This window comes from Lemur catta, chromosome 11 (genome assembly GCF_020740605.2).
Source record: "Lemur catta isolate mLemCat1 chromosome 11, mLemCat1.pri, whole genome shotgun sequence".
In the NCBI taxonomy this organism is placed as follows: Eukaryota; Metazoa; Chordata; class Mammalia; order Primates; family Lemuridae; genus Lemur; species Lemur catta.
This window is the reverse complement of record NC_059138.1, coordinates 10,246,131-10,302,948: the sequence shown is the minus strand read 5'-3', so window position 1 is coordinate 10,302,948 and position 56,818 is coordinate 10,246,131. Positions and strand designations below refer to the sequence as shown.

General features: G+C 50.9%; 3 protein-coding genes across 5 annotated transcripts; 1 reads left to right on the top strand and 2 right to left on the bottom strand.

Annotated features, from left to right (window-relative positions):
• Nucleotides 1–7,670: 7,670 nt before the first annotated feature.
• On the bottom strand, nucleotides 7,671–32,423 carry TRPV5 (transient receptor potential cation channel subfamily V member 5). Of its 3 annotated transcripts, XM_045564706.1 has the most exons (16): nucleotides 32,132–32,423; nucleotides 31,361–31,555; nucleotides 28,997–29,094; nucleotides 28,715–28,837; nucleotides 28,080–28,217; nucleotides 27,698–27,796; nucleotides 27,376–27,551; nucleotides 26,788–26,934; nucleotides 24,600–24,812; nucleotides 15,179–15,265; nucleotides 15,005–15,081; nucleotides 14,584–14,749; nucleotides 14,360–14,426; nucleotides 12,385–12,653; nucleotides 9,064–9,170; nucleotides 7,671–8,371 (listed from the first exon to the last, which is right to left on the bottom strand). In XM_045564706.1, the coding sequence occupies exons 2-16, from the start codon at nucleotides 31,486–31,488 to the stop codon at nucleotides 8,077–8,079; spliced, it is 2,190 nt and encodes a 729-aa protein (XP_045420662.1). In that variant the 5' UTR covers nucleotides 31,489–31,555; nucleotides 32,132–32,423; the 3' UTR covers nucleotides 7,671–8,076. The 3 variants fall into 3 exon arrangements, with proteins under 3 accessions (XP_045420662.1, XP_045420663.1, XP_045420664.1); XM_045564708.1 differs by lacking the exon at nucleotides 12,385–12,653 and having other exon boundaries at nucleotides 8,169–8,371; nucleotides 31,361–32,423; XM_045564707.1 differs by lacking the exons at nucleotides 28,997–29,094; nucleotides 31,361–31,555; nucleotides 32,132–32,423 and having other exon boundaries at nucleotides 28,080–28,212; nucleotides 28,715–28,803.
• A 3,504-nt stretch (nucleotides 32,424–35,927) lies between these two features.
• On the top strand, nucleotides 35,928–37,215 carry LLCFC1 (LLLL and CFNLAS motif containing 1). The gene is made up of 3 exons (XM_045564709.1): nucleotides 35,928–35,974; nucleotides 36,087–36,210; nucleotides 36,738–37,215. Exons 1-3 carry the CDS (start codon nucleotides 35,939–35,941, stop codon nucleotides 36,914–36,916), a joined length of 339 nt encoding a protein of 112 aa, XP_045420665.1. The 5' UTR covers nucleotides 35,928–35,938; the 3' UTR covers nucleotides 36,917–37,215.
• Nucleotides 37,216–37,463: 248 nt separating this feature from the next.
• KEL (Kell metallo-endopeptidase (Kell blood group)) lies at nucleotides 37,464–55,825 on the bottom strand. The gene is made up of 19 exons (XM_045564129.1): nucleotides 55,820–55,825; nucleotides 55,641–55,718; nucleotides 55,207–55,348; nucleotides 54,827–55,003; nucleotides 53,087–53,211; nucleotides 52,607–52,753; nucleotides 49,656–49,718; nucleotides 49,375–49,563; nucleotides 48,977–49,125; nucleotides 47,719–47,848; nucleotides 41,841–41,951; nucleotides 40,581–40,679; nucleotides 40,260–40,337; nucleotides 39,709–39,809; nucleotides 39,440–39,550; nucleotides 39,216–39,283; nucleotides 38,828–38,997; nucleotides 38,379–38,474; nucleotides 37,464–37,744 (listed from the first exon to the last, which is right to left on the bottom strand). Exons 1-19 carry the CDS (start codon nucleotides 55,823–55,825, stop codon nucleotides 37,583–37,585), a joined length of 2,202 nt encoding a protein of 733 aa, XP_045420085.1. The 3' UTR covers nucleotides 37,464–37,582.
• Between the last annotated feature and the right edge of the window lie 993 nt (nucleotides 55,826–56,818).

Sequence of the window (56,818 nt, the reverse complement as noted above, 5' to 3'; positions counted from 1 at the left end):
TCGGAGCTATGCAAGTGCCCGTGAATTCAGAGACTCAGAGGTGTCGCTTAGTTCCATTCTCTGTGTTCATTCTTGTTCCAGATCGTAGAGAGGGCAGCCTCACCTACCTGTGTCTGGATTTGTCCGTTGTCCATACGGACGAGGGAGCCATCGTGGAGACAGGTCTCTCCAGGAGCCCAGAAGTCCTGGGTCATTGTCCTGCTCCGCACTGATGACATCTGTGGCCTCAATCAGACAATCTCTCTGAAAATCAGCTTCCTTGTCTGTAAAATAGGGACACCTCATACTTGATCTGTTTACTTTATGGGGTTGTTGTTGGGATTTGAGGAGATAATGGACGTGAAAAGATTTTACACACTATAAAGTATCACATGAATATAAGTCATGTTGTATCCTTTTGCTCGGGTGGGAGAATTCGAAATTGAGCGCATCTAGGAACTAGCTTTCTGGCAGAGGCATTAGCTCAGGGGCTTTGAATCTTATAGTGGAAGTGCAGGCCCTGGGGCCAGATAAACCTGGGTTCAAAGGTGGGCTCTGCTAATTACTGGTTGATTATCTTGGGCAAAGTAGTCCACCTCTCTGAGCCTCAGTTTCCATGTCCACAAAATGAGCACATCAATAGTCACTTGACCTTAGGCGAGGAACTCACCCTCTCTGGGCCCTGCTTGCCGTCTGCAAAAGGCAGGTAAAGACAGCTAACTTGCAGGCTCCCGAGAATTAGATGCCACAGCTGTGCAAGGCACCTGGCTCGTGGTAAATGTGCAGCCCTAGCTGTTCTCATTCCCCCATTCTTCTCTCCTGTGGCTGTCTGTCTGTCTTGGAGCCCCTTCAGTGAGCAGCCTATCCTCTGGTGAGCAAACCCTCCCCCGCCTGCCACCCATGGTGCTGGAGCTAGTCCAATCTGAGACCGTGACCACCCACACAGGGTACATTTCTGTTTCATCCACTCCGTGGACCTCACCCCATCCCTACTGAAGAGACTGTTTACATTGAACTCCCTCATACACTGTCAACTTGTTGAACTGCTCCAGTTCAGGTTCCTGGACTCCAGCTCATCCCTCAAAGCCCAACTCAAATGTCCTATGTCCTCTTTTCTCCCCTCTGCACCCAAGCCCACCCAGCCAGAGCTGGTCCCTGCTCCTCTGTGCGCCCACATCCCTCTCCTCATGCCCTGAGTGTAAAGAATTATGCTGCTTTATGTGTCCTGTTAGTTACCTATTTCTTCCACTTGGAGATCTCAAAGGAAGCGGCTAAATCACAGCACATTGTCCTTCCCCCCACTGCTGGAGTACCTGGCGTAGAGTGCATGTTGAACAGCGCTTTGTGAGGAATGAGCCAGGCCAAGGGAATTGTGAGCTATTTATTAGGTGTATTTCCTTGCCTAGGCCCCAGGGGCAAAGGTGGGACAGTGCACAAGAGAGGGGCCCAGAAGGTGACAGGGAACAGGGAAGGTGACAGGAAGGTATGTGTGTGCCCAGTGGGGGTGGGGGTGTTTTTCAGTCCCCAGCCCACACACAAAGAAAGAGCTCTTGAAAGACTAATTGGCCTGAAGAAGGCTGGACGGGAGCAGCAGCTGGGATGGGGGGAGGGTGTGGTGTGTGTGGCAAAGGCTCCTGTGTCCCCAGCCATTCCCCCCTGCCTTTTCTGAGTCCCCCATCCCGGCTGGCCTTGGACCCAGAGGGAGGGAGTGATCGCTGACCTGAGTCCTGGAGGGGCTGGCACGGAGACCACAGTGCCTGGGACTTGCCTCCTTCTTCCCCACCAGGTTGGCCAGGGCCACTCAGGGAGGAGGAGAGTGAGGAGGGGAAGAGACAGAGACTTCCGCCTGGGTAAAGAGGGAACCACTCGGTCCCACCCTCCCTTTGCAGCTGCCGTGTCTGGATGTGCTTCGTGTGGGGAGAGGATAGGGAAAGTGAGGGCCTGTGGGATGAGGGGCGGGGGTCCGAGAGTCCCCGGAAGAAGGAACTAACCACCCACTGGGGGGCTCACCCTCTCTGACTCGGGGCACGAGGGAGGCTCTCAGGACTGGGCCAGGGTCACCTCCATGGAGCCACGGCCTTGGATACACCTGTCTCTTTCCCTTTGCTTCTCGTCCCTGAGCTAGAAGGCAGGACCTGGACAGGGCTGAGGAAAACCAGAGGGAGCAAGAGTATGAGAGAAGGGAACGGGGACAGGCCAAGACAGCGCGATGACTCTTACGTTAGTAAAACTTCGGTAGCCCGAGTGCTTTCACAGGCACGGTGCTGTTTTGTTGTCACAACCGCGTCAGGTAGACAAGTCAGAATTTATCGTCACTGCCAACCGATGTGCCAGTTTCCTCAGCCAATACCACGGCAGAGCTGGGGACTGAAAATGGGTTTTCACCTGCACACGTCAGCCCCAAGGGGCCTGGCTCTCCAGGGCTCTGCTCACGCGGGTGAGAGGGGAGGCAGAGGCTGAGTGGGCCCCGGGTTAGCCCCGAGCCTAAGAGAGCCACGGGCCAAAGGAGGCCACAGTGGTGGTTGGGGTGGGTGCTAGTGAGGATGTGTCTTGGTGGCACATTTTGCCTGCCCCTCAGTTGGCACCATAGCTCCATCAGGACGGAGATGGGGGAGCAGCTCTTGCAGAAAGAGCGAGGAGAGAAAGCGCTGCTGAGAAGAGAGCGGCGCTTTAAGAGTCACTAAGGGGAACCCGTGTCACAAATATCTGCCTGGCACAGGCAAGTGCAGACGACACACTCAGGCCCTCCAGCTGCGGCCGGCCTTGCACAAGACCCTGCTCCCTCAGGCCCAGCTGGCCGTAATTGCCACCGCCTCCACCCTGGGGACAACAAAGAGGTACAAGCAAAACAAAGAAAGTGTGTCCAGCCCTTCCCCAGGTGGCTCCTGCCAGGCTGCCCTTCTGGGCAGAGAGAGATGGGCCACACTTGCCCAACCTCTGCCCATCGAGCGTGTGACCCCGCTCAGGTGACCTGGTTGAAGTGTCTCTCTTGCATATTTCTCATCTTTAAGAGACAAGCGGGCCTGGCTCGGAAGTGAGTGATCCTTGACCCTCACATCACAGGGTCTCCTCAGCTCTTCCCTGAGAGATCTCAGGTGTGCCCAGGGGCCTCCTGGACACCACAGTTGGCCCTTCTCTCTCCAGCCCCTCTCTGTGCTCCTGCGAGGCCTGTCCTGCCCGGGGGACCCGCTAAGGCAGCCCTTCCTTCACTCGCACTGTCCCTCCGTCTCCTCTCCCTCAGCGCCCGGACCCAGACGTTATCTGGCATTTCTTCAGGCAGCACAGCCGGAGGGACGCCGACCTCTGGCCCTCCTGCTGCGGCAGGGCCGTTCCTCAGGTGCAATTCCCCTGTTCTTCCCAGAACCCAGCACCCTGTCGGGAAAACACTTTGCAAACATCTAGGGGAGGGGACATGTTTTTGAAGTCCTGGATGCCTGTGAAGACAAAATTTCCTCATCCCGTTCTTGCCTCCGGCCCCAGAGGCAAGCAGGAGCAGGAGTTATTCGCGTTCTCCGTTCTGAAGCAATCGTGGAGCCGGGGACAGGCGGGAAGGACGGCCACCGCCACCGGCAGGTGCCTGAAGGACTGCGAGGCAGGACAGGCAGCGCGTGTTTCTCTCAGCCCGTTCTCTGCCCCGTCCCTGGAGACGAGCCTGGCAGCTGCCTGGCGGGAGAACAGCTGCCACCTAATGCTTCAGCACACGGTCACCTCCCACACCTGCCCTGCCGGCACGATGATGTCCCTGCCTGCTTCCTCTTCCCTGTTCCCCTGGGCTTTGGAGGTGACATGGAATCTTGGAGACTGCCCTATTTCTCTCACAGAGGGTACCACATGCCAGCGGGTTCAGTGAGCTGTGTCCCAGAGCTTTGCTGTGGCGGTTCTCTCCCCTTTCCTCTTCCTCCTCTCATCCCTTATCTTCCTCCTCTTCCTCCTCCTCCTCCCTCGCTCCCTCCCTCTCTCTCTCTCTCACACACACACACACACACACACACACAGACACACAGACACACAGACACACAGACACACACACACACACAGACACACACACACACACACACAGACACACAGACACACACACACACACACAGACACACAGACACACAGACACACACACACAGACACACACACACACAGACACACACACACACACACACACACACAGAGAAGTATATTCAGGATGAAAAATTTCCCAGAAATCACACTTGCGTTGGTTTTTACTCTTTCCAAAGTGTTTCCACTCACGTTATGTGCTTATCTTTCATTATTACAACCTCACTCAAAAGGTGGGTATTTTTTTTTACCACCTTTCAGAGGTAGAAAAAAATTGAAGTATGTTTGGCCAGTAGGAGACCTTAAAATAAAAATGGGTCAATCATTCATAGATTCGGTTAGTGAGTATTTATTTCACAATACGTCGCACCAGGACTTCCGCCAGGTCCTGGGAATACACTGATGAATAAGAGGGATACCACCTTTGCAGGGCTCACAGCCAGTTAAACAGTCAGTGCAGTAAAGTGCAGGGCATGTGATGGAAAGAAACTACAAGGGGGCTGGAAACGTAGAGCAAGTGGTCTTTGACCTGGCCTAGGGGTGCGGGATGCCCCCTCCCCTGGTGCACACACGCACACACACATGTACACACACGCACACCCAAAAATGTATGATTTTAAAGCTTAGACCAATAGGATGAATGACAAGTTACAAAGACGAAAGAAGAAATGGGTGCAGAGGAGTAGAAAGGTCCAGAAATTGTGAAGGCCAAGAGGATGGAGAATAGAGTACTATCCAGGAACTAAAAATAATTCATCTTGGTGAAATAGAGTGAAGAAGGAGAGAGGGGTGAAGGATGTCTGGAGAGGTCGTGGGGTCAGCGGGGCTGGGGGTGGGGGAGACGCTTCCCAAGGACCAGAGTTGGAGGCAGGAGCTGCATCTTACAAAGATCCTGTTGGCTGCAGTGTGGACAGTGGGTTGTAGAAGATCAAGACTACGTGCAAAGGGCAGAGAGAACGTGCAGTCAGGAACCTACTCCTACAGTGCAGGAGGGAGGTGAGAGTGGCCCATTTTAGAAGAATGGCAATAGGGTTTGCAGAGGCAGTGACAAATGGAAGATTTTTTAAAAATGTTATATTGATATGGACAGTCTTTTAAATATATTAAGTGATAAAAGCAAGAGCTGTTTCTCTAATCTACTATGTTATTATATGTGTTTTTAAGAGAAACATACATATGCTTAGATATGCCCAGAGTATTTCAAGAAGTATAAATAATAAAGTTTGATTAGTCAATGTCCCTGGGGAGGACACCTGAGGTGCTGGGACAGAGGTAGGAAACTTTCTTGTATATCTTGTGTGCTCTTTGAATTTTATACCATGTGATGTGTTATCTAATCAAAATTATTTTTTAAAGGAGATATTTGGGGACTAGAAGATTCACAGGACTTGAGATTTGCTGGATTTGAGAACTGAGACAGAAGTGCTGAGCGTGACGCCCAGGCTCCTGGCTTAGGCAACTTTGCCAGTTGTGCTGCCACGTGTTTGTTTGGGGACACCAGTGGAGAAGCAGGTTTGGTGAGAAGAAAGGCTGTTCAGTTTGGGACATGTTCAGTTTGAGCTCTCTGCAAAATATCCAGGTAGAGCGGCCGACAGATATGCAGCCAAGCTGCTCAGGCCTGGAGCTCTGGAGACAGAGCTAAACTGGAGACAGGGAGTGGGGACGCGTGAGTCTGTAGTCTGTGAGTGGCAATCCACGGAAGCAGGAGGATGCGCAGTGGGGGAGGAAAACAGAGAGCCTGTGGGCCCAAACTTGTAAGGGACTGGGAGAAGAGAAGCAACTAGAATGGCCGGGATGTGCAGCACTAGACATGTTGAGAAGTGGTGAGTAGTCGACTGTAATCTGAGTGCCACCAAGAGCTCAAGCAAAACTAAGACTTTCAGTGGGTTAAACTGCAGGCAGATGACCTTGACTGGTGGTGTCAGCAGCACGGAGAAGACCGGGTCAAATCAGAATGGGTCGAGGCATCAGTCGGCGGCCAGGAGACAATGGAGTTTACTCTTCAGAAGTTTGGTCCTGAGCAGGGAGTAGGAAAGACAGAGCAGTAGCTGAAAGAAGGGGTGGGGTTGAAGGAGGCCCTTTGCAATTTCTCTGAAAATGGTAGAGCACAGAACATGCATATTTGCTGTTGGAGCTAGTGGAGAGGAGAGGCTGAACATACACAAGTGAGAAAAGTGAGAGGAGATGGTGATGGACGTGGTGCCCAGAAAGACAGCAAGAAGCGGATCTGGAGCACAGGTGGGGCTGGGAGCTTTGCACAGGAGCAAAGAGCTTCCACTGTGAAAGAGAATAATGAAGAACCACGGCGACTGGGCACTTCTACACGCCAATGCCGCCCCCGTGTCCCAGTGTGAGTGTGTGTGTGCACGTTTGTGTGATCCCTCCATGCTGGGCCCTCAGCTCTGTACCTGTCTGTGGTTTCACAAATCCCACTTAGTCCTTTGCTATTTCAGACCATAATCCTCTTAAAAGTTGGCATGGCTTTTTGGCCAGGGCTGAGATGAGAAGTAAAGTGCAGGGACACAAGGGAGGCTGTACATAGGCCCCTGCCCTGGGTGCCCCGGACACCTGGTTCCCAATGTCCCTGCTGGAGAGAGACACCTTTGGTCTAGTGTTGCTGGGCAGCTTCAGCAGGAGCCTGTTGCCTCCAGGCACAAGAAGATCAGCTGCTAGGAGCTGCCTGAGGGACAGAGAAGGGAAGGATCCTAAAGAAGAAATAATTGGGCCATTCAGACATCTTTACCAGACATACTTAAAAACACACCAGGATACAAATGAGATGCAAACACCTCAGACTCTGTCTCACAAAGCAAGAATAAGGCAACTCAACAACAACAAACAACCCAATTCAAAAATGGACAAAGAACTTCAATAGACATTTCTCCACAGAAGATATGTAAATGTCCAGTACATCACTGAATGCAAGATTTTCAATATTGTTAGTCTTTAGGGAAAGGCAAATCAAATTTCAATAAGATACCACTTCACATTCATTACAAGGGAATGTAAAATAGTGAAGCCTGCGGTAAAAAACAGTATGGTGGGTCTTCAAAAAGTTAGACACAAAATTGACATACGATCCACCAATTCCTTTTCTAGCTATACATCCAAAATAATTGAAAACAGGGACTTGTGCACCCATGTTCATAGCAGCACTATTCACAATAGCCAAAAGATGAAAGAAAATCAAATTTTCATCAATGCATAAATAAAATGTGGCATAAATAAAATGTCAATAAAATATCATCTGGCTTTAAAAAGGAATGAAATTCTGATACCTGCTACGATATGGATGAACTTAGAGAACATTATGCTAAGTAAAATAAGCCAGACACAATAGGACTAAAATTGCAGGATCCCACTTATGTAAGGTGCCTAGAGTAGTCAGACACATAAACAGGAAGTAGAATATTAGTAGTTAGGGTCGGGGAGGGAAGAGCAGGGCAGCTACCGTCAAATGCGTGTAAGCGCTTCAGTTTAGGATGATGAAAAAGTTCTGCAGATGAATAATGGAGATGGTTGCACAACAATGTGAATCCACATAATGCCACTGAATTGTACATCTGAAAATGGTTAAAATGGTAAACTTTATCTGACATGTATTTCGTCACAATAAAAATAAAAATTTAAAAAGGCAAGGGTAAGAAATCTTTTTTTATTGCAGTTCTTGTAGTTGGGGTTTGGTTGCTAGGTGGGGAGAGAGTCCTGCAGGGGGTTAGGAAAAAAGGAAGGGCCACAACCTCAGTGCCACGCCTGGCTCTTCCCACATTCAGGCAGGCCTTGCAGCAGACCACTTTCCAGTAGAACCTCCTTTTCCCAAGATGTGGGACTTCCCAGAACCCAGAAAATATGTGGGGCAATGCATGCCCATCGCCCGTCTCCAGAAATGCTCATGTGAAGGGCGAGACGTGGCCCTTCAGGAAGTATTCTGTCCACACCCCCCTACGACTGACAGGCATGAAAGTTAGACACTTGCACAGGCGGGTGTCTCCCTGCCCCCGCCCCGGGGCCCACCTGGAGTCCGGTCAAGAGTGCCGTGGATGCCAGTCATAGACGGTAGACCTCCTCTCCGTCCCCCTCAGCGAGGTCCAGGCCGAGATTCACGTGTCCCAGGGTGTTTCGGCGAAGGATCTCCCAGCCCCGGTGACTGCTGCTGCGGGATGTGGTGCGGGACAGGGAGGGTGTAGGCAGGGCCAGGGAGGCTCTAGCCAGGGTCCCACTCTCAGTTCCGGAGGGCTGCTTCTCGGAAAACTGCTCCTGCCCGTCCTCCTTGTCTGGGCCCTTGAAGGCCTCCACGTAGCGCAGCACGCGCAGGGCGTTCTGGGCGTGGTGGTTCTCCACCCTGGCGGGAACAGGGAGGCTCAGTGGCCGCGGGGCGGCGTGGGGCGCGGGGAGCAGCGCAGGCGAGCGCTCAGAACACACGATCGATCGCGAGGAGAGGGGAAAGCAGGGCCCAGAGCGGAGGCACGAAGACACCTAGGACCAAGGGAAGGGAAGGGGCTTCGAGCGGAGACGAGCCTGGGATGGAGACGAAAGAGGTTTGGGGGGTCGCGGGGCTGCGTCTGCGCGCGCTAGTATGCGGGCGTGCGACAGAGAAAGCAGAACCGGTGAAGAGTCACAGGGATAAGGAGATGCTCTTGCGGAAGCAGATGCGAGGGGAGAGGAGAGCCCCGTCAGGACATGCGGGTGGAGTAAGAAGAGGAAGTTAGAGCCAAGGCACGGCCTGCGGGAACGGGGCTCAGGGCAGGCAGGAACACGACGCCAGCGAGCTGGGCGACCCGCGCTCGGACACGTGCGTAACCTCCCACGGTTCCCTGCCCTGCGGTGCGCACAGCACGCTTGGTACGCCTCGGCCTCAGCTCCGGCCCGGCCCCAAGGCAGGCTCAGATGTCTCTGGTCGCCCTGGCTCCCATGGCCTCGTACACATCGGTTTTTCTCTCTCTCTCTCTCCCTATCACACACACACACACACACACACACACACACACACACACACACACGCACACACGCACACGCACACACACCGCCACTCACCGCAGGAACCAGCGGTCCCCCAGCCCATAGTGGAGCCCGCAGATCCCAGAGCGCGGCCACAGGCAGCGCGGCATCTTCCGCTCCAGCATCACCGTGGTGGCCACGACCTAGAAGGAGGCGAGAGGTGGAGGAAAAACTCAGAGAAACACGGAGGCCACCGACAAAGGGAACCTGTGAGATGAGGACGCTAGAGGTCGCTGGTGAGGACAGCCACGTATCCACCCCTGGCCTGCACGAGGCACCTGCTTCACTCTTCAACAAAAGAGAGCGAGGTTTTTTTTAGGAGTGTTTTGAATAAAATAGTGACCCTCACATTCCTGTTCAGATTCACAGAAAGTGAGTCACTCCAAACTAATCTCAATTCCTTATTCATAGAAAAGCTATAAACCAATTATCTTGATTTAAATACAATGATTAAATAGAATCTCTATGATCTTGGGGGTGATATGCTGCTACTGTTCAGGGCATTTTCAGCAAATTAAATATCCATATCTTATGAAGGAGAAGGGTTGATTAATAACTGCAAACCTGGCAGGGAAATTTCTAATAGCATGTACGTCACATTTTCTGTCCTTTGCTCAGCCCTCATTAATTGCTTAGATGAAATACAGAAAACAAGCTTATCAAATATGCCTGTGACACAAAACTGGGAGGGAAATGTAATATGTGAAGTGGTGGAAGCAATACGAAATGATTTCACCAGGGTGGAATGCTGGTCTAAAACCAAGAACATGAAATTTGAGAAAACCAAGTCTAAGGTCACTCGTTTAGGTACAAGAAGCTTAAGTAAGTGAGTCATGTAACAGAGATGCAGGGGTTCTAGTTGATCATAAGCTTAATGAGGGCCGGCTGTCTATTTTCTAACAGACCTGACTCAATTTTATGTGCTTTTAATAGTGTCGTGTGCAAAGCAAGGAGAGGCATGGCCCCTCCGTCTGCTGCATTGCTCCATTCAGAGCGGGGCCATTCTGGTTTCGAAGGGACTGTGACCTATTAGAGCATGAACAAAAAAGTACAATCAGAATATGTTGGGACCAGCAAAATTTATTAATTGAAGGAGCTGGCACTCCTTACAATAGCAAATTCTCCACCCCATGTTTTCCCACTCCCTGTCTTTCTCATTCCTCCACACTTCTCTCCCTCTGTTAGTTGCACCAGGCTCCTTCCTGTCTCGGGATTTCCAGTCATTTTGTTCTCTTGCCCTGAATAGGTCTTCCTCTTTCCCTTGACAAGGATGTTTATTGTTCTTCTTGGGCCACCCATCAGCCCCCTCCTTCCTCTGGTGACAGAACCTATCTTTCCTTTGGGGAACTGCTCCTTCCCCACTCTCAGCCCACGGGTCAGAGTAGACTGGGCTTCACACAATCCCAGTGAATTAGTCTATTCTCCCCAAGCCTCATCTCTCCCACCTACACCACCACTCTCCAGCCCTTGGTCTTCCCTTAAGTTCAAGATGTACCTATGACACAAACTTGTTCCAATGAGTTGGTGCTTAGAATGAATTTGCTGGGAAAAGATTTCTTTTTTTATTCTTTTAAGCCTGCAGCACTGACAGCATCAGAAGCCTCACAAAAGATAATGTAAATGGGGCCCTTCGAACTGTGCAATGCAGTGCACATGCTCATTCCTTTTGGGGTTTGTAGCTTCTAGAAGCTACTTCCCAAACATGATGACAGAGCTTGCCTTAAAAGAGAGCAAAAGAGAGAAACACTGATGTAACGAGTGAATGGGGATCTGCGTTCTGGCCAGGCATCCCTAAAGCTAGTTTAATTCTCTAAACTTTCCACTTATGAGGACTGACACATTCTCCTCCCCCTACTTAAAAAACAAAAAAAATCTGTTGCAGTTTAGTTGTCTTTGCTGTAGTCAAGAGTCCTAATTGATACAAACCTCGACCTCCATCCTTTCGCCTCATTCCTCTTTTATTTTTTTAATACACTAATAAAATTTTATTTGGCCACTAAAAAAAAAGACACTTGCTATAAAGCAGCTAAAGGCTGCTTGCCTTTTCTGGTACGAGAGCATGTCTTTGAGGAGCAGTATGCCCAGGGATTAGGAGCCCAGGCTCTGAGTCAAATTGCTCAGTAGGAAGTCTGGTTTCACCAGCTTCTTTTTTTTATTTTTTATTAATTTTTTTTTTATTTCAGCATATTATGGGGGTACAAATGTTTAGGTTACGTATATTGCCCTTGCTCCCCCCCAATCAGAGCTTCAAGTGTGTCCATCCCCCATTATGTATGTATACACCCATCCCCTCTCACCCCAATCCTCATTCCTCTTAACCAGCTAGCTCTGACTCATCTTTAGGGTCTCATTTCAAACGTTAATCCCTCGGGAAAGCATTTTCTAACTTGCCAGTCAGAGTCCTCTGTTGCCTCCTCTTCCTAACACCTTGTGCTTCTCTATGGCACTTTTGTGGCTGTAATTTTACAGCTTTCTGTGACGTCACTTGCTTAATGTCTGCCTTTCCAACTAAACCATCAGTACCATGAGGGCACAGATCATATCTGTTGTGTTTATGCTTCTATCCCGAGCTTTTAGATGTTTCCCAATATATACCAGGCCCTAAATGATAATTGTTAAGTGAATAAAATGTCTGAGGGGATAAATGATGGTTATATTGAAATATTTGCATGGTGCTCATATGGAAGAATGTGTTCCATGTTATGTGAGAGGAAAAAACTGGGGCCAAAGACTGGCATTATAGGAAGACAGGCTTCAACTCAAGGCAACATGGATGTTTTTAATAATAAAATCTTTAAAAATATGGAAAAACTCCCTCCTCCTAACTGCTACCCAATTCTACAAGATAATAAGGTCCTAATCAGCATTAAAGAAGATATTAAATGACCCTCTGACCAATAAATGATTATTATGTTGAATAAAAGGTCACCTTGAGGAACATTAGGGTCACTTTCAATTCTAATATTTTATTAGTCTATGATGATACAAAGAAAGGATCAAAGAGAAACCGGATGTATAGAAGCAAATAAAAGATAAAGTCCAAGTGAAAAACTAGAATATTCAGTAGTAAAGACAGTTTTTAGTTCCCACTGGACTCAAGGATGACTCCTGTATCTACTCTTCACCTGTGATCAATAGCCCCACCTCTCACCTCCATCTTCTATTTCATCCTCTGTCTGTCCCCTGCATCCATCCATATGTACTTCAGATTCTCAGACTTATATAAACCTCTGTTGAGGTGACCGATCCCCTGGGCTGTTCTGTGATTCTCCTAAGCATGGTCCACCATAACAATTCCTGCTTTGATATTTCTCTCCATCCTCTGCCACTTAGCAAGACTAACACTGATGAACTCACCTGGGCTCTCCAGAGCTCGTCCCGCTCCTGGGCCACCCTCCAGTGTGTGTCACCCATCATGGCGATGAACAGGTTGAGCATAAGCAGTGTGGCGATGATGGCAAAAGCAAAGTTGACGATGCCAAACATGAAGGGCAAGTTCACTTCGTAGTTGGCGGGTGCATCAATGATGGTAAGGAAAAGCTCGAAGGTGCTGAACAATGCCATGGGGTAGTCATAGAATTCCCCCAAATTGGTTGGGTCCTCTGTCTGGAAAATGATATAGAACGCTGCTCCGCCCAGGAAGAGGGCATGGAGTTGGGAAATGGAGTTATCACAATAAGCATGGGCCTGGCTAGCATTCATTCTACCTCTGAAATACACAGCTCCACAAACTCACATGCTTATGCAATCACACATCCATACATGTAGTTATCTGTGGAACTGGCTAACCCTAAGATGTCCTATGACTAAGTTCATCATTCTGGGGAATGGTAATGGTAATACTCAGCCATTTAGCAAAAAAATTGTGTATGTGTGTGTTTGTATGGATATTAATAATTCACCTAACTGGTTTATACATTTCAGAAAACCAAATACTTAAAATGCAAGTTATTGCAAAAATGCATGGAATCTCCAACAATTTTAAAGAACAGAATACATGAAAAGGCCAAAAGAAGAGCTCATTTTTTATCTTGTTGGACTCTAGATAACCATCCCTCACCCTGAGATTCCCTTGGTGAACCTGGACCCTCATGGAGAAGTTATCCCTGCTCATTGCATGGCCTATTGGGTGCTAGTGGGCGTCTTGGAAACCTGTGACAGTACAAGACATTTTACAGGGCTCCCGTCTGTATGGAGAACTGAAACTCAAACAAGGCGATCCCAAGAGCAGAGATAGGGTCTATGATTAAGCATTGCTTCCTTATTTATTTAAAAAGAAAGCAAGTACAATGTCCGAAAAGGGATAGTTTAGGGAATTCTAGGTATAGAACATCTACAAAAAACTGTTACCATTACCTCATTTTGTAACCTGAGTTTGTGCGGGTGTGGACGGGGAGAGAGTGGAGAGAAAGAGTGGGTGAGGGCTCAGGGAAGCATGGTGCTCCACACAGGCAGGCTGCCAGGGCTTCGCCCGCTCACATTTCAGATCTTGGTGGATTTTTCTCACCTTTTGTGGGAACCCCTACTGAATGGGAAATTCCTGAGGACAATAATAGGGTCTTCTGCACTCAGTCATGGCTTTTTAGAGTTTGGGCGTCCTCAGAGCTCACCTGGTATCTTTCCTTCTCTGAGGGAGACCAGCTGCAGACATCCAGGACTGAACTGAGTTGCAGGCCTTCAGCTGGGACCTGGCTCCTCTTTCCGCCTCTCCTTAGGGACTCTCTTCTGCACACTCACAGTCCCTCTCCCTCCCCCTGGCTGTCTCTGCCTGGTCTCCCCAGGCACTCTTCCCCCACTGCGCCTTGACGGAATCCCTGCTTGTCCCTGTTCTCCAAGCCTCTCTCACAACTCTTCTTTTCCTGTCTCCTCTGTCACTCTTCAGGCCCTCCAAACTATTTTTTGCCACCCCCTTTTTCTTTCCTTTTCTCTCAACTTTAACTGACAACATATAGAGAAAGAGCGTGTCCTGTGTTATTGATGCTTTGGTTCTATTGCACCGTATCTGTCTGCCACAGAGTCTTCTGAGGGCCATGACTGGCCAGTCTTTCCTATTTAATGTCTCTCTCTCCTAAGGTCCTTAATTCTCCTCTGAAGGTCTTGCAGGGCGGTTAATCAACGTGAGAGTTATTGGCCCTGAACACACGGGTCTACCTTCTAGGCCAACCCGAGTGGCCCTCATCTTATGAATATGGGTGTGCTTTTAAACTCACTTTCCAATAGAAAAGAAAAAAAAGCAAAATGGAGTGCAAATGAGAACCGAGAGCAAGAGTGAGCAGGAACTGTCTGGAGACATGGATCTGATGATCTAGTGGAGGAGGGAAGAGTGACTTACCTGAGGCAAAGCCCAGTATAACCACAGCCATGAGCCAGCAGAAACGCATCAGGTCTCCAAAAATCATCTGCAGGAAACAGAAAAGGTGAGGCAGGTTGGGGCGATCCCTTCTCCACTGTCTCTGAGCAGCTATTGCTAACAGATCAGAAGGTCCCCATAGTCCCTCTCTGTATCTGCCCCCATCCCTCTGTCGGGGAGGGGCCCAGTGATGAAAAGGCACTGACCTTCTGGATCATGATGGTGAAGGGGCCCAGCATCTGGAATCCTCGGGCAAAGTACATGACACTGCACCAGCCCAGCACCAGGGCCAGGGACATGGGCACCACCTCCCCGTCGGTGTTGGTGAGCCGCATCACCATGGTCACCAGCACCATGAAGGCATAGGTGATGCTGGGGGAGAGCAGGGAATGGGGCAGTGAGAGAGGGACTGGGAGTATCCCAGGTCCCCCATAGCACAGTGGTGACTTGGGTGGTACCCACACACATAGGCTTTACACCTAAAACACATGCAGTCACACGTGCAAGCCCACTGGAGAGACATCCCTGCAGTGAGAGTCACCTGAAGTCTAGATCCCAGAGAGTGAGCAAGAGACCTGGAGCTGATGTGGTGAGAAAAGGTAGGGGCTGGAATGAGGGGACACTCACATGATGACATGGAAAGGCCCCCCGAGAATCGTCTGTCCAAAATAGCGAGAGGCACCGACCCTGAAGATGTCTGGGATCTGGGGAGAGGCCGGTAAAACAGAAAGACAATGTGGACTGCAGTTCAGTCTGGGCCACAGGTGGGTGGCCTCAGCCTGGGTCCCACCTGCATCTCACCTCTAGGAGCAGGATGATCAGGCCCCCAAGGACGCTCACCAGCTCCCCCACCAGCCGGATTATATCCTGATGCGTCACGTAGGCCTCCTATGGGAGGAAATTCAGAATAAGAAGTGCTTTCTGATGGGCGGAGAGTCCCATCCTTTTGGGCAAGTGGTCTAAAGCTGCCAAGGTCTATCCAAGGTAAAGGAAAGCTCCCCTTACCACCAGCATCTCCCCCACCCCCACTGTGTTTGCCGCTGTGGCTAACTCTGACCAGGACATGAGCGTATACATCCGAGGCTTAATACATCTTGCATATGCTAATGACTTGAGCACCATCCAGCAAAGTCACCTTTTCTATACATGCTGTAAGCAGTCATTTATGATGTGTTTACTAAGCAGCTGAGAACACATTTCAGAGCGTCAATTTAAGAAGGCTGAACCAACAGGAAAAGATATTAGTGGCTTGGGACAGTTTCAGCTATGCAGAAAGTCCGGCTTTTCCAATCTCATCCTGGCTCCCAAAAAGGTGAATACACTGTAAACATGTCACAGAATTCAGGGTCCAGCATGGGCCCAGAACGTAGTACCCCCAGTGAGAACTTGAACCAGCCATTGACTGTCTCTGAACTTGAGGTTTCACATCTGTGAAAGGGAGAAGACAATGCTCACCTCCCACAGTTACTGTGACGATCAAATTAGTGATGTATTTGGATGGACTTTATAAACCACAGAGCACTATAGATATATTTACTGGTGTTTTGTTATGCTTTGGCAATATAGAAAAGGACAGAAAAGGGGCTAGGAACACTGTATGGATTTTAGCTTTGAGGAAGGGTCCCTGCCTGTCCTGAGCAGTAGGCGTAGAAGGTCCTAGTGTCAAGGTGGAACGAAGACCATCCTACTTCATTGCATGTTACTTCTCAGTAAGACTCTGCAACATTACACAGAGGTAATGATAAAATTCTACATTAATGATCCTTAACTTTCTTGAAGTTATGAGCCCACCTAAGCATACAATAAAAACCATGAACCCTCTTTCTTGAAAACTGCGTTCATACGTAGACAATTTCCACATGAAATTATACACATAATTTCAACACATTCAAGTAGCCTTTAGGCTTTGAGGAATTCTGTTTTCCAAGGTGACATCTCCAAATACCACACCCAAGAAAGGAGTTGAGAGTCCCTGGGGCCAGCAGGAAAACTGATGATTTGAACTAGGGAGAATGTGAGCCCTCCTCAGGCATGAGGAGCAGCAATCACCCCGGCTCTGCTAACAAACCGGAACCTGACAGCCTCCCTCCACCAGCTACTGTGGGAGCGCTCACTCACCGGTCCAGTGAGAGGCAGAGCTTGTAAAGTAGGAAGAGATCCCGTGTGGTGGGAGGTGGTCTACGGTGTGAGAAGGCCCTCACCATGAGCCCCACGGCTGCCAGTGGGACTCAGCTCAGAAGAAGCCAAGAATACGGCCCGAACAGAAGAGTAGGATCAGGTGTGCCAACAGGTGGTACAAATGTTTCAGGTAAAAGTATACGGGACTAAGAGAGGGAGAGAGACTAGGAAAGGAGCAGCTGTCTATGTGCCTGGAGAATTCTGTGATCTAACAACCTGTGACTAGACATCAGTCACCATTTTTTTTTTGTTTTTGGTTTAAAAATTTTTATGTTCTGTAAACTTTTGACATCTATCTCTCTTGAGAAATAGTAAATTGTATTTTACCATATAATGGGAAATGTCCCTTTTTGCTTGTATCCAAGAAATTTCAGAGTTCTTTTTTTGTCCTCAGTTCTAGCAATTATCTTTGAATTTCCTCTGCTCTCTCCTGAAATTCAGTTCATGGACTGTGTTCTTCTTCTTCTTTTTCTTTCCTTTTCTTTTCTTTCTTTCTTTCTTTTTTTTTTAGACAAGGTCCTGCTCTGTCGCCTTGGGTAGAGTGCAGTGGCATCATCACAGCTCACTGCAACTTCAAACTCCTGGGCTCAAGCAATCCTCCTGCCTCAGGCTCCCAAGAAGCAGGGACTATAGGCACGCACCACCTGGTAGAGACAGGGTCTCTCTATGTTACTCAGGCTGGTCTCCAACTCCTGGCCTCAAGCGACCCTCCCACCTCGGCTTCCTAAAGTGCTAGGATTACAGGTGTGAGCCACCGCACCCAGCCTCTTTTTCTTTATCTTAATGTTCCTATAGCATCTGTCTTTTATTGTCAAACATGCCAAGTCTTCTTCAGAGTCAGATAGTAAGTAGGCAGATACATAACAAATACAATACTTAAGAAAAAAATATTAAATACACAAATAAGAAAACTGCATATATGCCATGTACGTGCCTGTACAACATTTTTTAATTCTTTTTAAAATTTTGTATCTTAGAGGGAAGGGGGAGGAAAAATTAAAAAAATAAAAATAAAATAAAAATAAAATAAAAATTTTGTATCTTAGTTGAGCGTGTCTTCAAGAATGCTACCAACCTTTTTCTTGGTTCAAAAGGAAAAGGAATGGCACACAAGTTGGCCAGGAGAGCTGTGAAGACCAGAGTGCCCCTAGAGGCCTGCGCGGGAGTGGCACCAGCTAGTCCCTCAGAAGATGGAAACGTGAAACCTCAGGGAACCATGAATGTTGGGGCCAGTTTGGGTCCCCAAACTCTCCTGCTGGGGCTTCCCTTCACCAACTCTTCTTTTCTTGTTCAACAGATTCCTTTAGGAGAAGGTATTCTTCTGCACAAATTCACCGGTTAGTAACCAAGGTGTCCAGAAACCCCAAGCTTTTGCTTCAGCTCTGCCTGGGATCTGACTGCCTTGGGTAGCTGCTTCTACCCTCCAACCCCCATGCCTGGGGGTCTTCTCCCTTAAACCTGGCTGCTTTGTTACCTTTTGTAACAACCTGGATGGAACTGGAGACCATTCTTCTAAGTCAATTCTCACAAGAATGGAAAAACAAAGACCACATGTACTTACCATTAAATTGGAACTAAACAATCAACACTTAATGTGCACATTGGGAAATAACACTCATTGGAAATCAAGCAGGAGGGAGGAGGGAAGAGGGGAAGGGTAAATTCTCACCCAAGAGGCACAATGCACACTATATGGGTGATGGACACACAACTTTGACTCAAACTGTACAAAAGCAATTTATGTAACCAAAATGTTTGTACCCCCGTAATATTGTGAAATTAAAAAAAGGAAGTGGTACTGAGGAGACCTATCTGGGGCAAAAGGAGGAAGGGATCGCAACTAACAGGGCTTTTCTGAGATTTCCAGATTCTTAGTTCAAGGTCACCTAAACAGGCCTGGCTAATGATGCACTGAGAAAATACTACAACCCACCCCTTTAAAAATAAATATCTTGAACAATGACTGGAATTTTTTACATCACTACGTGGCTTGGAATTTCAGAAGTCAGGAGTCGTCAACAACCAAATCCCCTGCGCAAGCTAGCTATTTATACTTCATTGAGAATTGGCCTAATGAGATTGCCCTCACTTCCCAGCTGGCTGAGTTCATTGTCTTGAAGAAAATGCCCAGAGGGGGTGGGCATGGCAGAGCCTGGGCACAATGGCCACTGTGCACCCTGTGTCAACCCTGACAGGAGTGGGAGGACTCCAGAACCAGCTGTGAACCAGTTGTCAGCCTGGCCCTAGACCTTCTTTTTCCTCCCCACGATCCCAGACTTGCAAAGGAGTGATGTTCCCAGAAAAAGCTCTGCTGGCTCTTAATGAAGAGTTACTCGGGTTCTCTGAACTGGGCCTGCGTTCCTAACTAGGGCTGCCCATCAGAACCAACTGGGAAGACTCTGTCACAACACACATGTCCAGGCCAACCCTGGGTTAGTTTGGATCAGTGACCCGACATTTTCTAAAAAAGCTCTGTAGGTGTTTCTCATAAGCATACCAAGTTGAGAACCACTGGGCCACAAAGAGAGGGACATCTCCTGGTTCCCATGCAAGTAAGGCTACTTTCCGAGGGTCAATTTCATGTCCTAATCTCTGCATTTCCTCAGGAGGACTGACTTGGGGAATTTTCACTCTCTCTGGAGGTGTCCTTACCCGCTCCCACAGAATTATGACTTTCCCCAATTGCCAATAGCTTAACCACATGAAAAATAATAGTGCTAATTATCAAAGCTAGAATAGCCAGCAGCTCAGTAGCTAGGGGCGGGAGTCCTTCCATATCTCGACCTTCCCCCCAACCCCCTGTACTCAGTGCCCCTCATCTTGGCCGGGAAGGGTTGGGTGTGGCAAAGGTGCACGTGGCAGCCCAGGCTGGCTGAGGGAGAAGACTGGGATCCCACACATCACTCTGGAGGGAGAAAGGGCTCCGCGTGGTATTTAAAGGGGAAGATTCTGAAGGAAGCAGGCTGTACCCAATCCCAGCGCTGCCCTCGCTAGCCCAGTGTCTTTGCAAAGTACTCAATCTCTCTTAACCTCAGCTTCACCATCGTTAAAGTATGATAGTTGTATTTACTTGCTAAATATGAGGATTAAATGCTATAGTGCTTTGCCGTCCAAAACATGGTCCACAGAATCACAACATCAGCTTCCCCTGGCAGCTTGTAAGGAATGTGGAGTCTCAGGTCCCACTCCAGCCTTCCTGTCAGAATCTACATCTTTTTAAAATTTTTTTATTTTTAAATTTCAGAATATTATGGGGGTACAAATATTTAGGTTACATATATTGCCTTTGCATTGCCTAAGCCAGAGCTACAAGCATACCCATCCCACAGAGAGTGTGCACCGCACATATTAGTGTGAATATACCCATCCCCCCACCCCCTCCCACCTGCCTGACACCCCATGAATATTACTTCCATGTGTGCACATAAGTGTCAATCAGTTAGGACCAATTTGATGGTGAGTACATGCAGTGTTTGTCTTTCCATTCTTATGATACTTCACTTCTAAGAATGGGTTCCAGCTCCATCCAGGATAATACAAGAGGTACTAATTCACCATTGTTTTTCGTGGCTGAGTAGAACTCCATGGTATACATGTACCACATTTTATTAATTCACTCATGTATTGATGGGCACTTGGGTTGTTTTCACATCTTTGTAATTGTGAATTGTGTGGCTATAAACATTTGAGTGCAGATGTCTTTATTATAGAATGACTTTTTGTCCTTTGGGTAGTTGCCCAGTAGTGGGATTGCTGGATCAAATGACATTTTAACACGATCTCAAAGGTGTGGATAATATGCGTGTAAAGTGCATGTAGTAAGCACTCGGTGATGCTGTTCCTCATCTCTTTCCCTGTCTTTAATGTGCTGTGCTTGTTCCACAGAGGGTTGGTAGGACCCCTGAACAAAGTTGTGTAGAGTTGGAGACCAGTTGCTTTTTCAAATTCCTGTGGTGCTTTGGCTTGTGGAGAACTTATGAGGAATGATGATGTGTAGACAAATCGATATCACTGACTGTGGCAGGTAGAAGATGATTTTAAAAGGATGGAAACCGACCTGTCCTTCCTGAGGCTGTCCCCTCCCTCCCTCTGCATCCAATCCACCACACAGCAGAGATGACTTTACCTTCATTAAGTCTCCTGATGCCAACCCCTTACCTGCATCTCCCCTTCACATTCCTGGGCCAACCCCCCCATGCTCTCTTGCTTGCTAAACTGTAATAGTTTCCTGACTGGTCTCCTCACATCTGTTCTCCACCCTGCAAGCAAAGTCATTTTTCTAAAACAAAAACTTGATCAAGTGCTTCCCTTCTGCACTCCCATTATCTTGAGGATAAGGAGTAAAATCCTCAGCAAGGCCTGAAAAATCTCTGCACAAATCCTGTGCAACCTCACCTGGAGGCACCCACCCCAGCTCCCTGTCTCCCTGTGTGCTAATGAACCTCCTCTCAGTCCCTAGCCCTTGGCAAGGTTCTTCCTGCCTCAGAAGCTCTGAATCTGAACCCTCTCTGCCTAGAGCTCTCTTCCCTCCTTGAACTGTTTCCCAGATCTCAGCTCAGTTACCTTCGTCAGACACCTTCTCTGGCGTCCCAGAAGTACATGGACCTTGTTATAAGGTCTCTTAGCACTCTTTCCTTTTTTTTATCCTAGGAAAATATAACGTTAATGACAGCAATCACAGATTATAATGCAATATCTATTCATATGATCATTTGATTAATGTAAACCAGTTTGTAAACTCCAGAAAGGCAGAGATCACGTGAGTTTGGCGCAGACAATGATTGTTGAATTTCCAACACCTAGAGCAGCGTTCAGCCTTTACAAGGCTCTCAGTAACTATTTGTTTAATGAAGGAATTAGTGAAATGTTTCTGGGAAAGAAAAAAGCAAAGGAGAACTTGAGGGAATCTTTTTTGAGAGACAAGGAGGGGATGGGATGATGGAAGATTAGTGCCCTGTGACCCAACAGCACACCAGGACTCCAAATGAGCAGAGGGCTGGGCCTGAGAGTGGGCGGGTTGGACTGAACACATCTCAGAGATGGAAGCCGGTAGTTCTCAATCCTGGCTGAACATTAGGAAGAGTTTCTTTAAAATACCAAGTCCAGGGCCTCAGCTTCAAACTTTCTGACCTATTAGGCCTGGGGTGTAGCCTAGGAGCCAGTTGTCTTACCAGCTTCCCAGGTTTCTAATGTGCAGGCTGGGTTAAAAACCACAAGTCTAGCAGGAGGTAGGATTTGCCCAAGGTCAAACCACTATTTAATTTCAGAGCTAGGGTTAAAACCCAAGCTGCTTAACTCTGGGACTTTGAACTTTTTACTCACCTGGACACCTGAAAGAACTAGTACTATAGTGCAAGCTGCTCTGCCTAAACCAAGCAGGAATGAATGGAAATAGGAAATGACCTCGAATTAATACAGTTCTTGGGAAACCCTGGAAAAACAGAGCTTTTATGGCTGAACAATGAGGCACCTTAGAGTCTCTAAGATATCTCCCAAACTGGATAGAGATAAAGTAACTCCGTGTTTACATATGTCAACCTTTGTGTAGGCTTTGCTACCGCGTAGAAATAGAGGAGTTTGTTTTCTTTCATTTCAACTGTCCTGAGAGGGTGCTGTTAGGCCGCTCTCATAAAATCCCAGATGTTCAACGATAAGGCATCTTAGGGGTTGTGGAGCCCAGTGATTTCTACAGATCCCAAAAGATCCCAGAGGAAGTCGTACAGTGACTAAGAGCCCTGTGTTTCCAGACTTATATAATATAATTGGATATTAACGTATTCATTCATCCAAGAAAAAGTTCCACAGGCTAGCTACTATGTCAACAATTGCATTCATCAAGTCAAGACACTGTATTTGTGCATTTCCATTTTTCTAAAACTTTCAAGTAATAAAAAGTAGGAAAGAAAGAGAATTTCCTATTAAAAGAAAAAAAAACCCTCCAAATTTGGTGCATTGTGATGACAGAATCATTCCAATCGTAATGATAAGTTTGGGAGCCCCTGACCTAATCCAAGCTGACTTACTACTGAATAAGAGGAACACAGACATTCCATCAGCTCAGGACAGAGGCTTAAGGGTTTACTCCAAAGAATAGGGACATTTCATTAGTGTTTTTCACTATCTAAACCCCTTACAACAGCAGTCTTAACCCTCTTCCCCACCCTCTTCCCCACCAAGACGAGAGTACTTGAAAGTCCAGAGTCTTCTATTTGGGCCAATGTGGCTTTCACCTAAGCAGGAGGCAAAAGGGCAAAAACACTAATGAGGAGGAAGGAAGGACGAGGACAGGAGAAAAGGCTGGACAGAGGCCACAGCTCTAATCTTGTTCCTCCTAGTCCTGAAGCAAAGGGAGGGGACCTTTTAAACATAATTTAGACAATATGGGTCAAAGAAATGTGTTCATGCACAAGTAGTCCTGTCTCAAAGAGAAAGGGACACACAAGAAGGAGACTTCATGGTAACAATTGCTCAGCATCACCCGACTCAGGCTAGGATGCCATCTGTGTTCTAAATGGGGAAAGTAAGTTTGAGACAAAGGAAGCTTGGGAAAAACACATCTGAGCAGACAGGGCCAGGAGCATTGGAAAGGTCCAGACATACCCAACTCGTTCATGTTTGCACATATTCTCCACTTCTAGTCACTCTCCCATCCCACTTGGCCATCTCCTAAATGTCCTTACTCCCCTTACGTGGTCTCCACACCAGGGACAACCTTCATGCAGACTGAGATGCATGGAACACAACCTCCCCCAGGAACCCCATGGCCACCCCATGACACACTCAGGCTTGTCTTCCCAGGCAGCAAACCCTACTTTGTGAGAGAAGTGGATATATGAGCACATTGTAGATAGATAGATAGATAGACAGGTAGATAGATGGATGGATGGATGGATGGATGGATAGATAGATAGATAGATAGATAGATAGATAGGCAATTATAGAAACAGGAGAGATGGAGTGTTTTTGCTTGGCTTGGGGTCCACTGAGATCCTTTGTCCTGTTCTTTCTCTGTGCATACCACTGTCTTTGGTCTAACCCAACTCAGGGTTTTTGTTTCTTGACTACAGGAAGTTTATGTTCTCTTTCTGACCCAGACTACCCCTTTTCCTAGTCCAGACTGAGCTACACTTATTAGGGCTGGTCTATCCTGCATAGATAGAGATCTCCAGTCACCCAGCTCTCACTTGCTTTGCAAAATTCTTCTTCCCCTATCGTATGCTTTCTACCCACATGCCCACACTGCCTTTTGGCTATTTTTAGCTGACCGGGACAAAACTTTTAGTAGTCCATGAAGAGTCAAGCCCCCAAATGTAGGAATGTTTGTTGAATATATATGTTCAGAAGTGCTTATTAGAGTCTACTCATTTTCTTGCACACGCAGCAGGGTGTGCTCCCTTCAACAGCTGATCTTTGCATTTACTCCACACCTCAAACCAGTCCTCCTCACTACCCCAGGTCTCCCCTGGCCACCACAACACGGATCAGCAGGCCTACAACAGTAAAAGAAACCTCAGAGGATATTGACTTCAATCTGCTACCCAATCCAGGTGTCCCTCTGCAGCGTATCTGACAGGTGGTCAGACCACTCATGCATCATTCCCATGGGCTCATATTGACAGCACACAGGACAGGATGCCTGCCAGGATCTGTGCTGCCCTAATACCCAGAAACGGACTCAGAAATGGACAGCGAGCACCACTTTTCTCCTCTGGAACAACAGCGTTTCCCTTGAACATCCCACTGCAAAGGGCTGGTTCTCTTTGTAAATTACAAGGAATTTCACTAACGGACAGGGTTGTGAATAGCAAGCACTCTTTCAAAGTTTGTGTGAGCAAATCCACAGCTCCCTGGGCAAATGCTCTTTTACACACTAAGCCCCCCTCTCTGGCCCCCTGATCTCACTCCTAATTTCTACCCAGAGGTTTAAGAGCCCGCAACTGCTGGAGCCTAGGGAGTGACGTCTTTCCTGGGTAGCATCACTCTGGCCTCCTGCACCATCACTGCATGCCACCACTCCCTGTCAGCCCCTGCAGAGAAAAATCACCTGTAGTAGTTTCTGTTGGAGGATGGTGTTATCTCGAGAATTAGTGCGGTTGAGGCCACGGAACTTGAGGGGGCGGTAGACGCAGCACGTGGTGAAGCAGACCATGTAGAGCAGGTACAAGGCCCCCAGCACGCAGAAGTACGGCCGCCCATATTTGTTCCACTTGAGGCTCACCAGCTCCTTCACTGGGGTCTGTTCCAGGATCTGGCGAGCCTGCCACGGAAGAAGAGTGACGCTTGGGGTGACCACATAGTGAGGGGTGTTGGGTTTCCCATGGGGTCCCAGAAGGGGCAGGGCAGTAGCCATCACTGCGGGCATTCACTCAGTTAATCAGTCATTTCTTTGATAGACAACTAGTAAATTTCTAGTATATGCCGAGGCTTGAGCTAGTGCTACAGGTAGGTGATCACAGAAGTGAGCACTAGGCAGCGTAGCACCACTGAGGATCTAAAGGATGAGTTGTCGCTAGCTGAGTGAAGGAAGAGGCAGAAAAGATCACACCATAAAGTACCAGCAGTTGCCAGGGCAGGAAGGTACGAGCAGCCACTACCCATCTGCAGATGAGGTGTGGTTGAACACGTGGAGAATCTGCTAGAAGTGCTGGGCAGAAGCTATGAGCAGTGAAGTAGGTAAGGGCTGGATCTTTGTGCATCATGATAGGAAGTTTGTGCATCAAGGTAAGATGCTTGAATTTTTTTTTCCCCAAGTGTAACAGAAAGCAATTGTGGAGTTCAAGAAGAGAAGTAGTCAGATTTGCTCTAGAAGTATCGTTGGGCTGGAGAAAAGCAATAGAGGCTACAGGGGGTAGCCTGTAGCCTTAGATGATGTGGCAATCATCTAAGCCAGAGAAGATGGTACTCTGACATAGGCAGGCGATGAGAGGTTAAAGGTACAAATGAGAGGGGGTGATGGATGGGAGGAGGCATCTGAGAAATTAGGAAGAGGCAGACTCAAAGCGCAGCAGAGGGATTAGCCATTAACAGAAAGAGTATCTTTTCCATTGAAGCTGGAAGGAGGGAGAGAGACAGTGGGCGGTTTCCAGACACGCTTGGCAGTTCAGGGGAGGGAGTTGAAAAAGCCTCAGCCAGAAAGCCCCTATTTTTGTCATAATGTAGAAGTTTTCCAACGGAACAAAAGGTGCAGGTAGTCAGGGATATGAAAGGAGGCTATTAAAAAAAAGTTTAAGGAAGAGAAAAGTAGATGACCCAAGACAAGTATAAAACCTACAAGAGAATATTGAGAATTGGCTGAAATCGAAGACCAAGAATCCGTGGTGGCAAAATCCACACAGAGGGATTAGAGTTTTAATCCCTAAGAAATCCTACCCAAAGCACACCTGTTTCCAGGAAACAGATCTTCTTCAAGGAAGATCACACAAACTAGCCACTCAACTATTCCTTAGTATCAGTAGTCATTCATGTTTTATTGCTCTACAAGGCTTCCCAGGAAATTGTCAGGTGGCAGATAAACAGCAGAAACTCTACCTTACCACTCTCGTGGTGGTTCCTGAGAGCCAGGATTTTTCTCCTCTCTACCTGATTTCAACAAATTTTTCCTTTCCCTGCTCTCACTCAATCCAGCACTGTGGAATGATCTGTGTTGTTCCCTCTCTAAAAAGCTCTCATTTTTCTCGTCTTCCTGGTGACTCCCAACTCTTCAGGAAGAAATGCTCAAGCATGCCCTCTGTAACAACTTCTCTGGCCCACCCAAGCCAAGTTAACCCTGCCTCAATTTTGCTGCCCCTGTACATAGTACACACCCCTATTGTGGTGCTAATGTATGTTGTTCGCTATTAAAATTATTGAGGACAGGGACCAAGACCTGAGGGAGTAGACTTAGAGGAACTGTTTTATTTATTTCTGTATTCTCAGTTCCTTGTGCAATGCCTGAGATACAGCAAGTGTTCAGTATGCTGAATGAATGAATGAATAAAAGGAAACAACTCTTATTTGGAGAGTTCCTCATCTGAAATGTCAGAATGAGAAAGGCAGGCAGAAGGGACTAGAGCTAAGCCGACAGGGCACTGACTCAAGAGGGCAGTGTGTATTGCACTTCTTCCCACAGGTCCCAGGACACTGTTCCCACCTCCACCTAGTATAAGGCTGGGAGTATCTGGCGCCCAGGATCCCAGCAAGTGGACACCAAGTTCCCTCCCATGACAGTCCATGGTGCTCCTTGACATTCATACCTCCCGCTTACTGGAGGAGACCACGAGCTCCAGAAAGGACAGCTCCTCTCCCCAGGAGTCGATCTCCGTGAGGTCGTAGAGGGTGGAGGTCAGCGGCCCACACGTCCACTGGATGTGCTTCCGCTTCTGCATCAGGTGCTGGAACATCTGAGAGAGCACAGGGGTGAGCTGGGGGGTCACAGTGTGAGAAGCTGCTCTGGGGGAACGGCATGACTGGATGAGGTCAGTTTCCCACTCCTTGGGGTAGATACAAAGTGGGGAACCGGCAAACCTCTGCTTTGAGACTCGCCTTTTATTGTTATCTTTCCTTCCCACAAACCCCACAGAAGAAATAGGTGAAGGGAGCAGAGCTTTGGGTTTCCATAGCAGACACTCTAAGGCAAGATTCTCAAATCCTCCTGGGCAAGGGAACTTGAGGCTGAAGGTTTAAGTGATGGGATAGGAAGTAAGGGGCCACCACCCTTTGGGAGATTTGGAGGAAAAGGGTTTCTTAGAAAGACCCTTCCTTCACATCTATTTGCTCCCTGGACCAGCAGGGTAGGGTGAGGGTCACTGCAAAGGCATCGCAGGCATGGGGGCGTCCCTCACCACGGTGTTGCCCTCCACTCCGGCCAGCTTGAAGGGGGTGAGCCCCTGGTGGTTGGGCACAGCCTCCAGGGGCTGCAGGTGGTCTCCACGGCCATCGTAGGACAGCAGCAGGTTGTACATCTGGCAGGCAAAGGTTTTGTTGGGCTGGAGGATGAGGATGTGCAACACTGTGTTTCCTGGGGGAGGACACAGGGTGTCACGGGGCCACTGGCCTAGAGTCCCTGATGTCCCCATCCACACCCGGGGTAGGCCTGGGGGCTGTCCCAGCCCCTCCTCTCACCCCCTGGCAGCAGCCAGCTCCCCTCCCCACCCCAGCTCTTACCCAGGGAGTCCTGGGCCCGGATGTCGGCTCCATGCTCAATGAGCAGCCGCACGATCTCCTCACTGCCCACACAGGCGGCAAAAGACAAAGGGTGCTCCCCTGGGGACACAGAGGGATCCGTGGCAGGAGAGCACAGCATGGCAGGATGGGATGGGCTGTGTCCCCCAAGTGCCTGCTTCCTCCTCCCCTACACCTCAGCCCGGGTCTTGGGGACACCTGGCAGAACCAGAGGATGGGCTGTGGGGAATTGGCCTCTGGCCTAATCGAGCCCTGGAAGGGCTGCCCGTCCCGGCTGCTGGGCAGACAGAGCCGAGGGCAGGGCCCCCGTCTGTCCTTGGTCACCTCTCTGCCCGCCTGTCCTCCCAGCCCGCCCTGCTCTCACCAAAGTAGATGAGGTTCCGGGGACTGTGGTGGAAGGCGGCACCCGTAGCTCTGGCAGAGACGCTGGCCCCGTGGGCCAGCAGGGCTCGCACCAGGTTCACGTTCTGGTTCATGACAGCGATGTGCAGTGCAGTCTGACCTGGCCCAGAGGCAGTCATCAGTCACCGGTCTGTCTCTGCCCCCAATTCTCTCAGGGACCCGACACTCTCCAGCCTCCAGGGCAGGAGGTTCCTGACAGGTCCTTTGCCAGACTTCTGCCCCGGGCTGGGCAGGGTCAGGGCAGTAAGTCCCTCAGGCTACCCTGCTCATCACACCTGCCCCTCAGCTACTGGGGGACCGGCGGGGGCAGGGAGACACTGCTGGAAATGCAATCACCCTGTGTTGATCCGAGAGAAAGAAACACAGGCAGGTCCTTCGGCGACCATGGGAGGACTGAAAGGAAATACTAAATGGCCAAAGAAGCCACAGGTGCTCAGAGCCAGGACCAGGACTTTTGCCTTCTCCCACCTGGAGGAGCCTTTCCTCTGGACCCTCCGTCACTCCGCCCCGCCCACCCTTCAGAGGTGCACTTTAAGAGATGACAGCACACCCTGCACCTCAGCGTTTCCACCGAGACTCCATGAGCATCCTGCTTACCTACAAGAGGCTCATACAAGGTGGGCTCGTGGACCAGATCTGGGGCAGCCTCCATCAGCACCATGGTGGCCTCCAGGTTGTCATAGAGGGCAGCGATGTGCAGCGCCGTCTCCCCCAGCGCTCCTGGATTGGAGTAAGATGGGACGTCAGAAGCGTCCCGGCCTCCAGCAAGAAAGGTGCACCCTCTAAGGCCCCATTGTGAAAGTTCTTGAGACCTGGGGTGGGGGTGGGGGGAGCAGGTGTTTCTGCCCCCACCTCCATCCCCTTAAACCCAGATCCCACCTCTTTGTCGAAAGTCACAGGTTGGGTCCAGCATAAGTTGCCTAAGGACAAACAGGTCGTTTTCCTTGGCTGCCTGAAGCAATGGAGACTCTTGAATCCTGGGGGAAAGTGAACATGAGTTTGGTAGAGACAGGGTCAGAATGAGGCCAGGAGCAGAGGGGCTCAGAGACGTTCTCCATCTAAGATGCACGTGACCCACAGTGAGCAGTGACGGATTGGAGAGGAGTATCTAGTGGGCTCATGTGACCGAGGGCAGACTCGGGCAAGAGTCTCAGGGGCTTCCCCTGCGATCAGCACCACCTGCTGCCTCCCACGGGCCGGCCTGGGTAGCTCAGCATGGGGGGCAGTTCATAGAAGGGCCCGGCACCTAAGCGAAGGGGCCCTGGGGTCTGGAAGGGGTGGTCTGAGAGTCCCCGAGAAGAGGTCCTAAGCCTCTCTGAGTTCGTCTGAGCTGCATAGATGGAGCAAGTGGGACAGAGGGCACCACCACTAGGCCCCTCCTCCCGGGACTGCCGAACCTGCTCTCTTTAGCCAAGGGGAGTTTGCCAGACCAGAATAGAGGGAGGGAGGACTGTTAAATCTTTCCCAATCTGTGGAATTTGTGAGCTATTAAAGTTCTGACTACTCCTTCGGGCTGTTTAGATACACAACCCTGCTGAGGGTAGGGAGCTCCAGGGTGTGGTAAGGGGAATCTGTTTATTTTGTATTATACCCTTAGGTGGGGATGGGGTAGGGGGAAATCTATTTATTTTGTATTATACCCTTAGGTGGGGGTGGGGTAGGGGGAATCTGTTTATTTTGTATTATGCCCTTAGGTGCAAGGGTCTAAACACCATATTTATTTGAGCTTCTCAGTGAGATAGGTGGGTTGAAATATTCACCCTATGGGACCTCTCTTAGTTAATCGTAGTTTCTCCTGTATCCAGACGGGAACTGACCTCGAGATAAAAGCCGGAGCCTGTCCTGCTAGGCACAGGGATGTGCTGGCTGCAAAGCCGGAACAGACAGGCTGACAGTGGTTGCTGTGATGTCCCCAACCCAAGTTCTTCTCTTCCGATAGCCCCAGCAGCCAGGGGTATAAAGTGTCTTATTTTAAAAAGAAGCATTTTATCTAAAGGTTGGCTAGGTCTGTTTTTGGGAAGTGCCCCCAGGAAGGATGGGGAACAAGCAGTCAGCCCCCTGCCCCCTCTCACCCAGGGCCTCGGTCCCAGAGAGCCATGTGTCCCTGACCAGCCCAGGGTAGCCAGGGCTGGGATTCCAAGTTCACCCCTGTCCTGAGGCCCCCTGCACAAAGCCCCTGCCTCCCCAGCCCCCTGGTCCCACTGCTCCTCCGCTGGCCCTGTCAGACCACCCGGTCCCACTCCAAAGTGGGGGTGGGGAGGTCCATCGCAGGTCTGGTGGGGTGGGAGGTAAGCAGAGGACCGTGCCAGTGGGAGGGCTCCAGGCACTTGGGGCAGGCCCAGTGCAAACTGCACATGCAGGAACCCCTGCTCAAAATGCTCAAGAACTTCAAGACGAGGATAGCAGGGCGCTGCACCAAGCACAGGGCTCTTCCTTAGCACAGGGGTTGGGGGAGGGGGACTGTACTGCTGACATCTGCTCACCCCACCCGCAGGCTGAAGGATGTGTCCCTGCCCCACTGCTCTTCCTGGGGCTGCACCTCAGGGCTCAGCCAGGAAATGATCCACCCCCAGGTAAGCGAGCCCCACAGGAACTGAGAGCTCCCCTGAGAGCTCCCCGGACAGATGCAAGCCTCATTCAACCTGCCAGTCCCCAGGACCCAGCACCCCACCGCACACAGTGGACTCAAGGCTCTGCAACAGGTAGATGAATCGAACTCAGGAACTTCCAACGTCACCAGGGCTGCCCCCCTCAGCTGGTTGGCTCCAGGTGTCATGAACAAACCTCCCCCTTGCCCACGCAATTGCCTTCATTCAAACTTATGGTAATGCCTCTCTTTCTTCCACCACCCATAGGATGGGATGACGTCCTTCCCCAGCAGTCTGCCCTTGCCTGCCACCCCACCCCACATACTCGGCTTCTTCATCTGGTCCCGTTTGGTCCCCTCGCTCCCCCTTCCACAAGACAGGTGGGTGAGAGCCTTGGCTGTCATGCTGCCCTGTCACGCAGGGCGTGGCATGTGGTTGTGAAGCATGTCTACACTCAAGGTACCTCCATGCGGCTCAAAGCCACCTGCCGCCACCACTAAGAGGGGCCGGCTGGGGTTTTGCAGTGGGTGGGCTGGCAGGGAAGGGTGCATCCAAGCAACTGGCACTGAACTCTAGGCTGCCTATTAGGAAAACGACCCACAAGAGGGCTTGAGGACCAGGGCAATGGGGACACCAGTGCCCGTGGGCATCCTACCTCTTTTGTTGCAGCATGTAAGCCTGGTCCAGGTGCTGGTCCCAGTCTTGTTCTCTGAACAGCCAGGAAAGCCAAAGTCTCTGGGGTTGGAGCCAGGGCCCTTTTGCCTTGGGCGGACTAGCCCCCATGTCTTCTCGCCCGGCACTGGCGGGTTACAGGAATGTGACGAAAGGAACAGGTCTCGGATGGCAGCGACTGAGGAGGAGGTGGGGTCTGTTTGGGGTTGGGACTCTGAATGAGTGTATCTCCCACGTGACCTGTGCATGCGGTGTGCAGTGTGAGCACACACTGAGGGACCGGCCGCCCTGCCTGGGGAGAGGTGCTGTTCCCAGAGGGAAAGGGGCACGTTATAGAGCTGGAGCCCAGGGGAAAGAGCCGCCTGAGAGAAGGGAGAGAAGGTGCCTTGCAGTGGGCTGGGGCGGCTGAGACTGGGAGAGGCCGCGGGTGGGGCAGAGGAATTCAGAAAGGGATCAGGACAGAGCCTGGAGGCTGGGTCCACAAACAAGGTACATAGTTAGTCAGGGCCGGGAGAGCAGGACATGAAGGACTCCGGCTGTGGAATCAGGCAGCTCCTCGTTTAAATCCTGGCTCTTACTCCTTACAGACGGTTAGGTGAGCTTTCTCAGCCTCAGTCTCCTAACCTGCAAACTTGGGGTGACAATCACACTGTCTCATGGGAGCATCTGGAAAGCAGGTGTCATGGTGCTCACACCCTGCCCGTCCCCCCTCCACGGTGGGCTCACGAGGCTGCTTCTCAGAGCTTTCATGTACCCCGGTCGCCTGGCCATCTCTGCCCTCAGGCCTGCGGAGCTGAGCGGGCTCTCACACACCCGGGATGCGGCTCAGAGGATCCCCCGCGGGCCCGTGTTTCTGTGGAGGTTGAACAGCAGGAGCAGAGCAAAGGCAGAGGACAAAGATATCATGATTCGATGTTTGGGACTCTTTCCAGAAATGAGACAGCACTGAGGAGTGGGTAAAGATAAGACATGATGTGTCATTTCATTAACTGGTCCCCTGTCTCCGCGGTGTCGCTGTCCGAGATTTCAGTTACCTGAGGTCAGCCGCGGTTCGAAAATAGGTGACTACAGTACACTAAGATGCTTAGAGAGGAGACCACACTCGCATAACTTACAGTATATTGTTATAAATTTCCATTTTGTTATTATTGTTAATCTCTTACTGTGCCTAATTTACAAATTACATTTTATCATAGGTATATTCGAATAGGAAAAAACATAGTATATACAGGGTTGGGTACTATCTCGGTTTCTGGCACTCTCAGGGTGTCTTGGAACGTATCCCCGAGGATAAGAGGGGGCCTACTGTATACCACAGCTTGTGCTTGTCTTCCTGATTGTTTTCAAGTCGATGCTATTGAATTGCAGTCACTCAATAGACCTATGCGTAAAGGGGAACCGGAAGGAGTTCTCTGTTTTCTGAATGAGAAGACAGCACAAAGAGGGGGTGTGATGGCCCTATGCCCCACAGCTAGTAGCGAGGCTGGAACTGGCTTTGTAGGGGGATCTCAGCTCCAAGTCATTCTCCAGACCTTGTGGCTTCCTGAGAACCTTTTGTCTAGAAAGTGGGAGAATCAGGTGAGGTGCGCCAGCCCCTCCCCTTGCAGGTCTTCCTGGGCAGGGGACTGCCCACTTCTTTTGTGGCAAGCGCTCTGCCCCAGAGATTGAGGGATGGGGTAAATAACCTTTAGAGAAGGACAAAACTTGAAAGGAAAATAAATAAGGAAAGAAAGAGGAGGTGCCCAAGGGAGAATCACGTTCTCACCCAGGAGAGGGGAGGGCTCAACTTGTGGGGCATTTTTGTGCCTCGCCGGGGGTCAGGGCAGCGCAGAATGACTTCCAGTCTAAGGAGATGGAGGGAGCGATAAGGTTGAGGTGGGGGTTGTAGATGCACCGATAAGCAGGGCAGGCCCAGGAAGGGAGCACCTGCCAAGGAAACAGCGGCCCATAAAGCTGATCCTGGAGGGGGTGGGGTGGGAAGGGGCTGGCCCGGTCAGAGCCGCACAGAGCAGGTGTGCCGGGCCTTGCCACCAAGGGCATTGTCTGTGGGTCCAGGAGGGAGGAGGGGGCCGGACGCTCAGGCCCCCATCCCCAGGCCTTCACCCTCTCGCTCGCCCTTCTCACCTCACCCCTCTCTCCAGAGGGAGGGGCACAGACCAAGGTGTCCCACCTGTCCCGGCCAGTAGACCAGAGATTTGGAGTCTCTCCTGGCCTGTCCCTCCCCGAACTCCTGCCTCTCTGTGACACTCGACATCACCACCCTAGTCTTCCTTTTCTCCTCTCTCTTTCCTCTCAGTCCTCTCCCAGCTTTCTGCGGAAAGGACACCTGCAGAAGCCTCTTTCCCGCTCCCCATGACGGGCGAGTTTGTGACGCTTCCTGGGTGCCCGGGAGGACAACTGGGCTGGGGGCACCTCGCTGCGCTGTCAGGTCCCAGAGCCCCCATACGCCAAAGCAGCCCGACCTCTTATTCCAATGTGATAAGAAGGAGGAGAAAAAATAGTACCTGGATTTCAATGTTTAAGAAATACACTCCCACCCCACATGGCCACAGCCATCTAGGAAAAGGATTCAGATACTACACCTTAAAACCTTGACGGTGATTATCATTGGATGGCGGAATGATTAGCTTTTTTCGTTTTTTGTACTTTTTTATATTTTATACTTTTCTCTGTTTTATACTTTTGTAATAAGAAAAGAAGAGATTCCTGGTTTCCTGCAAGGACGCATCTCTTTTGACACTGGGAGCTGGGCGGTGGTGGTGAGGAAATGGAAATAGTGGTGGTTGGTGCCACCCAGTTCTTTCCCCTCCAGCCTGCCCCTCGCTGACGCTCCACACCCCTGGCCACCTCCCCACCCAAACCCGCAGAGCTGCAGATGGCTTCTCTTTTTGCCAGTGAACCAAGAGGCTCCTCCCCCAAAAGAGCCAGGAGGAGGTCAGTGATTTTTTTTTTTCCATTCAAGCATTGTTGTCTGGATCTCAGGTCAGTGGGTGCAAGGTGGGGGTGGACAGGGTCACCTGAGGACTTCAATCTTTCTTCCTTCACCTTCAAGCAACCTCCCGTACAACTCCCCAGTCTCCCACCACAAGGCCTGGATCGCCAGGAACTGCGGGAGAGGCGCCTGCCATATGTGGGAGAGTATCCAAGTGGGCACGTCTGCTAGCATGGGTAGCCCCCGTGGGAAGGAGTCTCTTCATGTGTTTCCATTTCTGCAGTTTCCCTCTTGCAGAGAGGGTACATGTCTCCGCACATGTCCTTGCACCTGCACGTGCCTGTTTCATTCAGGTCTGGTGTGCGCGGACGAGCAGGAGTGGTGTGACTGGCTGGGAATGATGGTTCACATGCGCTCTACTCTCCTAGCATCGTCCTGTAGCTTGTGGCCTGTGGGTCTGTTTCTGGTTTTCCAAAAAAGCCTTCATTCTGCCTCCCCTAACCCACGGCCCTCCAACCAGCTCCGCTCCTCCGAGCAGATGGTGGTAATTAGTGACAGCCGGTTACCACCGGCAGGCCTGTGCTTGCCAGGCTCCTGGGCAGGAGGGGCATTGGGGCACTGAGGCAGGAGTCTTCCAGACCCGTTATGTGGGATCCTTGACTCCCTGCCACACTGTCTCCTCTGCAGACTCTAACTCCTTCCACCAGACAAGGGGCTTAGAGATGAGCCTCTAACAACTTTTTCTCTGTGTCTAAGAGGACAGGGAGCTGTAAAATGACAGAAGAGGGTGTTCCAACCTGGTGGTACAAGAGGACAAAGGCTAGGAAGGGGGGAAGACTAGGGGAGGACAAGGAAAGATGAGAGAATGGTCTCCACTTCTCTGTCACTCTGTGCACTCTGTCACTCTGTCTTTTCCTGTCTTCATCTCTCTGTCTCTCTGTCTCTCTTTGTCTCTCTGTCTGTCTTTATCTCTCTGTCTCTGTCCCTGTCTGTCTCTCTGTCTCTATCCCTACCTGTCTCTCTGTCTCTGTCCCTATCTGCCTCTCTGTCTCTCGCACACAGACATACAGGTGCACACACGGAGCACATGCCCTTTCCGGCCCCCCCCTCCCATGCCCCTCCCCGTCCTGGCTTCTTGGTAGACCCACGGTGCCTGTGGAGCAGCAGCTCACGCCCCGGACCTGAGGGTCCTGACTTCTACTTCTGGTCTGGACCTTACCCTACACAAATCACTCTTCTTAGAGAAAGGCAGCATGGGATAGTGGGAAGATGTCGTGTTTAGAATTAAAAGAAATAATCAAGAGTCCTACTCTGCCCCTTAGTGTCTGGGGGATTGGGAGAATCATTTCTTCTGTGAACTTCAGTTTCCTCATCTACGTAATGGGTATGAGAATGCTGTCACCTGGAGTCCTGGTGATCTAGTGATGCAGTGGATGTGAATGTGCTTTGCAAACTCTTGAGTCATGTCTGTTGCTGGCTACAAAATGGCCCACTACAGTCATTCCAGAAGCCTCTGCCACCCCTGCTGGCTACGCTCCACTCTCTTGCCTGGCAATGGAACACTCTGGTGAGCTGCAATGGTCAGGCCCACGGCTGTGATGTCACAGAGCATGTGAAGTCAGAGGTCCCATGGAAGGGAAGAGGAGAAGACAGTGCTGGGAAGGGGTAAGGGCTGGGGCAGGACGGGGCGGGAGGTGGGGGGAGCCTGCTGGGTACCAGGGTGTGGGAAGGGCCACAGGCAGAGGGGGGCAGGCCCATGCCTGCCTTGGGCTCCCAGCTCTGCAGGGCAGCGCTCCTGGCCACCATCCTGCTGCTGCTGTGGACAAAGGGGGTGAAGCTTCAGAAGTGGGGGAGCCCAAGCCCGGAGGAGATGACCCAGAAAGAAGAAACACCTTCTCCAGGTGGGTAGAGAAGACGGGGAGCCTGGAGGCTGAGGGCTGGGTCTGTCTGAAGTCAGGCCCCAGGTAACCCGGTAGGCTAGGTGGGATCTGAGCAGGGCTTGGGCTGCGGGAGGCCACTCCAGCCCGCTGTGGCTACAGCCTGAATGGTAGCACCGGGCACAGCGCGGGCAGCTGACACTGCACGCGGCTTCTATGCATGTGCTGGGCAGAGGGTCTTCGGTTTCCTTCACGCTGCACGGTGCTGCCTGACTCCCTGGATGGTAGGACACTTCAGAGGCGGCAGCGAGCCTTAGGAAGGGGGTGTGTGCCTTTGAGGTGGGGCTGTGGTTGGACACAGACCAGAAAAGACCTCTGGCAGGAGCGTCACCTTTCTGGTCAAGGCCAGGGATATGGGCAATTGGGCCAAGAACCTGAGGTCCCAACTTTTTTTCCTACTCAAATTTCTTCCCTCTCTGGTTCAGGCCAGGGTCAGGGTGGGGACAGGTCAGGGTTAGGCCGTCAGTCCCTGCCCTTCTCCCCTGTTCCAGACCAGAATCAAGAGCAGTTTGAAGAGCACTTTGTGGCCTCCTCGGTGGGCGAGATGTGGCAGGTGATGGACATGGCCCAGCAAGAGGAGGACAGGCCATCCGAGACGGCAGCCGTCCTCGACCACATCTTTCACCTAGCCTTCTACTTTAATCTGGCCAGCATAGTGATTTTTTTATGAGGGACATGGAGGCTGAGGTGGTAGCCTGGTTCCTGGATGAGAGCCTGGATTCCTACCTTCGCTTCCTGATCACCTACTGACCCTCCCTCCCCTCACTGACCCAAAGGACACGCACACGCTGCCTCCTGCTCATCTTCCGCCGTGTCCCAGGGAGCAGCAGCAGCCATATCAGCTGCTATCCCCACGCCTGCCTGCCTCCCAGATAGCAGACCTGCGTCATCCTCTCTTCCACACCTCTGGCTGGCTTTGTTCAGGACAGCAGATTGGAGGGAGGAGGCAGAGATAACAAAACAGCAATAAAATCCTGAAAATAATTGGGAGCAGCTTTCTGAGACCCAAGCCCTCTGTCTCCAGCTGGGCTGTTTAACTGCCCAACCTTCAGACCCACCCGGTCACCAGTCCTTGGTTCTTTCTTTTTCTTTTGTCCATGGGATATTTTTGGCATTTCCCCCCTCTTATCTTTTCTGACTTCTAGGCATTTTTCCCCATTACCGTTTCTGACTTCCAGCCATAGAACCTAGCAGGAAAGAGTCATTAAGAGACAGGCGGAAGCCAAGTGCAGCTTTTAGTTTTGGAACGGACGGGGAAAGAAATGTGGCCCTGCTTCCGTGGATCGGGCCAGGGAGATGCTGATGCATCTGTGTTGTGGTCTCTCTGGCAGCCAGGTTACCAGAGGTGGCAGCGGCTGGAAGGGTTCAGGAGGGTTCCACGTGGACAGCGGAAATATCTGGCAAAGGCTGGCGTGTTGCTGAGGGGGCCGTGGACTCGAAGGGGGCCAGGGCTGTGTGTGCGTTGGGGGTCCTGGGAGCTGTGGCCTCTGCACATCGCCTGGGCGGGAAGAGGGCCAAGGAGGGAGGAGGGCCGGCTGTGAGCAGGGTCTGCAGGACAGAGCTGCCCTGGTAACGCGGGGTGACTGGGGAGGGCAGACAGAGCGGGGACAGGGAATAAAGTGCTTCAGGGGCCTGACCGGGAGGCGGGGCCTGTGGAGCAGCTCTGGGAGGAGGGCTTCACGGTGCTGAGGAGTTGGGGACCGGGTCATCTAGGCAGCACAGGGTGCCTGAGGGAGGGGTCATGGCAAGTTGGCACTGCACTTGGGGGAGGGGTATCTGAAGAGGAGCATGTACACAGTCAGCCTGTGGCAGGCTCATGTTTAAGGCATCTGTAGTTTGAGGGCATGAGAGAAGAAAAAAACTGGGCTCATCTCATGGAGAGACCTGGGAGTAGAGTTTTGCTTACATTTTGAGTGGGAGTTGGGGGCTGAATCTGGTGGAAGAACATGTGGTAATCTGAAGGATGATTCTGAGGGGAGTGGGGAAGGATGACAGTGGGGACATCTGTGGCAGAGGGTGGGGCATTTGGGAGGGAGCTTGGGGGCAGGGAGGTGCTGTGAGCTTCAGCGTTAGGGTCTTAGGGTCGTTGTCTGCTATGAAGCGAGCTCTGGTGGGAGGCGGGCGCTGCCTACCTGGGCGTAGCTTCGGAAGAAGATCTGCTGGGGGCTGAGGTCCAGGCTGGGCAGGGTGGTCTCCCCGTAGTGCCCAAACAGCCTCTGGTTGTATGCCTGGACAGGGGAGGGGTGAAGAGTGGCCTCAGCCTCCAGACCTGAGGCCACCTGAAAGCCCGCTGCCCTCCACACGGGACCCACAGCCAGTCCTCGGCCTTCTTCACTGGGTCAGCCTGACACGTTGGTCTGGGCCAGAGGCAAGGGTACGTGCCAGGGGACCCTTGGATGTCCTAGGAAACGGGGACTTACAGGGTGGGAGGGGGATCCCAAGTTGCCATCTGTTCGGTGGGGATGTGAGGGCAGAAAGCTATGCCACTCTGTTTGTGTGAGGGATGGTGGAAGGAAATCTTGTGGGCGGGGTTTCCAGCCTGCCAGTGAAAACAGACGGCAGCCCCTGGCGTGTGAGCTACCTGCAGTGCGACAGCCAGCCCGCCCACGTCTGCCGCGTTCTCCAGGAATGTTCCGGAACCACTGAAGGAGCTTCTGCCATGCGATGGGAAGGCAGCATAATGGCGCTCCAGGCACAGCAGCTCCCTCTCCAGGGCATGGGTGTCACAGGCCGGGCAGCCCCCAGGGAGCACTGTTGAAAATGGGGCAAGAGGATGCACAGGTGAGAGGTGGTGCTTCTGGGTGCGGATATGGGGGTGCCACACACTGACCTGGCTCCCAGGAGCAATGCAAAGTTTCCAGGACTGTCCCACCCAAAGGCCTCGAATTACGTCCCTCTCCGCCCAGGCCTCCCTTGGGGCCTTCCCTTGAGTTGCCCGTGCCCCACCTCCCAGTGGCCCTGTTACTCACAGAGCTTGTAGAAGACATGCAACAGCTCATGGGCCATGATGCTGCCAGCAGCCCCAAAGTTCACGGCTCTAGGAGACAGGGACTCGTCTTACCCCCAGAAGCCCTCAGCAGTTTTTACTTCAACTCTCCAACCACAAGTCCATCACACTATCCATCATATTAAAATAACACCTGCCAACCCCTCTTGGGAGACTCTCTGCCCACCCTTATAGAATCGCCCTTACCTTGGGTAGCCAGGGTGGAAGAATGGGGGCTGGAGGAGTCCAGCCGGGAAGACCACCACATGGTCAGGTATTGAGTAGTAAGCGTTGACAGCCCAGGGGGACATTTTCCATCTGGGGAAAGAGCACATATATACAAGTGCCACCATTTATTGCCCTCCCACCCCCAGACACACACGTCCTTCCCATCTACTGCCCCTGTTCCTGCCCTGGCTTCCGCTCCTCCTGATCGTGGGTGGGATGGAGTGTCTGTGTCTCCCCTGCTCTCACACCTGTGGCGGGGCAAAGGCTGCAAGAAGCTCTGGACAATTCGAGCTTGAAGGGATCGGGCACAGCTCAGGACGGACTGCAGGAAGCTAGGTCCAAGCTGTATCTGGGGAGGAGGCAGGAGGTGACTTGAGTACACAGAGACAAATAGAGACGCACACTGACATATGCTGACGGACACATTCGACCACAAACAGGCAAGCCCTGACACACGGGCACCCGCAGGTTAGCAGAGGCCAGCCCAGTGGCATCAGCACGTGTCGGGGCAGACGGGCTTTACATGTATCAGCACACAGATAGACACACTCAGGCAAGTCACGGGATGCACACAGGCATGGGTGCACACACATCGGGACTTGAAAATATTCCATTCTTTTGCCAGCCAGACGTACAGTGTGGACATTCCCCCAGAAAGCCCAGCCGGCACCAGGGCAAGGAAGGGATTGGTTAGAATCACCCGGGGGAAACCAACCGTCTGGCAGACAGTCAGGAGGGCCAGTGAAGTGAGGAGAAAGAAGGCAAGGACTGAGAAAAGATGGCAAGCTCAGGGACCCACATCGCTGTATTCTTGTCTGGCCAGCTCTGGTTGCAGGACCCATTCTGGGGCCCCCATCTCCACCTGCAGTTGGGCGACCTGGAGAGAGACATAAAAGGTGGTAGGAGCCCAGCTGTGCCCAGCCCACTGGAGGCAAGCTCTCCTGCTGGCCGCCCTGCCCGGCCTTCCTTGCTGTCTCCAGGCCGTGTGTGCAGCACACTGGCCTTTACGCTTGGCATGTGCCCTTGGCTTCTGGCGCTCTCCTCCCGTCCCCGTCTGGCTTGGTCCACTACTCTAACCACCCCCCACTGCTCCCACACTGGCCCTTCCACCCGGCCTGACCTTGTCCTGGGCCTCCTTCTGGGTCTCCTTACTCATCCAGGGAAGCCTTCTGAGGCGAGTGACGAGGGCGTCCCTGATGGCTGTGAATAATTCCATGGCCTGTGGGAGTGAGGTTGGGGACAGGGGAACAGGCTCAGGGCCTCAGCCTGCCCTGCCTGCACACCTCACCCTAGGAAGAGGCCTTGGCCCGGGGGGAGCTGCCTGGGCTGCCTGTGAGAGAAAGGGGGGAGAGCTCAGAAAGACAGCCTGGAAAGGACACCTCCCAGGTGACCACAGCCCTCCGGGGTGTGAAGAGCTGCAGAGCGGGAAAGGCAGTGCCAAGCACAGAGAGGGAAGGCGCGAGCCGGCCGCCCTCGAGGGTCGCCCAGGGGGACACTTCCTTTCCACGGGGAGATCTCAGCCTGACGGGGGAGGGAGACGCCATCCTTATTCTTGGAGCCAGGCAACCACTCAGAACGCAGAGGGAGGAAGAGGGCTGTCACTCCCTTCTCTGCTCTTGGGGGCCTTGACCTCGCACCTTCTTAAGACATTCACTCTCTCTCCCTCTTCCTGACCTCTCGAGCTTCCCAACCCGAGTATGTAGTCACTGCTTGTCCAGCTGCCTACCACCTGGCATACATATACCCTTCCTTATACACGTTGCTGAGGAAGATGAATGACAACATCAGGAGACTTGGCTCTGGCATCAGACTGCCTGAGTTCAAATCCTCACTCTGCTATTTGGCAGCTGTGTGACCTTGGGCAAGTCACTCAACCTCTGTGTGCCTTGGTTCTCTCCTATAAAATTAGGATATTAGGAATTAAATAAAGTTATTCATGCAAAGTGCTTGCAAAAGTCCCAGGCAGGTGGTAGGCACTCAGAGTATTCGGTAATTACTTATTTGTCCTTCTCAAGATTGTGTCATCACATTCTCATGTCAGTTTATGTGCTGTTAAAAAATCTTTGGTAAGCGGGGAGGAGGCTTAGAGGTCACAGAGTTTGATTTTCTCATTTTACACTTGAAGAAGCATGAGATCAGGAGAGTTGGGTGACTCGTCCAAGCGAGTGCGTGCTGTGGAGACCTTGTGGCCTGTAGCTGAGCGGCGCTCACCCCGGGGCCGGAGCAGTCCTTTGGGCTCCCTTGCTCAGTGGACTCTCTGTCTGGGACTGCCCGAGTCCCCAGTCACACAGACCACTGAGAAGGGAAAAGTCCACAGAACGAGGAGGGAGGTTGGGTGGGATGGGGTGGAGGGACACGGGCTGGGAGAACCCTTACATACAGCACTTCGGGTCCTCCGGTCAAAGGCCTCCTGAAAGTATAAGGCCGCCAGGGTGGGCTCGAAGAAGGCGCCTGTCTGCTCCACGCACTGCATCCACCGAGGGCGGGCAGACTGCGGAGACAGAGCTGCAGTGAGTGGCTTCTGTCCAGGGCACTCTCCTCATCTGCCTGCCCAGGCCAGTCTTCTCTAGGTCTGCATCCCCAGAGGTGCTCTCCCGACTGGATTGTCTGGGCTCTGTCTCGGTTTATCATCCCTTTGGGTGACACCCAGTGCTGCTCAGCAAGAGGGGCCTCCGTGCTCCTCCAGGGCTGGTCTGGGGAGCCTGGCTGAGCAAACCCTCCATGCTTATGCCTAGCGAATGTGACAGCAAGGCCTCGGGGAGGCATCGCCCTGGAGGACTGAAAGGCTCCTGGCAGGGAGAGGACCAGAAGCCAGACTTCTTACCTGGCAGGTGCGCAGCCCGCCCACGCACCCCACCACCGCAGGCTCCGCTCCCGGTCCCGGCAGTGATGCCCACCCTCCCTCGCTTCTTTGCCCAACACAGAAGATGGAGACGTAACTCAGTCCCCTGCCGTCAGCCTCACCCCCCCCCCCCAAGCGGGAGTCTAGGCATCCTACTGTAGGATCCCATAAAGAAGGAAATTGTCATTTAAATGCCACATTGTTTGCTAGGAGAAGAGGGCAAAAGGCAAGACTAAGCGTGTGATTTTGGAGAACCGGAAAGAAGTCTTTCAGCCAAATCAGGGAGCGGGACAGGACGAGAAGCTGGGGGCTTTCACCGCACAGGCACGGAGGCAAACACTGGGGGGTGGCGGGCGGCGGCAACTGAGGTGCTTTTTAGCAGCAGGACCCAGAGAAGAAGAAACATGAGAGACAGATGTGGGGAAAGTCTTGAGTGGCTTTGAAGAGCTGGCCAAGGCGGAGGGCCAGAGATGACCCGGGTGCAAACAGGCTGAGCAGAGAAACACGCTGGCAGGGCCAGGGGCGAGGAGTACGCAGCTGGGCTAAGGAAGCTGATAGAAACCAGACAACACGCTGATGTGGGCCAGGCAGAATGGAGCCACAAGACTTTATTCCTGTCGTTTATTTACCGCCCAAGATCTGCCGGCAGGGAGGTAGGAAGGCTGCCCCTGTGCCCTCAGCGCGAGCTGGGCGGGTCTAAGGCCAGGGAGGGAGTGTACGAGCACCCGCTAGAGGAACAGAAACCGGTGGTCGCCGAGGGAGAGACTCCTGGGCCCACCGGTTACAGAGTTTATCGTTTTGGAGGTTGCTCCAGACCTGGCCGTCCACATTTGTGTGTTCTATTGCCCACCCGTGAGGTCTGTTAGTCTCTTCTCACATGAGAAGAAGGGGCTCAGACGCTCTCCATAGTGTTAGTTGGAGCTCTGAAACACAAATGTGAACAGCAAACAGGAAGGGGGAGGAAATCCGGGTCTGATAGCAGCGACTGGGTCAAGCAGGGGCTCTGCCAGCCACTGTCTCCCTCCCGATGAGCTTGGCTCTGGGGCTGCCTCTCAGCAACGGTGGCCACGCCGGGGGCAGCAGCAATGGCTGGAGGAGCCCACGTGAGCTCCTAGTGGGGATGGGCCTGCCCTTTTCACACCCCCTGCTTCCTGAGTTCTTTCCTGTTCTCCTCCTCTGGGGCCGACCATTCCTCCAGCATCCTCTGCCCTGGGACCTAACTACCAGAGAATATAGAGGCCACGTCAGCTCTCTCTCAAGATGTGGAATGACAGAGTCTACCACATTGATTGGAAAGAGAGCACTAAAAAGAGAGAGAAAGAAATAGAATTAGAGGCAAAAAAAAAATCTCCAAAATATGAAGGATGGAAGAAATACTTCAAACCCAAGATAATGAAGTTCAGTGGATTAATTTTAGGGCACCAAAAAAAAAAAAGTTGCAAATATAACCTCAGAACCAGGAATAAAAATATTTGAGAAATGACAAATACCAGGAAATGTCTGGAGGGAAGCAAGAATTCGACCAATTTTCCACAGGATGAAAGTCGATTTTTGAGATCTTTAATGTTAACTTCTAAACACAATTTCTAGAATGAATCATTAAATGGGAAGTTTTTGAACACTTGGAAAATAATGGGTAACTACTAAGGGCCATTCATAGTGGGATCACCAAGGACAAATAAAGCCAAAATAATAATAATTCCTCTGGCTAAAAGGCTCATCAAACTGGGGTATACAGCAGACCAGGAGCCACTAACTCAAATCCGGCCATGAGCCATTGGGCAGCAGCCAATGGCTGCCGTGGAGAAGGCTGGCCCTGCGCTTCCTCAGCTCCACACACACAGAGGCTGGAAATCTGAACACCGGCATGCCGTCTCCTAATTTTTGAATGTTGATGATTAATTCAAAGTTTGCAAAAGACTCTAAAGACTAACAAAACACATCTATAGACTAAATTCATCCTTAAGGGCCACCACCATACAACCCCGGAACAGAGGACTCAACTTTTACTAAGAGTGTATTATGCACTTAAACCCTTGTGCCTCAGCTATACCAGCTGTCAAACTGAAAATAGTGTTATCAGTTCTATCTTCCTCCCAGATGACAGGATCAGGTGAAATAATACCCACAAAGGACTCTGCATATTCTAAAGTACTACCTCATTCTGCTGGCATTCTCTTGATTTACGGGCGGCATTTGGTATAGATTAAGTCCTAGTGAATTGGAAGGAGAAATCGATGTTGAATGATAGCATGATTTAAGTGGACTCTCATTTGGCTGCACCATGACTAAACATCACTGATGAATGACTCCAAGTTCATATGGCCCACCCTGCCCTTCCTACTGGGAACCGTACCTACTCCTCACCTAGCATTCCTGTTCCTCATCTCCCACTGTGCTTTCCTTCATAACACTACCTAGCATCTTTTATTTAGTTTATTAACTTTCTTCCTTCACTAAAACATATGTCTGAGGCAGAGATATTTGTTTATTTTGTTCACTGCTGTGTCCCAAGTGCCCACAGAAGTGTCTGGAATATAGAAGGTGCTCCAGAAATACTTGTTGCTAAATGAATGGATAAATTTATACCTAAGTCTTTAATAACCTGATGCACTGCCCTTCCCCCTTCAGGATCTTAACGGTGGTCTGCACCGAAATACACTGGACAGAACTGCAAATGACCCAAGGATGGCCTAGCGAATGACTAAAAAAGAGGTTAAAGTGACTGGAATAAATTGGGATGTTGGGCTGAATATAAATAGTTCACATTTACTCAGCACAAAGGTAAAGTTCTTCTTTTACTTTCCCAAACCCAGCTTCCCAAGTTTCCTAAGAGAAAGGCCTGGCTCGACGGCCCTTTCCAGTGACTGTAGCTATATTCAAAACCAGCCAACCAAAGCTGGTCAGATAATGAGGCTGAGCAATCTTTTTAAGAAAAGCATATAAATTAAAATTCATTCAGGAGAATATGGTCAGCGAAGCAGTCTGTAATCAGTGACCATTGGCTGGAACCAGAGTGTGATCAAATCAAGGTCAAAACCTTGGTGCTGTCGTTGACTCCACACTTCCCCCCACATACATATCAGTCAGGAGACCCCACTGCTAGCCTTATAACTTGTTCTTTTAAAATATAAAATAGGTAAATCCCTCTGCACGTCCCCGTTTCCTGCGGAGAAGTGCACAAGTGCCTACAGTGACCTACCAGACCCCATGTGGTCCGCCCCCTCCTGCTCTGGTGTCTTCCCCACTATTACCCCGTCCACTCTGCTCCCGGTGCCCTGGCCTCCTTGTCGATTGTCAAACACTCGGTGGGGGGACACTGCAGCGGCAGCAGTGGGCACGGCCTGCCCTGCAAGCCTGCTCATCTCTCCTCAGCTAGAGCCACCCGGAGGGTCCTCAAACCACACCAAGTTTTAGCCAATCTGCCTCATGCCCCATCCCAGCGAGGTGTCAGAGAACTCCTTCCTCTCTGGATACATTGCCTCAGTTCTACCTCCTGCACAGAGATCCCACTGATCGTCCAGAACATTCTCTGACCTCTCCCTCTGGGAGCCCCAGCAGTCTCTGTCGTGCAAACCCAAGTTCTCTAGGAACACAGCCATGCCCATTCATTGCTGCTTTTGTGTTACAAAGACCTACTTGAGTGGCTGTGGCACACACCACACAGACCACAAAGCCAAAAACATTTACTTCCTTGCCCTTTACAGGAAGGTTTACTAATCCCTGATTTGTAGCAGCCACTTATTTCTCAATCCTGGACAGGGTGTGGTTAAAAAACATGACTTCATTAGCCAAACAGATCTGTTTTCGAGTCTTTTCCTTTACTTATGAGCCGCATGGTCTTGGGAAAGTACCTTGGCCTTTCTGAGCCTATGTTTGTACCTGTGAAATGGGGATTAGAAATCTTCAAGTGTTTCTGGAAGGTTAAATAAAATAATCTACACTAAGTGCTGACAGACTGTAACTACTCAATGTATATCAGCTGTTATCATTATTGCTGTGTCATATTTTATACTGTGTTCCAGAAAGGTAAAGTGGCTTCACAACAACGTAACTGTTGACAGAGCTTGACTCAGCTTTTAAGCCCAAGGTCAGTTGTGTAGCTTAATGGAGAAGAAAAAGACTTCAGATGTGTAAGCCTTCTAGTATACACTCTTTAGGTAAGACCCGACATTTGCAGTCTTACACCCTCCAATAAGTGCCATGGGGCCATGGTGCTGGGATTTATGGGACACTGTTTGTCACCAGTGATTTCGTGGCAACCCCAACCAAGAGAACTTGGGCTCTGTTCTGCCTCATCTGAAATAAGGGAAAAGTTGGGTAGAAGCTTCCTGGGACTTGAGGTGAGGGCTTTAAGGAGTAGTGCTTTTTGGTACAATGAACAAGCACACAGACCCTGCAGCCAGAGTTCAAATCCTCGATCTGCCAGCTTACTAGCTATAGTACCTTGAGTAAGCTCCTTAATCTTTGTGCCTGGGTTTCCCCATCTCTAAAACGGGGACAAAATGGTATCTGTGATACCTCAAGGAATTGTGAGGATTAAACCAGCTAATAGATCTAAAGGACTTAAGAAATGTCTAGCACATTATAAACTCTCAATAAGCAGTAACTACATTTTAGTCCCTGTGAATACCTCTTTCTTCTCTGAATTCCACAGACATTTCAGGTTGCCAAAGCAGACAGTTTTTCCAAGGCAGAGAAATGGTCCACAAACTACTAAGAAAACCCAGTGATTTTCAAGATTAAATTGAGGCCTTCACTGAGGTCGTATCCATGTACTAGACACTTCTGCTTGTACTTGGAGATCTGACTTAGGATTTGAAGGTTCTCAGTGAAGAAGTATCTCTGCATCTTATGTTATAAGTAGACTCTGGGTAGTGAGGTGCATTTACTACCCAGCACCGTGCACAAATAAATCAGAGTCTGTACCACGAAGCCCATGTATGGTCCAACAGACCCCCCTGGATGTCAGGGATGAACTCTTTGTAAAGCACCTTTGAATATAAAACATGGAATCGCTGAGACTGAGGGAAGGCCACTGCTTGCCACATGTGCCTCTCATCCCAGAAAATGCCAAGCTCTAGGTCGAGGTCCTCAAGTCATAGAGCTCAGGATAACAGAAAATAATGTAAGGCTCATGGCAAAGGAAGAGCAGTCCTTGATAACTTCAGAGTTTTATAATTAAACTCTAATACTCAGCAAGAGGCCAGAGAGGTGGACAGGCCAGGAGATGGGTTCTGGCACCTGGTACCTTGGTTCTCAAGTGAAGCCTCATCTGTCCAACCTGCCTGCTTCCACAGAGAGCATCTACCATCATGCCCCTCTCCCTGATAAAGACACACCAGCATTCACTCCTCAAAGAGAAGATACTCTTTTAGCCCCCAACGTGGAAAAATACACCCGCTCTGCTCCTCACCAAGGGTGGTTGCTCTGTCAGCTCTCGAAGTTTCTGGTTCAGCTCTCTGCGTGCATCCTGGAATTTACTGTCCAGGGCTGGAGAAAGCGTCCCCACCAGCCCCAAGATCATGTGGCTCTGCAGAAAGTCCCTATGGAGACAAAAGAGACCCACATAAGGGTTCCAGGGATGCCCCAAGAAAAGCCTCCCCTCGTACCAGTCACCCTAATACTCCCCAAGGCAGGTCCTTCTCCTCTGTATTTATAAAGAATAACCATCTGGACGTGCAAGCAAGTCAAGAAGAGCTTTCCTTGCAGTGGGTTGGGGGAGGGGTTGGGGAACGACAGAAGAAGGAACTAGATAAAGAGGCAAGATTCAAGGCCACAGGGAAAGAAGGCCCTGGGCTGGACGAAGGCTGGGCTCAGATGTCATAAAACAGACCCATCTACCTCCACGACCAAGAAATCTCAGCTCATCTGCACACACATCTCTTAAGCACTGCATAACTGAGCCCAGTGACTCCTCTGTGTCCCTCTGGCCATTCCCTTACCAGAGCTGCACCGGACCCTCATGTAAACCTGCTCACTGCCCATGAGTGATTGTTTGACTCTCTCAAAAAGGATTTCCAGATGTTGCTGCCACTGAGTTACCAATGAAGAAGGGCCTTGAGTCCAGGCCCCTGGGAGGAGCCGCTGCCTTTGGGTGGTGGCCACACAGTATCCCAGGAGGTGGGGAGCCCAGTGTAGAACCACACACTCGTGTGCCCCACCCTCCGTGACTTCCTGATCCCAGCGGAAATGATCTTAGATATTCTTTCCAGCAGGGGCTCCAGAATCCTCTGCCCACAGCTGAGAGATGCCCCCACCCGCAGCTTGCTTTCCTAGGAGCAGCCCCAGCCTTCACCACCTCCGTCTCCTCCTGCCCACAGCCCTCAGCTGCTGAGGAGATGCAAACGCCCTCTGATGCCCCATATTGACTTTCCAGCATATCCTGCAGCTCAGAGGCTTCCTACAGGCTGCCCAGCAGCCCCCGTGTCTTGGCTGACCCAGGACCCTCCACTTGGTGTGTGTGCTCTCAGGCCTCGCATCCTTCTCATCTCCGCCATCCCGTCTCCTCTCCCACCCACTCCTCCCTGCCCCACAGAGAGCGGGTCCCTCTCATCTCCCTGGGAGGCCCTTACCAGCCTGCGTTCCCCAAGGTCTCCCGGGTCCCTGAGTCCTACGGGTCCTCAGACTGTCCTTCCATTTCCATGGCCTCCCCAATCCCACCCGAGGCAAACCTCTGTGTCAACACCAGCTCTTGCACCCGTTGTGACATATCTTTCAAATACTCCAGGTCGTGGACCACGAGGGGCTGGGAGGGGCTCAGGGGCATCGGTGCGAATGTCGCTTGCAAGCAGGACAACCAGTCGATGGCAGGAGCCATTTCCTTAGAGGAGGGACACAAAGCTGAGGGGGAAAAGGAAAAGAGGAGAGAAGGAAGGGGAAAGGGCTTCCCCTTGGGCTTGAGAGAAAGAGGGGAAGGGGCTGGTTGGAGAAGGGGGCCTGGGGCCCTAGAGAGTTGGGGGTGGAAAGGAGTTAGGAATTAAGGCACCAGGAGGCAGGATAAAAGGAGGTAAGAGAAGCTTGGGCGAGAGACCCTTGTGCCCACAATCCTCCCGTCCCCCGTTCAAGGCACCTGGAGTTGGTCAATAGTAACCGTCTGGAAGAGTTTGCCGTCTGCCTGCCGCTGCTCCAGGGGCCTCAGAAACTGGAATAGCTGCGAGGTGATGGAGATGGACAAGGAGGCGTGTTCTTGCACCTTCTCTGGGTCTCCGCCCAGCAAGGTTCCCAGCTGGTTCAGGTAAGTCAAGTACTCCCGAAAGATCTGGGGAAGGGCAACCTGGGTCACGGGTTCTGGAGGTTCCTCCCTTTCTCCTGGTCTAAGAGGCCAAGGCCTTCATCCACGCACCACCTTACCTGGGCAGAGACCTTCTGTTCCTGCTCTTGCTTGAGGGGAATGTCAAACTCTGGCTGGTCTATCTGGACACAAGAGAGGCTGGAGAAAGGTGGGGAGCATGGGGGCAGAGAGGGCAGTGCGGGAGCCGGGGAGTGTTCGGTGGAAGATGGCCCTGGGGCACGGGCATGCAGAGCACACAGAGGAGTGAGAGTCCAGATATGCAAATGTGGCGGGACAGTGAGTATTAACAAGCCTGGGGATGCTTAGCAGGAGAGAAGCATAATAATTGGCGTCCTGAAGGGACCCACCCCTTGTACCAGGGCCAGGGCTAGGACAAGGGAGGAGAGGCACCCATCTCAGGTGTAAAATTTAAGAAGTACCCAAAATTCAGTAATCAAGATAAATATTTTAATTAATATTTAAAAACTAAAAATTGATACAAAAGAATCTATGATAAATAAGATCTCAAAACCTGGCTTATCATGGACTTTTTCCCCAAAATGTCAACCCATATTTCTGATCCATTTTGAAAAAATTATGGATGTGTTCAAGAAAGTCCTCAATGTATTTCTGATTCATTTTGAAAAAAATTGTAAGTGTTTAACAAAGGCCCACAATAGAGTTTTGTCACATTTGGGGGGAAAAAAAAGTATGACCTTTTAAAAAAAAAAATCCATGATGAACAAAAATTTGATATTAAATACATCACAGATTTTTGGATTGCTTTTGATTTTTTAGGGATATTCATTAAAATACTATTTCTCTTGACACTGAGTTTTGGGGACCTTCTTAAGGTCCTTCTTGAGACGCTGCACATACCTCACCTGAGCTCTGGCCCTGCTCAGCCCATGATTCTGTTCTGAAGATCTTTGCTTCCACGCTCTCTTTTACCTTCTTCAATTTCAGTATTCCACTCCCACCTCAGCTATATACTTGTCCCCAATCCTCAAAACACTTTCACTTGACCCTTTTGTCATATTTTATGTCCAAAGTTTAGGGAACAAAAGGCATCCATGACCATTGTTTCAGCTTCCTTATCGCATTCCATATAGTCTGTCCATTTCCACAACTGTTGGGAAACTATCTCATTCCTCATTCTCTGAGCTTGGAAATCTCTGGAGTCAGAGATGACCCCTCCCCTTCCTGGCGCTCCTCCTCTTTCCTCTGTGGCCCGTCCTTGCGGGTCCAGCTCCCACCTGTCTGCATGTTCCTACTCTCTCTGTCTCCCTTCTGCCCCCAGCCCCTCCTTGGGGTGCTCCTGCCTCACCCATCCTCTCCACCCGTTCTTCCCCCAAGAGTCCTTCCAAGCACAAGCTGGTGGAGGGTAACCACCCTCCTCCCACTCCCATCAAATCATTTTGTGATTCCTCCATTCCCTTTATTTATTGTCAATCAGTCACAAAGTCCTCTAGAAACACCATCACCACTAGGGTGAAGTTGCCTAAATCCTATGCCTGTTCTTCCTTCCCACTTGTATCCCTACTGCAGGACCTCGGGGTGCACATTTAGATTCCTCAGCGCCTCCAGGCTGACCTGCTAACTCACCATGAGCTCTATGCACAACTACCATAATATTTGAATGGCCTCAGTAGCTGGTTTTTTGTTGTTGTTTTTTTCCTATTAATGTCAAAAGTTATCACTTCTGTTTGGCTTCTTAGGCCAGAAATAATCAGGCCCAACCTCATGTCATCAGCCTTACTTCACCCTTCTCCACTCCCAAGTCCTCAGTTAAACAGACCTGTCTCTTCACTGACCCCACGGAGGAGTCACACCATTCCAGGTCCGTCCCTGAGTGCAGGAGTTCCCTACAGCCCCTTTAACGAGGGCAGTTCCACCTCCACCTTCACCTGTGCGAGCCAACCGTGCTTCAAGGCTCAGCTCACACACTCTCCTCGCTGAACCTTTCCTCAGCTGCTTCAAATCTTAACTGACCCCTACAAGCCACACCAGTTAAACTCTTGAGCACACTTTTTAGAACTAAATTTTAGAATACCTCATACTGATTACCAGTTCTTCTTATATATTCATTCTCTTATAATTTTGTGGAATTTTTGAGAGTAGGGGCAAAATATATAGATAGCATTACATGGCTTACCATGACAGTGATGGCGCCAATGTTCTTATTTGTTAATAGTGCCTCACTCAATAAATACCTGGCATGGGCCTCTAGCTGCCTGGCCCTGTTCTAGGTCCTGAGGAACAAGGATGAATAAGCATGGTCCTAGGCTGAGGAGGCTCACGGTCTTCAGTACATAATGTTAAATGCGGAGAGCGGAAGGAAATGGGAGGGAGGAGAGAAGGCCTTCACCTAACTCATAGCTAGGATGTCAGTGAAGACTTCCTAGAAGAGATAATAACCAAAGCCAACATTTGAAAAATATAGAAGAGTCTTCCAGGCTGAGTGCGGGGGATTGTTGCAGGCAAAGGGAGCAGCATATGCAAAGAACGGAGGAATATTCTTGGAGCTACCAGTGAGTCAGCACAGCTTAGGGTGTCAGGGGAAGAGGGACATGCAGGAGATAAGGCTGGAGAAGCGTGGGGTTGGCTCACAAAGTACTTGCAATGCTTTGCTAAGGATTAGGGACTAGATCCTGATGACCTGGAGGCATTTGGATATAAACAACACGGCACAGTTAGCTCTTGGTTTAGAAAGTTTGCAGAAATGAAGAGTAAATAAGAAAGAGATGCTGGACATAGGAAGACTAGTTAAGAGACTCTGGCATTAATTCAGATCAGCAGGAAGGAAGACCAGAATTACTTCTATCCTCCCAGGACTGGCCCTGCTGCTCTGTCTCCCACCCCCACCTAGGGTTCTTGACTCTTGTATTAATAATTTTCCCTTAAGATAAGGCTGGTCCCTACATTGCATGTTTGTCGTGTCTCCCCAACCTGCAGCCTTCCTCTAAGAGGTGATAGGCTAGAGTTGAAGTAGGACCAGGCCCACCTGTGCTTTTGCCAATGCGCCCCTCACCTGGATGACTGGCATGTGTGGAGAGGAGGGATGAGGTTCCAAGTAGGTTCTGAAGAATGGGAAGTGGCCATACTGACTCATGAGAAGTGTCAGAGTTCGGTTAAAGTCTAAGGAAGTCCAATTACCGGAGATGGACCAGCCTCCAAGCTGGGAAGAAGAGGAGGGGAGGGCTGAGCATAGGATCCATGAGCCGCCTGTCCCTCTGTCTTGATCTTCTCTTTCTCAGAGAGCTGCCACCCCCTGACCTCTGCCCTGAGTCCTTTGATCTCTCCAGGGCTCCACATCTATCCTTCCTTCTCTGCCTTCACCCAAGGTCCTGGTACTTCCACAGGGCATTGCCATTTCTAGCTCCTTCTCCCTCCTAGAACTAGGGGATCCCTATGAAGAAGACCCACCCTCTAGAAAAAAATGGCAGCCCCAAGCATGCGTTGGTCCTATATGTTACATATCCAGAAAAGTCAATATCCCAACTTTTCTCACCTCCTCAATAACTTGTCTGAGGGGACCAGCCCCCGCGGCTTCAATGGCACGTGTGTCCATGCAGGAATTGTAGAATTGGAAGGCTTTCTCCTCCCCTGAACCTGGGTGCCAGGAGCCCTGGGCCTCTAGAAAGGAAGCATGGGAGAATTAAAGGAGTGAAGACCAGTCTAGTGACAACATGGAGCGTGGGAGATAGGGAGTGCACAGGAAAGAAGGGATGACTCCACAGGATACGGAAGGAAAGGGAGGAACAGAGGTGAGGTGAGGGAAATCGGAAAGATGAGAGGACTGCCCGATTCATAATGGATCAACTTGATGGAAGGATAAAAGCAAGAAGAGGGAGAAGAAGACAATGAGGAAGATAAACGAAATGTGGAAAAGAAAACAAGAAGGAAAAGACTTGGAAGAAAGGGGAAGAAGAAGAACGTGTGGGATATGGGTAGAAAAGGGGTAGAAATGGAAGGCAGGAGAGAAATGAATGAAGAAATTAGACAAATTCAGGAAACTAGAGAACTTAGAGGGATGGGAGAGAAGAAAACTCATATGGAAAGGTTTAGCAAGGGAAGAAAAAGGGGAGGACTCCCTAGTCCAGACTCCTCATCCATTGATCCCAGAAAACGGAGGCATTCCCGTAATCAGATGCACACCCCTCTGCATCACCCACCCTCTGGTAGCTAACGCTTCCCCTCAGTCCCCCCAAATCTCTTTGTTCCACTGTGGACAATGAAATTTTTCCTGAGCATATTCTTCCTTTTCATCCCCGTACCTTAACCGAAAATATCCCTCCACCAAGAAAGAGAGAGTCAACCTCCCACTCTTTCCCCTTCAGAAAAGGAAAGCAGAGGGCTACATTCATCTCCCCCAGATTCCAAATGATGCCATCGACACATCCTCTGGAGAACTGGAAGTTCGTGCCTGTCCCATGTATTCTTGTTCCCCAATTATCAGCACCATCCACCAGCTTCCTGGGACCCACTTCCAACCTCCTACACAGCCTCAGTTCCTCCTCCTGGTCTTCCTCAGTCCTGGCGGCTGTTTTTTTCTCCTTCGCAGCCTCCATCTGCCTTCCAGATGTCTTCCATGTCTTCCAGCACACCCGGTGTGCCCAGTGACATTTACTCCCTCAGGCCTTGGTGACATTTACTCCCTCAGGCCTTCGCGCACCACTGGTGGTGCAGCCCCTCTGGCTTCTCATGCCCCCGCCCTGCCTCTCCCTTCCTCCACCATCTCCAGCCACCCCCCCCCACCTGCTCCAGTTCAGCTTGCTTGCAGGCAGTGCTTCCAGTGAGAAGCAAGAGACCCTGTGGGAGGGAGAGCTGGGGTGTGGCCCCACGTGGACAAAGAGGCGCTGGGAGACCAGAGGGTCTGAAGCTCGAGAGCCGGGTGGGGGAAGAAGGAGCTGAAGGGCAGGGGTACTGAGGGGATGTCGTGGAGGGAGATACTCTGCCTAGGGCAGAAATTGAAAACTTGGGGGAAACACCAAAGAAGATGGAGCTTGTTGAAAGGAGGAACTTGGAGAGAATGGAGTAATCACGGATAAACGGAAAGGAAGGAGGATGGGGATGAGCGAGAGAAGATGAAGAGAGGGGCCAAGAGAGACGAAAGCAGGGAGGGGGCACCTGAGGTGACAGGGGACAGTGGGAGAGAGGTGAGGCCAGGCAGTCACCCCACGGCCACACAGGGCTCGTTCTGGGCTCCGAGGCACCCCATGCCCGGGAACGTCCACCCTGCCCTCCTCACCCAGTATCCTCCGAAGTCGTCTCTTGTTCTCCTCGGCAAGGGCCTGGACGGAGTCGCTGGTCCCGTTGGTCTTTCCGCAGGCGAAGCTGAAGAAGTCGGTGCAGCGGTCCACCTTGCTGTTCCCAGAGGCCAGGTAAAGAGCCCGGAGTTCCCAGCACTCCGGTGTCTCGCAGGGGCCTGCGGGGGACACGCTGGCTGGGAAGGACGGGCAGAGGCCAGGGCATCCTACCGGGCCGGGCAGGGGACGTGGGAGGATGGGACAGAGAGGCTGGCAGGAGGGAACCGCTGGGATTCAGGTGGGAAGAGGTCGGAGGCTCGGGGTGGGCGCAGGAGCCTGGGGAGCAGGGATGGTGACTAGGGTGAGGGCCCCGGGGTCTTACTCGGGCCACAGTTCCGGAAGGTGTATAACAGAAACACAGAAGCAGCAAAGAGCAGGCTTAGGAGCAGGACAGTCATCAGTGCCCGCCTGGCCATTGCCCACAGCCTGCTCCCCTCTGTGGGCAGCCTCTCTTCTGGAGAGTTCTGTGGAGGAGCCGAACCCGGAGGTGAAAAACACAAGGCAGACAGGGTGGAGAGAGTGGATGGAGAGAAGAGGGGAGAGGAGGGAAAATGCCATCGGTTAGTGCTGGGTTATCCCTTTATCCAGAGAGAATTCTCCCAATTCTTCCTAAACCAACCCTTTTTAGCCCCCTGGGAGATGAGGAAGCACAGAATGTCTCCGTGTTGGGTAAAGATGAAACAGGCCATTGGGGGATGAGTGTTTGTGAGATGTTGGAGCCGGGAGTGACAACATCGGGTATTCCAGGTCACTTACCTCCTGGCTCTGGAGAGTCCTCATTCGGGGGGCCTGGCTGGGGCCCCTGGGCTCTTCCTCACTTTTGTCCTCACCCTCCTGAAGTGAGTGGAGGGGAAGGAGGAAGAGGATGGTTCAGGAAGAGGGTGCATCAAAGAGAGTTTCATCAGGCCAGTTGACAGCGCACCCTGCACTCACACGCTCATGTTTTATCCCAGGGCTGTGTTCCCAGATGGGCTTCAGAGCGACCTCTCTTCTGGAGGTGCCATTTCTCTCCTCCCTCTTCCATCATGTCCGCCTCCTCCTTCCCCCTTTCTGCCCCCTCCTCTCCAGTGGGGGCAGGGCTTTTGCCCACAGCCTCCCGCAACCCCCAACCTGGGCCTCAGATTCCAAAAGGAGATGGTGTCTCCAGGGGACTTGCCATCTGTCTGTCCTTTTCTCTGGCTCCAGAATCCTTCCTTCCTGGTTCTGTTCTAGGTGCTGGCTCTGAAGATTGGGATCCAGGAAACAGCCTCCCTCCTGCCCCTAGCCCAGTTCCTTGGTCCTGGAGAAGGGGCACTTCTGCTGCTCTCCCCCTGTCCCCAAACAGCCTCTGGCCTCTGGGCGGAGCCTGTTTATCAGTCGGGGGACACCCAGGCCTCTCCCCTCCTTTATCTCTGCTTCTCAGAGGAGTGGAGGGTGGAGGGCGGGAGCTTCACCCTCCAGGCAATCCTGCCCTTGGCTGCTCCTGTTCTGCTCTTTGACTTTGCTCATGAAGTTCCTTTATTTCTGTACTATTCTTCCTTCTCTCTTTTCTTCAGTAAAAAAAAAAAAAAAAAATCTGAGGCACAATAAAATTTTAAAGACTTTATTTGAGTAAGAAGCAATTCATGGATGGGGGAACACCAGACCACCAGGGGTTTAGTGTTTTGATCACAAAATGTCAGAGGCAAGTATTTATTGAGAGAATGTGGAAGCAAAATAAGAAACTATTTGATTGATTTGCAGTTACCTAATTGCCTTTTTTTAGGTTCCTTGTTGGAAAGTCCTGAGTCACATAAATTATATGTTAGTTGGCTGCTTATGATTGGCTGGGGTTAAGTTTTTTTTCTTTCTAACATAAGCATTTATCAGAAATGACCCAGGTTAAGCTTCACTTATGTTTGTGGTTTAAGCAAGAATAAGGCTATTTTTAAGGCCTTCAGTTTTGTTTGCTTGGG

What these genes read in the sequence shown, in the direction of transcription:
- LLCFC1 (XM_045564709.1), top strand. Translation starts at nt 35,939, where the DNA reads ATGGAAGGGAAGAGGAGAAGACAGTGCTGGGAAGGG. An exon ending in GAAGACAGTGCTGGGAAGGG is followed by an intron (nt 35,975 to 36,086) that starts GTAAGGGCTGGG and finishes TTGGGCTCCCAG; the next exon opens with CTCTGCAGGGCAGCGCTCCT. An exon ending in AGAAGAAACACCTTCTCCAG is followed by an intron (nt 36,211 to 36,737) that starts GTGGGTAGAGAA and finishes CCCCTGTTCCAG; the next exon opens with ACCAGAATCAAGAGCAGTTT.
- TRPV5 (XM_045564706.1), bottom strand. Translation starts at nt 31,488, where the DNA reads ATGGGGGCTAGTCCGCCCAAGGCAAAAGGGCCCTGGCTCCAACCCCAG. An exon ending in CCGGGCCCAGGACTCCCTGG is followed by an intron (nt 27,552 to 27,697) that starts GTAAGAGCTGGG and finishes GTCCTCCCCCAG; the next exon opens with GAAACACAGTGTTGCACATC. An exon ending in TCACCATCATGATCCAGAAG is followed by an intron (nt 14,427 to 14,583) that starts GTCAGTGCCTTT and finishes TGTTTCCTGCAG; the next exon opens with ATGATTTTTGGAGACCTGAT.
- KEL (XM_045564129.1), bottom strand. An exon ending in ACCGGAGGACCCGAAGTGCT is followed by an intron (nt 40,680 to 41,840) that starts GTATGTAAGGGT and finishes TCACTCCCACAG; the next exon opens with GCCATGGAATTATTCACAGC. An exon ending in AGAAGGAGGCCCAGGACAAG is followed by an intron (nt 40,338 to 40,580) that starts GTCAGGCCGGGT and finishes GTCTCTCTCCAG; the next exon opens with GTCGCCCAACTGCAGGTGGA.